The sequence below is a fragment of the Vigna umbellata genome, chromosome 1 (assembly GCF_029865625.1).
Source record: "Vigna umbellata cultivar VRB3 chromosome 1, Vumbellata_1.0, whole genome shotgun sequence".
NCBI lineage: Eukaryota > Viridiplantae > Streptophyta > Magnoliopsida > Fabales > Fabaceae > Vigna > Vigna umbellata.
The window spans coordinates 71,128,955-71,199,557 of record NC_142165.1 but is presented as its reverse complement, the minus strand read 5'-3'; the positions used below and the strand labels follow the sequence as shown (position 1 = coordinate 71,199,557).

At 32.2% G+C, this 70,603-nt stretch overlaps 9 protein-coding genes and 1 non-coding gene across 13 annotated transcripts in view; 3 read left to right on the top strand and 7 right to left on the bottom strand.

Annotated features, from left to right (window-relative positions):
• The window catches only part of LOC124838641 (uncharacterized), a 1,816-nt gene extending 1,173 nt beyond the window's left edge, over nt 1-643 (top strand). Inside the window, exon 3 of the mRNA XM_047314298.2 lies at nt 254-643. Within this exon, the coding sequence (XP_047170254.1) occupies nt 254-358 (105 nt within the window). The 3' untranslated portion in view covers nt 359-643. The remainder of the gene's footprint in view (nt 1-253) is intronic.
• Nucleotides 140-4,147, bottom strand: LOC124838640 (protein PLASTID REDOX INSENSITIVE 2, chloroplastic-like). The gene is made up of 3 exons (XM_047314297.2): nt 3,890-4,147; nt 3,705-3,803; nt 140-898 (listed from the first exon to the last, which is right to left on the bottom strand). The coding sequence occupies exons 1-3, from the start codon at nt 4,115-4,117 to the stop codon at nt 707-709; spliced, it is 519 nt and encodes a 172-aa protein (XP_047170253.1). The 5' UTR covers nt 4,118-4,147; the 3' UTR covers nt 140-706.
• Nucleotides 4,148-12,633: 8,486 nt separating this feature from the next.
• Nucleotides 12,634-14,713, bottom strand: LOC148206200 (uncharacterized). The gene is made up of 3 exons (XM_088107203.1): nt 14,700-14,713; nt 12,763-13,701; nt 12,634-12,655 (listed from the first exon to the last, which is right to left on the bottom strand). Exons 1-3 carry the CDS (start codon nt 14,711-14,713, stop codon nt 12,634-12,636), a joined length of 975 nt encoding a protein of 324 aa, XP_087963329.1.
• An 18,130-nt stretch (nt 14,714-32,843) lies between these two features.
• On the bottom strand, nt 32,844-36,980 carry LOC124838638 (cyclin-D1-1-like). The gene is made up of 6 exons (XM_047314295.2): nt 36,534-36,980; nt 36,214-36,300; nt 34,906-35,004; nt 34,562-34,763; nt 34,179-34,309; nt 32,844-34,071 (listed from the first exon to the last, which is right to left on the bottom strand). The coding sequence occupies exons 1-6, from the start codon at nt 36,831-36,833 to the stop codon at nt 33,856-33,858; spliced, it is 1,035 nt and encodes a 344-aa protein (XP_047170251.1). The 5' UTR covers nt 36,834-36,980; the 3' UTR covers nt 32,844-33,855.
• Nucleotides 36,981-47,485: 10,505 nt separating this feature from the next.
• Nucleotides 47,486-47,559, bottom strand: TRNAV-AAC (transfer RNA valine (anticodon AAC)). Its single transcript has one exon. It is a non-coding gene; the product is annotated as a tRNA-Val (tRNA).
• Nucleotides 47,560-48,978: 1,419 nt separating this feature from the next.
• LOC124838639 (uncharacterized) lies at nt 48,979-54,164 on the top strand. 3 transcript variants are annotated; one of them, XM_088104141.1, is made up of 9 exons: nt 48,993-49,476; nt 50,214-50,372; nt 51,096-51,230; nt 51,751-51,831; nt 52,346-52,438; nt 52,515-52,658; nt 52,797-52,904; nt 53,560-53,611; nt 53,704-54,164. In XM_088104141.1, exons 1-9 carry the CDS (start codon nt 49,144-49,146, stop codon nt 53,730-53,732), a joined length of 1,134 nt encoding a protein of 377 aa, XP_087960267.1. In that variant the 5' UTR covers nt 48,993-49,143; the 3' UTR covers nt 53,733-54,164. The 3 variants fall into 3 exon arrangements, 2 of the variants coding, with proteins under 2 accessions (XP_087960267.1, XP_047170252.1); XM_047314296.2 differs by having other exon boundaries at nt 48,997-49,476; nt 51,096-51,173; XR_015783523.1 differs by lacking the exon at nt 53,704-54,164 and having other exon boundaries at nt 48,979-49,476; nt 52,781-52,904; nt 53,560-53,575.
• Nucleotides 54,165-54,914: 750 nt separating this feature from the next.
• LOC148206199 (uncharacterized) lies at nt 54,915-55,715 on the top strand. The gene is made up of 2 exons (XM_088107198.1): nt 54,915-55,188; nt 55,384-55,715. Exons 1-2 carry the CDS (start codon nt 54,915-54,917, stop codon nt 55,713-55,715), a joined length of 606 nt encoding a protein of 201 aa, XP_087963324.1.
• Nucleotides 55,716-56,145: 430 nt separating this feature from the next.
• Nucleotides 56,146-58,379, bottom strand: LOC124838642 (protein PLASTID REDOX INSENSITIVE 2, chloroplastic-like). The gene is made up of 3 exons (XM_047314299.2): nt 58,043-58,379; nt 57,846-57,941; nt 56,146-56,579 (listed from the first exon to the last, which is right to left on the bottom strand). Exons 1-3 carry the CDS (start codon nt 58,313-58,315, stop codon nt 56,385-56,387), a joined length of 564 nt encoding a protein of 187 aa, XP_047170255.2. The 5' UTR covers nt 58,316-58,379; the 3' UTR covers nt 56,146-56,384.
• Nucleotides 58,380-63,646: 5,267 nt separating this feature from the next.
• Nucleotides 63,647-66,240, bottom strand: LOC124838643 (uncharacterized protein At4g14342). The gene is made up of 4 exons (XM_047314300.2): nt 65,842-66,240; nt 65,615-65,700; nt 65,376-65,499; nt 63,647-63,985 (listed from the first exon to the last, which is right to left on the bottom strand). The coding sequence occupies exons 1-4, from the start codon at nt 65,845-65,847 to the stop codon at nt 63,938-63,940; spliced, it is 264 nt and encodes an 87-aa protein (XP_047170256.1). The 5' UTR covers nt 65,848-66,240; the 3' UTR covers nt 63,647-63,937.
• Nucleotides 66,241-69,072: 2,832 nt separating this feature from the next.
• The window catches only part of LOC124838635 (putative inactive purple acid phosphatase 1), a 6,908-nt gene continuing 5,377 nt past the window's right edge, over nt 69,073-70,603 (bottom strand). For both annotated transcript variants that reach the window (XM_047314290.2, XM_088104139.1), the window contains exons 13-14: nt 70,434-70,603; nt 69,073-69,875 (exon numbers count right to left, since the gene is read on the bottom strand). The exon at nt 70,434-70,603 is cut by the window's right edge and continues 140 nt beyond it. In XM_047314290.2, coding sequence (XP_047170246.1) covers nt 69,570-69,875; nt 70,434-70,603 — 476 coding nt within the window. In that variant the 3' untranslated portion in view covers nt 69,073-69,569. The remainder of the gene's footprint in view (nt 69,876-70,433) is intronic.

The window sequence follows — 70,603 nt, the reverse complement described above, 5'->3', positions numbered from 1 at the left end:
TCTCATTTTTCTTCTCTTATAAGTACTCGTGAAAAAATTTGTATAAATATTTAGTGTTCTTAACTTGCTACTGGTATGACACAGAACATAGGAAGGATGTTATAATAATATGGAGCACTCCTTCAGAAACAAAGAGCACTAAGAAAAAGAAACCATAAGCAGGGTGCTACTTATATGCAATTTATGTCTTCATTTTTTGTGTTTGTGTCTTTATAGTTGACGAGTACTGATGTTACTGCATAATGAGTTTCAGGGAATGAGGGCAGACAGATACAGGCTAATGAATTCCACACATGCTGCGCTTAAGCTGAAATCATGGCGTCCCTCTTTACAAAGCATCTCAGAGTCTAGCAGCTGAGTTGTGCTAGGATGTGAATGTAAGATGTCTCAAGAGCATGGTTTGATTGCCTCTTTCTTGATGCTCCTCCTAGCTGAATACTTGATATATGGGCTAAGAAGTTCAACAAAGGTTTGAAATAGAGTATTCTCTTCCATCATCAATCACACCTTCACCTTCAACAACTAAATAACCATTTTCCTGGGACATCATGATTGTATAGCTCCAAGAAGAAGAGGAAAATTAAATAAATGGTGAATGTCAAAATCTACTGCAAGTGAATTTACTTTTGTTTTTGTTGAAGCATTCACATGTTACAAGCAAATAGAAATCTTTACATTGCAAAAGTAAAAAACTGTAAAGAAGAAGTCATTTTAGTGTTGAGTTCCAAACATCCCAATCTTTATCAACATATTTTTGTGCCCATAATAGTGATGCCCTTGCAGCCAGGGCTGCTCCTGCTAATTTCTTCTTCTTTAGAGCAACCATCATATCCGTGAATGGCTCCACCAACAATGTCCCAGGACCCCCATAGTCCTTGTGCAAAAACTCACTAAAAATCTGTTTCCAACAAAAGGCAACATTATTATTATAACTAATCGAGTTCAAAGAGAAACCAAGACATAAAAGCATTCTTTTTCTAAGCAAGTGCTTTGTTAACTAAGTCAGACTTTATATCGAATGCAAAACACATACAAAACATATCACCTCACATCTGTTAAGCTTCTGTACATACCTACTCTACGATTCTGTAAAACCCAACGCTTGCTAAGAGACATCAAATCTGATGTTAATAGAAATGAACTACAATTTTGAAGTTCATGAAGGCTTTGGAATCCTAGCCCTTAAATCTTGATTGGATACGGAATAACAGGGAATTGGCCAGAAAATCTCCAGCAATTTCCATCAAGTTACGCAGGGTTCATAACTACTAGTAGGTAATAAAAATTGACACAAGAGTGATACATCCATAATTAGAGGGTGTGTTTCGATTTCTGTTGGAAGACTTAAACCAATTTTCAATTTTCATTGATCACTGTTAATATATTTAACATTGTTTTAGATCCAATTAGAAACAAAATTCACTTCAAATTTTAATTAACTTAAAAATTACAACAACATTTTTTAATTTCAATTAAGTTCAACTCAACTTAATTTTTTAACTAAAATTCAATCACGTACTGAGAATTTTAACTAAAATTCAATCACATACTAAGAATATATGAAGCTGCAATTGTACCAAACTCGGAATGTTGCTGTTACCAACTTACCATTAAGTATTGTTTGATTTACCAGGGATTTACCGTACTTTATGATAGGATTTGCTTAGATCAATTTCTTATATCCTTGACACTGAAGTCCTATCAAATGATGACATGAGGATATTTTTTAAAATTCAGCCACACATTGTTGAGAACCCCAACTTGGGGAGATTTGAACCAGATTAACGAAATGGTGGTTACGAGTAGACAGGTAAAGCTAACTTAAGATTTGTTAGACAAATCATTGAGGAATATTTAATTTCTATTTTCCCGTAACTTAAGACTTGATAACTCAAAAGGGGAAAACAAGAGGTGCATATAAATGTCACTTGAAATTTGGAACAAAATGATATCAGTAAAAGTTGTGGCATTTTTATTTATTTGACGTGATTGCTTCTAGGAAAAGAGTAGTGAAACAAACATCGGTGAACAAATTCTTTTTGAGGTATGAATGCTGGCCACCAAATTATGAAACGAGAGGAATGTTTCTTAAACTTTAGATGTGGCAATTAACAGGGGTATTATCAGGAATTTAATTCATATCTTTCAAGTTTCAATTTCATTTGTTTGTTATAAAATCTCTAGAGACAAATGCAGTGTATATAAATTGTTTATTTTAAGTATTTATTCATTATAATTTTGTAAAAGGATGCTTACTCATGGGGAAACTTGGTCTATATGCAAGATGATCCATTGCTCTCGTCCTCGTCTTTAACTAAATCCATTACAGTACCATTGCAGTAATTTATCTTTTTAATCAAAAGAAGTTTTTGCACTTATATGCAATGAGTAAAAAAAACATTAATAACACTTCCTTCAAGTATGTCCCCTTTTCGTATTATTGAAACAAGAGATAAAGAATTATTTTCTTTTACTAACAACTTCGTTAAATCTCTAGAGAAAGATGATGTGGAACACTTAAGAGAGAAAACATGTACATCCTAACTCTAACTCAAATAGTGAACTGGTACAAACAACAATCTATTTAAACAAAGATAGTCAAATATTACCTTAGATATAATAATTGCCTCTGAGCTATTGAATAACAAAACGGAAATGCAGACTGATCAATATGCAATTAAAATCTAATTAAGAAACTGGAAGACTTCATATAAAAAACTAGAAGAAAAGAAAAGGAGAGAGAGAGAGATTGATTGATGTGTATGTCTACACACACGGGTGTTCATACCATTATGTGCAATTGATAAATGTGAATGAGTACAAAACAAGATTTGTAAAATTGTGGAGCAAAAAGGACATATCAAAGTAGTAATATATATTGCTTTTCAAATTGATATCACATCTACAATGAAGTCTGAAGATAATAGACTAGATAAATTCCAGCAGGAATTGACCTAATAAGCTGTAAGCCAGGTTATAAGAATCTCTCACCATCAAATCATACCAAAATCTAAAGAGTCAATCATTGATGTATAAGTTAAACATATAACTGATGGAAAAAATGGACAACAGGAAACTTACAAAGTTGCAGAAAATGTCCTAATCCCACATAATTTTAAATTTATTGTTATATTTTAATAAATAATAAGTTTAATTATACAGTTATAATTGTGTGATTTTAGTTCTATCTTGGTCTTCCATCAAACATTTAACAGGTTTTGCTCACGTGAAACCTAACATGTTGCCTTGCCTGACACATAATTGAACAACTTAATTACATTTTTTGTTCCTCACGATTGTGATATCAGAATTAGCAGAACCAAGAGGTGCAACTAAATCACGTCAGCATATGATATCTGTTAAACAGTTTGTTAGCTTCAATGCCATCAAGGAAAAATTAGTTCAAAATCGATCGAAAAGACTAACTATAAGATCGAAATGCTAAATTACAGAACCAAAGTACAATTAAGCTTGAATAATATCTCGATTCAGTCGTTTTCCCGAACACCTAGCACTCAAGTACAATCAACAAATCTGAGTACCAGCAATTACTTCCAAACATTCGAATGAGTTCTTTTTATTTTCTTTATTATTTTTTACACCAAATATAATTGATGAAACTTTAGAAGAAAACAAGAACCAAACAACACCCACAAAAGTTTTCGCCATAAAGTTAAGTTTTTGAAAAGGAAAACGACATTGACCTGAGTGCAAACGGCAACAACCTCATCGAGGTCATCCCCGAACTCGTCCACGTCCTCCGAAAGCTTCTGAAAGAGTTCAACTTTGAACTTCTGGCTCTCCTGCAACATACCTCAAATAATGGAATCAATAAACAGCATGAGGTTTCAGCATGGGCAAATTTACACGGCAAAATGCATGTACTCACGGATTCTGCAAATTCGGGAATTGGGTCAGGGTACACGTACATCTGGGTAGGTGAATGTGTGAGAGTGCAAGTGAAGGAGTTTGTGAAAATGGGTTCGACGCTGAGGCACAACGAAGAAGAAGAGGGTGACTGTGGGAGTGGGAAAGAATGGTGCAAGATAAGAGCATTTGAAGAAAATGGTTTTCTATGATAGAAAGTAATCGTCAAGGGAGAGGAATTCAAAAGCATAATTGCAATTTTGTTTTCAACAGAATTCAGTAATGGAGTTAAAGGAATCTTTGTCTTCTTAGGCCAACCTTAAAGTAAAATAAATAAAAAAATACAAAATCATTTTTATCAAATAATATCAAAGTTAAGGGTGTAATAAATTATTTATCTCAAAATTCACCTCAGTTACCATACAAGATGTTTTCTAAATAAGCTATTAATCATTCAACAAAAATAAAAACAATCATAATAAACATGACTTTTATAATATGAATTATAACTTATCTTAATCATAATTATTTCACCAAACTTATTTTTTTTAAATAAATAATTTTAAAAAACTTACATTATCATGTTTATGAAATTAGGAGTATCATATGGATTCATTTATTTTTATTAACTAACATTCTTTTTTTTTTTATCGAATTGAGTGACAGTTGTTATTAATATTTATACTTCATTTTATTTTCTATTCATAGTTATCAAAAGAGTTATTTTCTTAAGGAAGTAAGTGTTTCGACATGTAAAGGTTAAAAATGTTTCATTTTATTAATAGTTCAATTAGACAACCAAAATTTAGTAAAACTTTCTTATGTGAGACATATTAGTGGTGTTGATGACAAATTAAACCTTATCAAATTCATGAATAGAATAAGATGGACGAATTTTTAATTACTAGCAAACTTAAAGTTCACTTTCAAAGAAATGCAAAAGAAAATTTTCATATATATATATATATATATATATAGATAACCACTGTTTAAAACAACAAAAAATTAATTTAAGGTCGCATCGTCTTATTCTTATTGTTTTCTTATTTGTCAAAAGTGTCCTATTAAAAATTTTCTCATATAACTTTTAAATATTTTATATAAATTAATTTTCATTTGAGAAGAATTTTATTTTATTTTCTTCTTTTTATTTCTTATAATATAACTTTCTATGGATGTAGAACATGTTTTAACACTATCTGAACATTAATCTAAATAAAATGTTAGAAATTTGAATTAGGTAAGATTTTAAACATGATTATAATAAATAAAAAATATGGGTCTAAATATTCTAATTTTTAACTTATTTTTTAATTATATTAGCATACAGTTAGGAAATTAAAATCTAAATGATAGAAACGTAAAATTGAAAATTCAATTGCAAAATTTTAAAATTTGAAAGCTTCATAATAAAAGTCCAAAAATTAAAAATTTAACGTTAAAATCTATTAAAGTATAAAAGTTCAATAACAAAGTGTGGGAGTTTCTCCTTGCACCTTCAAATTTTTCTCCCTTTACTTCTAATTTTTTTTAAATGTCAAAATTAACCTACGGTAAAAAATTTTACTTTAGAAATTAATTCTGGCAAAATTGAATTTTAAAAACTAATTCGACATGGATTTTGAAATCTAATTTTATTTTTATCAAATTTTTGAAATTTGATAAAAGTAAAATTAGATTTTAAAATCTAAAGAGAACATAATTATTTTTCGAAATTGATTGAATTTTAATCAAATTTAGAAATTTATGGATGTTTTTCATATTTGTAACTCTTTATCCATCTATTTTTAATAATTTGGAGGTATAACGAGCTTGAAGGTACAGAAAGAAACTCTCATGTTTTATATTGTCCTTTATATCTTGTATCTTTTTCCCTTTAGATACGGAGTGTTTCATCTTCCATCTCCAAAAAATTTTAAAATGCCTGCATTACCCATAATTAAAAAGATTTAATATTTAAAAAAAAAGAAACTAAAAGTGGTCAAAGATTCTCCCACAGTGAGCACACATATTATTTCCATGATTGTTCTCTCGCATCTCATTTTCATTCATCGCATCTCATTTCTCGACAGTGCTCATTTCTCTAGAGAGCCATAGAGACCACCCTCTCCTCTGCCTTTTCTTTGAATTTGAATATTTCCAGTAGCACCTAGCACACACAGCAGTTTCCTCTTCCATTATCGATTCTCGCACACAGGTTGTCCATTGTCACAGATAGAGTTCGTCCATTCTCGCATAAAGGTCGTCTCGTTTCTTGTCCACGCGAAGGTAGTGCTTCCACTCTCCTTCTGTCTATAGATGGTGTCTGGTGTGGTTTTCAGAGTTTTCTTTAATGGTTGCAGGTACACGACACACACAATCAAATATTCTTCCTGTTGAGGTTGGAAGGCCAAAGAGATAGAGGAGCTCCTCCAGCGCCGGCCAGTGCAAAGAAATACCCACCCATGGTCCGTGCGAGCACCCAACGGAGGTTGGTTTCTGTTGTTTTCTATACATAGTAGAAGCTAGTAGATTTGTTGTGCAGATCTGGGTGAATAGAGCATGGAGAGTCGACACGGACTGAATCAGATCTCCATAAGCGATTCAGCCTTCATCGAATGTCCAGATTCGATGCATGCTTTGGTTAAGGAGATCCGATTCAGCCCCTGTCAATTCTCCATACCCGATTCTTAGGTTGAATTTTTTTTTTTGTTATATTATGTTTTAATTTAATGTTTATATTTATGCGTTTGGTGTTTGAATTATTTAAAATGTTATTATTTTAAATGTTCTGTTATAATAATTTTTAATTTTGTGTTTTAATTTTTTTAAATGTTATGTTATAATTATTTTAAACTTTTTGTTTTAATTTTTAAATTTATAGTTATATGAATTTTCTTTGAATTAAATTGTTTCATTTGAATTAATTATTTATTGATATAAAGAATTAATTTTATTCTTTTTAATGAAATAATTTTAATTATTTTAATTTTCGGTTTTAATTTTTAAAATTTTTTGTTCTAATTATTTTATATTTTCTGTTATAATTATTTTAAATATTCTGTTATAATAATTTTCAATTTTCTGTTTTAATTTTTTTTAATTTTTTAATTTATAGTTATTTGATTTTTATTTTAATAAAATATTTTTAATTGAATTAATTTTTTATTTATATCAAGAATTAATTTTTTTTATAGTTAGAAGATTTTTTTTGTTACTTTTTGTTTCTGAAATATTAGATTTTTACCGTTAGTTAAAAATGTTTTAATTACTTTCTTGTAATTATTTGAAATATTTATAATTTTTTAGAGATTTAAGGTATTTTGTTTGTAATAATATATTATTTAATTTTATAATGAATTAGTTAAATTGATTTTATTTTAAATAAATTGTTTTGAATGATTTAATATGTAAGGACATGTAATTATATATATAAATATAGAGACATATATTAAATAAGAAAGAAAAGAAATTAAATTAGAGGGGAGGCTTTTCCTTTATTTTATTAAGGTATAAACCAGATCAACTTTACTAAACTTTGCACATTTTCTTCAAAGCCATATCCTCTCTCTAAAACTTCAGTCCTAACTTTCTCTGCCTTCTCTCTACCAAATCTTGAAATTGAACCGGTGCATGGTCATTTAGGTGGTAATTCTGCGTTCTTGGAGTCGAGAGCTTCGACTTGAACCGATTGGTTTCACGTTCTATAGCGGGTAAGTGGTTTTGCCCTTTTTCTCCACTGTTCTTGAAATTAGGGCATGCGATTTTGCTCTTGCATGTGCCTTGTGTATTCTTCTTTTCATTCCTTGCCCTATTCTAGCTTTAAGAGTTGTTGGTTGTCACCAATGCGGAGATCTGTAGGTCCTATTTGGTTCTCCGCTGTGTGGGGTCCTGTTTAAAGTATTCTAGCAAGTTGTACTACTCAACTTCCAAGTAAGGGGAGCTAGCTATTTATTCTTCGTTGTGTTGTTGAAACGTATGATGTATACGTTTGATAAATTAGTATTTTTTTGTCTTACTGTTAAGTGTATTTTGATGGTGAGCATGTTGATTTGAAATCTGTTAAATATGTGAAAGTGTGTATCCATGGTGTACTGAACCTTGTTTGACTTGGATGAGCATGTGTTGGTTGTATTGGATTTCTGGATTGGAGTAAGAACTTTGGGAAATAGTTAAAAATGGATAGTGAGTGGATACATGTACTCGTTTTAGGTTACTGTGAGGGAAGTGGAGTATCAAAATTGGGCAATTGGGGTCTAGAGTACCATAGGACAGTTTGGATGACTTAGATAAATAACTTGGGACTAGTTGAGAGTACTGTGTTAGTAGGATAGAAGAATCTTAAAAACCTGAGTTGGCACATCCCTGATCATAGAGCAGCCCTGGCCTGGTGCAGTCAGTTGTGACTAGTCATATGTGTTGGCGTCGAAGGTGAGACTGATGCGTTCAGACATTTGATTCTTCTCTGATGACCAATTGGGTTAGTAAGGAGTGGTTGAGGTGGAAATCATGTGTTAGTCGCGTTAGAAGGGTAAATAGTTAAGGAAGTACTGTTTTGAGTCTTTTGAAAGGAATTGAGATAGAGAATTTGAGCATAGGTAGTCCTGAGTGCAATTGGGTAGTTTGGCTAGCTGGGATGAGTAAATTAGAACAGGTTAGGATCATAAAACTGAGTAAAGTCATGTTCAACATGGTAGAATTGAAATTGGGTTCTTGGGTTAATAAAAAAATGGGAGTTTAAGTTAAAACTTGGGTATTGATCACTTTAAAATCATGTTATTAACGCTTGATAATCATCTAGACAAGTTTAATTAGGTACAAAATATGAATTAGAAGTCTTAAAAGTTGGAAGAAAGGCCTAGAAGTGGTAAGGAGTGGGTGAGTGGGTAATTCTGCAAAATTTGCGTTCTGCAGATTATGCAGACTCGCTAAGCGAATGTTTTCGCATAGCGAGTCCTCACAGAGAGGTGTTCTCTGTTTGAGCATTCGCACAGCGAGTTGGTGCGCTGTGTGAAAGACTAGAGAGGGTTGTTATCTGTTTGGTAAGTCGTGTAGCGAATGTAGTCGCTTTGCGACTGTTACTAGCTTGGGAAATTAGCCAAATTAATTCGAATAGCAAATTTGGGGCGCTATGCAAATTTTAGTTGTCCCCCTGTCAGGAAAATTCGCTCAGCGCATCAAGGGTGGTGCGCTATGCGAATTTTAGCTGAAAAACACTCTCCTCGTCAGGAAAATTCGCTCAACACACCAAGGGTGGTGCGTTGTGCGAATTTTTGCTGTCTTGCCTTGCATCTTGGTGCATTGTGAGACCTGGTTCAGTGAGTATCATATTTTTCCACATCTGTTTGAGCTGTTTGATGTTGTTTGACTGCCAGGATGTATGTATGTCCATATATTTGAATTGTGTGGCTTGAAATAATGTGACTGCAAATTGCAATGATGTAATTAAGTATGAAGTGGACATCTCAAGGTAAGATGATTGAAAATGATGTGTGGGGTGTTGTTGTTGTTCTGTATAACTGTATGGAGCTTTGAACTGGTATGTCTATCCCTACACTCGAAGCACTGTTCATGCTCAAATAGAGGAAAGCAGTGTAAGTGGTGAGAGTAGAGGGAGGTCCTCGTCTATAGTCTTAGAGTTTAGACATAGACAGATGGGGGATTTACCTTGCATAGTGTTGGGGAGTGCCAGCTGAACTACGCAAGTGTAAAGACGACCAATAGTTCGAAAGTTATACCAATCCGGATGAGTCGTGTGAGTGGTTGAGTCATGGTTCAAAGGGTATGCTTTAATTGTTCTTTTATATGTAACTAAGCATGATGACATCGATTGATTGTACTATATGATTATTGCTTGTTTATCTAGCTCACCCTTGCTTCTTTGTTGTGTGTTGCTTTTGTATGTTTGCTTTTGCGATGATCATCCACTTGGATGGGAGCAGAAATTGTTAAGGAGATACCTTTGGAGCAAGAACTAGAGGACACTGATGCTGCAGTGCAGTCTACTTAGGAATTTCCTATTTGAATGCTTGAAGGGTTGAATACTCTAAATTGTTTAAGTTTAAAATTCTGTCTTCTTATTTGGATGACTATGATTCCGTACTTAATTGCAAGTCATACTCTAACTGTTCTCTTTATTTGGATGTTCACGCCTATAATATATGATTGTTGTTATTATATATTTGGGATGTCACATAATATTTTTTACTAGTGTAATTTTTTTAATTATTATAATATTGTTAATAAATAAATTTAGAATAGACATGACTCGTACTCGAGGAGGTTCTTCTTCACATCACGGAAAGAGTTTGTCATAGGGTGAGAGGTGGAGACCTACTGCTTCTGCTCGTAGAAGACGTGGAGTAGTTGAGTCTGATATTCATGTTGAGGACCATGGAGATGTGAGGTTTCACGAGGATGCAGTTGAGAATCATGCATTTGAAGAGCACGATATTGAGCAGGAGGAGGATCATGAGGATGTTGTTGAAGGTGGATTTCCTAGAGGTCAATTAGACGCTTTAGTATTGACACATTACATTCACCATGTTGCTTATGTGATATTGCAGGGTCGGATAAGTGCAAAACTTTAATTGTAATGATTATTGTTTAGTTGAAATAATTTTATATTAAATATTATTGTTTAGGAACGGGAGGAGATCAAGTTGATCTCCCCTGGGAAGAAGTTAAACAAATTAGGATCTTGCCACGAGGGCATTAGAGACATCGTTAATAGTTCTGGTCTGATGTCTTTGGTGGGCATGTCATATGATTATGTCGATAGGGGTCTACTGCTGGCATTTGTAGAGATATTTCATTTCGAGACCAACAGTTTCCATCTCCCCGTGGGTGAGATGACCATGACTTTAGATGATGTGTCATCGTTGTTGCACCTCCCAGTTTTAGACTAGTTATGTCATATAGAGGAAGTAAATTTTGAAGAAAGTAGACGCGCCATTGTGGAGCTTTTAGGCGTGGATGGCGGGAGAGCTGGTGCTGAGTTACAAGAAGCTCACGGTGCGAAAGTCATATTGAGCTGGCTTCGAGACATCTACGCTGAGCACTGTGAGCAGTAGCAATGGGAGTACGCTGCCCGAGCATACTTGTTGCATCTAGTTGGATGCAGTATATTTGCTGATAAGACTGTCACATTCATTCGTGTGTCTTATCTTTTGCTCTTTAGAGACGTACACGCATGTGGCCGATATGCTTGGGGCGTTGCTGCACTAGCATATATGTATGAGCAGCTAGGAGATGCCAACTTGGCTTCGATTAGACAAATGACAGGTTATTTGACTCTGTTACAGGTAAAAATTTAGTTTACAATTTGATTTGGTTGAATTTTTTCGATGTCGATTATGAAATAATTTGTAATTTTTTGTTTTTTAGAGTTGGATATATGAGCGCTTCCCTACATTGGGAAGAAGGTGTATGGTGTCTTCGTACATGGAAGATAGACCGCGTGCTGCAAAGTGGGAGTCACCGAGGCAAGGTTCCACTCTCTTAGAGGTCAGGGTACACTTGGATGCGTTGACATATGATTCAGTCATCTGGTACCCTTATGAGTCACATCGGGAGACTTGTCCCTTTTATGACATTTGTATATTCTCGGGCTGGATCAGGATTGGTGAGATGTTGTGCCGACATTTGCCTCAGCGTGTTTTGAGGCAGTTTGGATTTCACCAGTCCATCCCTCGAGACCCACCCGTTGTTGCAGATGCAGACATACTGGCAACTGATGATGTCTGGTTGCACTATCGTGATCATGTTGTTATGGGTTTGTCCGTCTGCAGATTCCCATATGATTGTCTTGATGGTTACCTTCCTTGGTTTAGGATGATATCTCATCCTTACATTATTCATGTTGTTGATGACGACCGGCTGAGTCTTGCTCCCAGACTCTGACGTGACATTCCTGATGAAGTGTCGCAACGTCGTAGATCGGCTTCACAGTCTGGTTTGCTGGTATGTTTACTTACATTGTTTATGTTATATAATTCTGTTGTAATTGTTTATATAATTGTGTGTCATCGTTATAATGCAGGGTGTAGTGAGAACATTTGGTAGAAGGTTACAACAAATGCTCTCTTGTAGGGAAATTCCCGAAGGGACGGTAGGATACACTCATGCACGGGAGCTACTGGATTTAGCTGAAGCAACCGTTGAAGAGTATTCACCGATCAGGACAGCTGCCATGTTCTTGACAGACATGTTCGTGGAAGACGATCTACTTCAAATTGAATTAGCTTTTATACTTTTATTGTATCCTATTAAATAATTATTTTGGACTCATTTTTTATGTTATTTTTTCCTCTAAAATAACATTAAATTTTATATATGCATGATATTTAATGTTTCTTTACATTACAATTTTGAACTAAAACAACATTACATCATGAATCTACTAAGTCAACATAGGAGGTAGTAACACCCATCAACTCTGAAAAAGCTTGCATCCTATTTGTATACGAATATGACCATATTCGTGCCTCTGGATAACAATGACTTGAGCATATCACATCTATCATAGGCAAAGGACAACCATCTCTAGTTCAACTTGTAAATTCCCTATTAGTAAAAAATTTTATTTTGAAATTAAACATAATAATAATAACATTACCTGTACGAAATGATTGCTATTAACATGTCATATACATACTAAGTGATGTTGTCTTACATTAGAAGGCGGTCTGGTACGTAGTGGGAATATCGTATAGTTATGACTAAATGAAAGACAGACTAGGATGACGTTATAGCAATTAGCAGTTGCATACTCAATGTCTGGTATAGTCATCCACTTGGTTGCCTTAGCCTATAAGGAATAAACAAATTGTTATGATAAAAGTAATAAAACAAATAATAAATAAGTTGTCAAGTATAGGAACGTGTACTGCTGAGTGTGGGTCCACCATCAAAGACCTCCTTAGCTCTTCTAGTCGATCATAACCTCCCACTAGTGTCACATATTCATCACGCCACTGACTTAATTTTTTACAAAAATCATTTCGTATAATGGGCCAAGAATCTTCCCCGAGCCCCAATGACACGACAATACATCTATAGCCACCATCAGCAACAACATCAACAACATTAAGAATATATGGTTGACAAATAGGACGAAATTGGTTTATCATAGGTACTCTCCTTCGTTGCATAGGTTTATCCCCAAGTTGAAATTTGTTTTTCGCAAACAAAGATTCAATTGTTGATTGAAATGTGTCTACATGCTCAAAATATGAGGGATCACGCTTTGTAGACCTCTCTGTTCTCTGAAGTTTTTTCTTTTGTGCATTCTTCGTCTTAACTTTATGCAATGAAGGTAAGATAGATGTCATTGCAGGACAAACAATGTCAAGTAACTTTTGTTTAATCGACACTTTACCTCCAATCTCAACCTCCTTAAATTTTTCTTCAACCATAGCAAGCTCACGTTGTATGGATAACTCTGGTTGTGATTCATTCGATACAATATCTGAAATAGACAATCTTATCCACATCACATGAAATTCACCCAAAGGAATCATACCAGGGGCATAATGTGCTAATTCACAAGCACATGGGACATCGTACGTCCGTCTAAGTATGCATCCACATCTTCCCCTATTGAGACCTATAAGATTTACTCGTTCTAATTCTTCAGCTATTAGTTCCAAAGCATATCTGGATACTCGTCCAACAAGTCTTTTGTATTTTATGCCTTTATAACCTTCACTCATAAGATTCAGACTACTTTCAAACGACGCTTTGATCTTATTATGTTGCAACATAATGACATTATGAATGGCAGCCCAACAAGAACAAAGATCTCCCATACTGTTTCTGAATACTTTCTTTAAGTTCCAATGAGCAAACTCAACTCTGGCAAAAATAAATCAGCAATATTATCAAATATTCAAATACAAAATAAACTAATATAACATTAAAGCATACATGTTTGTTGTTGTATTCCCTAAATGCATAACGTTGTTTGTTCATGCCTTTACAAAGTAAGTATTGTATGAAATAATCCAAGTATTATTCACATATTCAAAGAATAAAGGCCATGAACGACATGTGTATTCTAGGTAATTCACACAGTCACTAAACATAGATTCATCATCACAATCCATGACGTTCTCCCATGCTTCTATTACGACATCCCATGCTTCCACACAATCAACTAACATTTTGCACTTCGCTTTGACATTTTTAATAATATGGAAGCGACATAACAACTGATATGACTGAGGAAACATATTGCCGATGGAATTCATCAAAAACAAGTCTCTATCGCTGACATTGACTTGTGGATCGACCTCAGATGTCAAAAATAAACCTCTAAGCTTTTGAAGAGCCTAAGTGAAATTGTTTTGACGCTCACTTGATAAGAATGCAAATGCGACTCACTAGGTTAACCCAGTAGATATCATACCAACAATTTCTAACAACGACAACCGATATTTATTTGTTTTATAAGTTCAATCCATTAACAAAACAACATTAAATGCATTCAATAACTTAATTGCATCAGGATGTATGCAAAATATATCACTGACAACCTCAGAATCCTCAACATATCTACTCTAATGTATGTACTTGTCGCTATCCAACATCATCATCAATTGTTGCAGCTCAGTTCTCGACCCTCTCAATGAACGTTTGTATGTATATCTTGCTGTGTAAACTTGTTTTATTGTAGTTACATTATGATCATTATTTTGTTTCAGAGTCAACAAAATATTTGCCGGTGTTACTTGGGTTTTAGTCATATCAACAAGTACTGCTTGTTAAGTAGGATTTAACCTACCAGCATAAGGATGCCCCACTAAAGTTTTTGCTAAATCGTGGTTGTGGTATCCACATATCACTTGCAATACCCATCCATCGCCATTACCAGATGGTTTGCCCCTTAATTGGAAAGGAAAATCACATTTTCAAGTCTCATACGTACTAGGTTGGACATCGGGTTTGTATTTTCTATATTTTCCGCTTCTTTCACATCCTAGCAACACAAACGTCTTGCTCCCACGTTGACGGGTAGCTTTATCAGATCTTATAGTCACCACAACAAATCCTAGATCATATGCAATCTCTCTTACCCATTCAATGAAGTTTTTATGAGAGAAAAAATTTTCATTTGTTGTGAAATGATTCGTCAGATCTCCTTCACCAACCTCATTTATAAAGGACGAAAATTCTAATAACATGCTAGAATTTATTTCAGAATTCATTCCATAGATATTCGTCCATTTAGACTATAATCACCTATAACAAAATAAAAAAATAATACAAAAAATTTAAAATTTATATTATAAAATAAAAAACTAACACAATACATTACACAATTATAAATTTATTAACGATATAATCAACTTAAAACAGAACACCAAATTAAATAAACTTAAAACTATATAAAACTTTATTAAAAAATTTCATATACATTTTTTTATCCAAAAATTTATAAAAATTAAATATTTAAAATGCATTTTTTATATTAACAAAAATTAATAATTATAGAAATGAAGTTAACTAGTTTTATGAAATTTTTTATACAACAAACCTAGTTAAATAATATTATTAAAAACAACATGCAAAAATAATTATAAACTAATAAAATACTAATAAAATAATTAAAACAGTAATATAATTAAAGTTTTATATATAACATATATTAAGATTATGATATCTTCACTATCGGATCTCTACATCCTATTTCTGTAAATTCGGTATTTTATATCGGATAGGTATTAAGGTTATCTTTCTTCAAAATAAATTTTATTAATTTTAATAAATTTATTGAAATTATTTTACATTAATTAAAAGTTATATAATTACATTATAAACTTAGTACATAATTTTAAAAATAATTACAAACTAATAAAATAATTAAATAACTAATAATATTTTTATATAAATTAGTAAATAGTAGTCGGATTTCCACGTTCGAATAGGTTATAATCGAATATCCAGTCCGATTATGGTGCTTTCGGATAATCATATCCATACTTTCATTTTCAGTTGTTTTTATTGAAAATTAGTTTTATTTATTTTAATACATTCATGAAATTATTTTATATTAATTAGAAATTATATAATACATTATAAATTTATAAAAAAAATATTAAACTAATATAAGAAGTATTAAAACTAATATAACAAGTATATAATGTTTGGAGCCACGAATATAATAAAAGTCGGATATCTAAATCCGAAGCTTCCTAATCGGATGTCCACATCTGACACCCCTACATCGGCTCTCCACAATTGATAAGTTGAATTTCGGTTTTTCCATGCAACCAAATTAACAAAAATAAAATACCTCTCCATATGCAACCAACAAGTATATGCACACAGATTAAAAAACAATATTAACCTCTCTTCAGCAGGAACACAAACAAAAATGAACTAACACGCTGCAAGTGTACCACCACAACAAGTAAACCACTTTAAGCTGCACTCGAACAATCCTTCTAGACAACACTCACTCACAAACACAAGTTGCAAAGTAAAAGCTCAAGGAAAAATATTATGAAAGAGCAGTAGTTCAAAGGTGCATGACTGGTGTTTTTTTATAAAGATGAAATGGGATGCAAGGGATGCAAGGGTGCATGGGTGTAGCGGGTGCAGGAGTGAAGGGATGCACAGGTGGTGCAGCAGGAATGCATGTTTTGTGATTGGAGGAAAATGGAGATGGAGTTAATGGTGCACATAAATTCTCACTAATCAAAAAATCAAACTTTTAAATTACTTATTAATTAGGGACATTTTAGGAAATTGGAGCTAATCAAAAAGTTAAACTTTTAAATTACTTATTAATTAGAGACATTTTAGGAAATTGGAGGTGCAGGGTGAAATGCTTAGAGGTGCAGGGTGAAACACTATTAGACATGATATATTGGTCCCCTCTTCCAGAGTGTTGCTCCCACCACCACCACCGAATATTCCCTGTACCTCCCCATGACAAATTTGCCCTTATTTACTGTACAATAAATTTTGGCCAACAACATTAACCTACTTCATTAATTACAATGGTCCCACTTTTATAACAATGCACCCCCACAAAAGTTGAACACGGAAATCAGCTACGTCTCAGTTATCCCTTTCTTTCTTCTTCCTCTATTTCATTGTTCTGAGAGTGTGTAGTGCTCGTGTGAAGTGGTAGGCTTTGCTTGGCGGGAGATTGCAAGTGGTGCAAGGAACCAGTGGTGGTAGAGGTCATTTTTTGTGGTAGTGGTTGCTGGAGGCAGCAGAGGAAAGCTTCGTCCCTGGTGCGCGAAGTTATTGTAATTATTCAACGAATGTGATAATTCGTCGACGGATATCGACCTCCGCTTCAGGACCAAACGGATATACGACATCCGTTCATGGCCTGCGTGGTTATTTCTTCTTCTGCACACAGAAACAAAAACCACCACCAAACACAACAGCACGACAATAATCAGCAAAAATTCATAAATCTATCTATGATTAAACAACAAACTAACCTCTCGTAGACCTGCACAAGAAGGAAGCACCAAATGACCACCGCAGACCGCCGCACCTCCGCAACGCTGATGGACCACCACACACACTGTCGCAGCGCCGCACCACGAACAACTACCTGACCACCAACAAGAGAACGAGAGAAAGTGGGACTTAGGGGGTTCAAAGAAACGGATGTGGGTTGGAAGCAAACGGATCTCAGGGTGTGGGAAGGTGGGAAGAAGACGGATGTGGAATTTGGAGGGTGGAGAAAAAGTGAAAATGAGTAAGGAATTAGGTTTTAGAAAGAGAAAGAAAAAGAAAAAGTAAATAAATAAGGTAAAAAGGCTACTTTTGACATTACAAAAAAAATTTAAATTTTAGGGAGGTGCAGAGAGTATTCGGTGGGGGTGGAGGGAGTAACACCCCCTCTTCCATTCACTACTGGGCCTACAAAATAGTAGGATGGGTTTTACCTCCTGCACCCCAACAATTTCTTCACATACCCACTTGAACTTACAAAATAACCATTTTGTCGTCTGAAAAAGTGGCTTCCAGATTACAGAAGCTTTTTTCGGGGAAAAGCTTTTAAAAATTTCTGGAATAATATTCCAAAATATAGTTTTGGGAATAAGATTTCTCAAACTTTTGAAATGTGTTTTGGAATAAACTTTTAGGAATTGGATTTTTTGAAAAAAAATATCTGAAACTCATAAGATCCGAAATGAGTTTTTCAAAATACATGAAATAAATTTTGAAATATACTTTCCACGACAATTTTTTTTCTTTTCATTTTCTGTCTCTGCCTGTGCAACAACTGTGCGACGATGACAATAGTGAAGCGGTAACAGTGGTGGTGTGATGTGGTACAATGTTGAAGGATGTTTGAGTATTTTTCCTGTATTGTGGAGTGCAGTTAATAATTGTTGGAGTGCAGAAAGCAATATCCAAATAAAAACTATAAGACTCCTTTTTATTTTTCGGTAGCTTCTTTTATTAATATAAAAAAACATTTTATCCTTCTCAAATTAGGTAATTTTGAAGTAAAAGATAACCTTAAAAAATTGGATAAATTAAGAAAAATAATAATTTTCAGGTTATATGAAAAACGCTTTTTCAAAAAATATTTTTAAATTGTAAAATTTGAAAGTTATTTTTAATTTATAAATTACTTGAAAAATCATTTTTGATTTTTGGATTGTACAATTCAAAAACATAAAAAACGATAATTTTTTTATATGAGGGTAGGAAAATATATAGAGATGCAAGTTTTGTTTTCCAGAGTCAATATTATAGTTTTGAGTAAAACATTAAAATCTGGTTTTTGAACTTCTCAAGCCAAATATGACCCTTCAAAAAATCCATAACCATTGTAATATTGGGCTTTAAGAAAAAGTACTTGTGGGCTTATTAACATGAACTATGAGAGTTACTCCCTTCATTACTCCAATTCCTCCCTACACCTCCTTAGATCTTTTCTTATTCCAAAAATATCCTAGGTTAAATTTTTTTAATTTTACTATTTAGCTATATTTATCTTTTTCAAAATCCTAATTTCACAGCCCTCACCCTCCTCACTTTTCTCTTTCTCTTATTATACACAAATCTCACCATTTCACTTTCTCTCTTCCTCTTTTCTTTGCACACAGGGCTCCCACCCCCCTCACTTTTCTATTTCTCTGATTTCGCACAAACCTCACCCCCTCACTCTCTCTCTTCCTCTCTTCTTCGCTTACAGAGAGCCCTCACTCCCTCCCTTTTTCTCTTCGTTTCTTCTTCCCTTGCACATTTTTGTTGTTAAAGCTTCCTTCCTTTCGTTCTTTTTCTGTATGTGCTATGTAAATGAATGTATGTGGTGTGATGTGTAAGAGGAAGAAGAAGAAAAACGCGACGACTTGAATGAATGTGGGAAATCCGTTCAGCCTTCAATGGATCTTGAGATCCGTTTAAGTCTTCGCGTTTCAACTCTTTTATTTTTTTTCGTAGATTTTAATTTCTGAACATTGTAAATATTTATTTGTGTAGATTTTACATAATTTAATAATTTTTGTAATATTTTTTATGTATAAAAAATTGTTAAAAAATAAAACAAATCGTTGAAAGGCTTGAACACTGGGAGATGCGTTGTTCAACGGATCTTGATTTACGTCAACGGATGTCAAGATCTGTTGAAGGCCAAAGAGATGTTGACTGCAAGACAAAATGGGAATGGAGAGGTGTAGGGAGCAACCTGTGGTGGTGGAGGGAGTAACCCTCGTGAACTAATCATAATATTTAAAACACCAAGAACGAAATCTAAAGGACTTTCCTCCATCACCTCCAATATTTCTTCCTTTACCCAAAATTTTCTAAAACCCTTAATTACCCTTTGATTTTTGTCTAGGTTTAAAACCTAAAATTTAATTTCTCTCTTCTATATATACTTTCTTATAACACTCACCTGACCTTCGTGTCCCATAACAGAACACTCCTAATTTCTCTTTCACTATTCTCGTTTTCCCCATCAACATTTGAAAACAAATACTCTTATCATTTTTCACTTTCACAATACTCGTTTTTTCACTCTCTCATTCATCTCACACACTCCAAGTTCTTTTTCCCTTTCATTTTCATGCCAAAAGTTCAACCACGTAAGTAATTTTTTATTAAATTTTATTTATTGTTTATTTGTGATAATATTATGTGATATTTTCACCACATATCGAAATTCATAGGTGATTAGGGAATAAAACTAAATTTAGGCTATAGGTATTAGATTTAGAAAACTTGTTATGAAAAAAACACTATTTTTTCGGTATCGGATTTCAAAATTTGATATAAGGAATGTTACGGATTTGGGAAAAGTAACAAATGTTGAAATTTGGTTAGCTAGTTTACTGGATTTTGATACTTTACCAGATTTCAAAATTCAGTTAAGTAGTCTACGAATTTAGAAATCTGGTATATATATATATATATATATATATATATATATATATATTTAATCTTTTTAATATTTTTAATTTATTTTTAAGGGCTTGTGGTTTTGTTAGTTTTTTTAATGTTATTTATTTTTTGTGTTCTTATTTTATTTATCTATTCTTTTCAAATTTAGTTGTTTGTTAGGTGTTTTGTTTTTAATGTTTGTTTGAATTTATTTGTTATAGAAATGGTAAAAACACACAGTGTGTCAACATACCAAACTGAGAGTTTTGAATAGGATGAAGTTAGGAGGAGGCCTACGATATCTGCTTGTAGAATGGGTTGTGATGGTTAAACTAGAGAAGTTGCAACATTAGTTGGTCGTGATCTTGATGAATAAGAAGAAGATGTCATTAAACAATACGGGGATCTTGTTCACCAATAAGTTGAAGTGGTTAGATATCCTAAAGGTTCATACCACACTTCTTTGTTGAAGAGCTAGGTTGATCATGTTGCATTTGCATTGTGGGAATGTCAAGTTTGTAATATTTTTTTTATGGTTGATGACTTGTTTAAATTTTATATGCAATTATTATGTGTAGGATTGAGAAGAAATAAAGTTGGTCTCCCATGAAAAACATTAAAAAATTTTGGAGCATGTCATCTTGCCTTTATTTCATTATGTTGTAGAATGATGATGTTATAAATTGTATCCCAACATGAGCATAAATCTCTCCTACAACTTTCCAAGACTTTCTTTAGACTATAGTGAACATACTCAACCTGATACAAATGACATCAACAATATCATAAAAAGTCTAACTAAAATAACTCAATAAAATAATATCCAAACATACTTGTATGATGTTATGTTTCCTAGATGCAATACTTAGTTTATCCATGCCTTTACATAGTATTTCTATGGAATGATCCAAGAGTCATTGTCATATTCAAATAATAAATGCCATGAATTACAAACATGATGAGGGCAATCAACACCACCTCTAAAGGTTGACTCAAGATAAATTTGATATGAAGCTAAAATTGACTTGTGATTACATAAAATATAAAAGACAATTTTTCATCTTAAATATGAAAACTTTAAGCATCAACAACATGACATCAACATATAATGTCTCCCTTATTCAATAATAATAACTAAATATCAACAAATTCATAAATAAAAACAAGCAAAAAAAAATTATAAAAAGTAAAGAAAATAAGCATGTTGAAATGTAATGTATTTTCTGGTGGGCTTTTTTAGAAGCTTTTTATTTTTCCTTCTTGTGTTGAACTATTATCCTTTATAAATAGGATATTATGTGTATTATGGTTTAAGTGAACAGTAATAATAAAATTTCAGTTTCTCTCTCAACTCTTTAAGTTGGTATCCAGAGCCAGCCTCGACCATCACTGATCATCGTCATTGTACGTCGTCGCTGCTGTTGTCCGTCGTCGCCGCAGTTTTTCTCCAGCGAAGTCTAAGGTTAGGTGCGCCTCAATGAGCTCAACCCATCCCTAGTGGTTGTTGCTTCATTCTATTCCCGATGCGCCGTCACATGCCGCTTCTTTCCGGCCAGCCTAGGGCACATGGGCTTCGTGTGTTGCCTTCCTCGTGCCGGAACATCACCGCACCACTACCGATCATTTCGCCTAAGTCTCTTGAGTGTGTTGCGATCACTATTTTGTTGTTTCGTTGATAGTAGCTCTGATCTAGGGTTTCTACCCTCAAAATCAGTGTTTCCCTTTTCTGTTTGGCCTTAGAATGGCTTATAGTTTTGGAACACCTTCTCTATCTGCTACACCTACCATTACTTCTGTAAAACTCAATTGGAAAAACTATATATCTGGGTCTTCTTCCGTGGATTTATGGTTTCTTGGTCAAGGATACCATGATCATCTTGAACAAGATATTTTCATTGTACCGGATGAGAAATCTTAATCGTAGAAGCTTAATTTTGAATTATACGTTGTCCTATGGCAATCTGTCGAACAAGAGATCTTATAAATTTTGCGACCTTAGAAAATGTGCTCCTCCATTTGGGAAAGAGCACATGATATCTTTGCAATGATGTGCAACGTCTCTTTGATGCAACTCAGAGAGTGACTTTCCTCAAACAAGTCAATCATGATATGGTCGCTCACATAGGAAAGGCTCGTCCTGGCATAAAGGAATTGAAAATTTTCTTTGTGGCTGATTATTTAGAAGACATAAACAAGAAGCTTGATAAGTTTTACATGGTCTTAATTTTAAAAAGTCTACACTTAGATTTTGATCATGTTCGTGATCAAATGTTAGTTGGTGATCAAGTCCCATCAATGGACAACCTAGTTACTCGACTTCTTCAGGTACTTTCAATCGTTAAAGACGAAAATTCAATTGATGATATTGAAACATCAGCTATGGTAGCACCACAAGGAAGAAGAGGAGGCAAAAGCAACCGAGGAGAACATGGTGGTTGTAATATGCGTCCTCAATGCACATATTTTAAGAAAATAGGTCATACTCGAGACAAATGTTACGCCTTACATGGATATTCTAACAAAGATGCTCATGTTTCTAAATCTGATGATCTAGAATCCATAATTTCAAATGAAGAGAACTAAGAATTTTTTAGGTACAAGTTTGAAAAATCTTCTAATCCTAGTCAATCCTCCTCCATGTCCAATGTGTCAACTAATTGCATATCTCAATCTGTGGAAGGTCATAATCCATGGATCCTTGACTCAGGTGCCTCAAACCATATCTCTGGTAACATTTCTTCATTTTCTTCCATGTCCTTTCTGAAAGTCCCTCATTTTATTACTGTTGCCAATGGATCAAAAGTGGCATCTCAGGGATTGGCATAGTTTCCTTATCTTCTTCACTAAATTTATATTTTGTTTTGTATATTTCTCATTGTCCTTATAATTTAATCTTTTTGAGTCAATTGACTCGTTCCTTAAATTGTTCTGTAACCTTTATTGCTAATTCCTTTGTTATACAGAAACATGGTACGGGTCGTCTGATTGGAGAAGGACATGAGTATCGAGGACTTTATTTCTTAAAACATAGCTTTTTAGTTTCTTATTTTACAACTTCATCCCCGAAAATTTTGCATGATCGTTTGGGCCATCCAAGTTTGTCCAAATTGAAGATGATGGTTATGAGTCTCAAGAACATTCAAGTCCTAGATTGTGAGTCTTGTCAGTCAAGAAAACATGTTAGATCTTCTTAGCCCAAAAGGTTTGAGACGCGATGTAATTTTCCTTTCTCAACTATTCCCTATGAAATTTGGGTACCAAGTTGTGTTACTTCGTTTGATTTTAATTATTTTTAACCTTCGTTGATGAATTTTCTCGATGTACTTAGGTTTATTTAATAAAAAAGATATATGAACTTTTATCATATTTATGTCCTTTTTTAATGAAATTAAGAACCAATTTGGGAAGACAATTAAAATCTCTGCAATGATAATGTTAGGGAATATTTTTCTGTAGCGTATTCTTCATTCTTATACTTCCAAGGAATTTTACATCAATCAACATGTCCTCACACTCCACAACTAAATGGTATTTTAGAGAGAAAGAATAGACATCTCATTGAAATTGTACGCTCCTAATGTTGAATATTAATATTCCTTTGCATCATTGGGGCGATGCAGCCCTCCCTACCTGTTTTCTAATCAATAGGATTCCTTCTTCCTCTCTTGAGAATAAAATTCCTCACTCTATCATTTTTCCAAAACGACGCTCTATATCATGTCTCCCCACGTGTATTTGGGTATATGTGTTTTGTCCATCTTCAGGTCTTGATAAACTCTCTCCAAAAGCTATTAAGTGTGTTTTCTTAGGATACTCTCGTCTTCAGAAAGAGTATAAGTGTTATTCTCCCTCCACCACGAGATATTATATTTCTGCTGATGTCACATTCTTTGAGGATACACCTTTTATCTTGTCTTCCATGGAGGATTGTTCATCTATTCAACAAAAGTTTCCTACCATCATGTGATCTGTTGGTTATTCCTGTTTGTGTACCTCAAACTCAAAATGCGGATGACATTGTTCCTTCACCTCTTCTCACATATCAGCATCGAAGACAATCTCAAATGTAGAACACTGAAGATCCTCGAGACTCACATCCTCCTCCATCAGAAAAAGTTAATGAGAGATCAAGAAAAACTCAGACCTAGAGAGACATAGAAGGTTGTTTGAAAAACTCATCTATCTTACCATAAAAAGACCTGATCTTTCTTATCCAATGGGAGTTGAGTCAATTTATGCAAAATCTACATGTTGACCATTGGAATGCAGTGATTGGCATTCTCAGATACGTAAAAGGAAACCAAGGACAAAGATTATTGTATGAGAAAAAGGAAAGCACCTGAATCGAAGGATATTGTGATACATATTGGGTTGGTTGTCCAATTGATTGAATATCTACTACAGAATGTTGTATTTTACTTGGAGGGAACCTTGTATCTTAGAAAAGTAAGAAATATAGTGTTGTTGCTCGATCTAGTATTGAAGTTGAATACCAATCTATGACTTTAACTACATGCGAACTTGTGTGGATCAGACAACTTCTTCAAGAATTGAAATTTTTGTGAAATTGAGTAGTTGAAACTATAGAGTGACAACCAAGTAGCCCTTCATATTGCCTCTAATCCTGTGTTTCATTAGAGAACAAAGCACATAAAAATTGTCTGTCATTTTATTATAGAGAAGTTGTTGTTCAAGGAACTTGTTACTGAGTTTGTCAACTTTAATGAACTCGGAGACATTCTGACCAAATCTCTAAGGGGGCCTAGAATTCAATTTATATGTTCCAATCTTGGTGCATATGATCTATATGCTCTAGCTTGAGGGGAATGTTGAAATGTAATGTATTTTCTAATGGGCTTTTTTAGAAGTCTTCTATTCTTCCTTCTTATGTTGAATTGTTATCCCTTATAAATATGATAGTATGTGTATTAGGGTTTAAGTGAACAGTAATAATAAAATTTCACTTTCTTTCTCAACTCTTTAAGTAAGCAAAAATAAATTTTAAAAGAATTAAAAATAAATAAAAAAAATACCATATTTTGAAAATCGAAAGAATGCTTAACCGGATTTTGAAATCCAAGAGAATGCTTAACCAGATTTTGAAATCTAGAACTATCCTGAAGCAGATTTTGAAATCTGGTAGTAACCTTAACTAGATTTTGAAATTTGATGAGTTCGTAAATTGAATTTCGAAATTTGATGAGTTTGTAAACCGAATTTTAAAATATGATGCGTTCTTAAATCTAGTGAGTTACTCAATCAAATTTTGAATTGGTGCTTCCCTAAAGTAGATTTCAAAATCTGATGTTTCTCTAAACTAGATATCCGTTGTATTCTTAAATTCGATGAGTTACTTAATCATATTTAGAAATTTGATACCTCCTTAAATCGAATTTCAAAATTTGATGTTTCTCTAAAGTAGATTTTGAAATTTGATTATTATTAAAATTATTCACCAACTACTTTCAAAATTTGGTGAATAGTTTTAGAAAAACAAATTTTAAAATCTGACAAATTTAAAATATAATAAAAATAAAAAATAAATTTGCATTTACAAAACAAAAGTTTAAGTGAGGAAGTTCGAAGTTAATACATGTACCTTCCTGTTTAAAATGAAAATGAAGAAAATTTCAAAAAGAAAATTATTTTAAGGAAAAGAAGAAAGAAACGACAAATCGTTTAATGTGAAAATAACTTCGGGATCAATAAATATAGTACCTTTTACCGTAAATATGTTTGATAAATAATAACTGCTACTTATGTAGTTAATTTAATATTTGACATCAAGGAAATTTTGGAGGTTCAGGAACAAAAATTGGAGATAAAGGAAGGAAGCTCCCATATAATATACAACCATAATTTCTTACAAAAAAGTAGCACAGACACTTGCAATTTATGAACATTTTAAATCGAAATTCAGTCATCTAGCACCGTCCCTTTTTTCAATATTGTCTCAAAACTGTGATACAAAAATATAATGTATGGATTGGAAATTTTGAGAAAGGGATTCAATTTTAAGTAAATATAAAAAGATTAAATTTTTATAAGGTGGTTAAAATGAAGCACTTCATGAAAATAAAATTATTTTATCTATTAAAGTTCTCATACATTTTAAATTCCTCGCAAATTTCAAAACTCTTATCCAAATACTGGCTAAAAGTGTTCAATGTGAATGTGTAATACATAGGATGAATCCTTTTTTTCTCCTATTAAGCATTGGCCCAATTAAAAATTTCTGAATGGGCCAGACTCAGGTTCATAGCACATCATAAATGAAAAGAAAAGAAAAAGGCAGCATCTTAGCTTCTTTTAGCACCTCCATACATTTTAACTACCATCTTCATAGAATTATGAATTGACCTATTTCCTTTTATCATCTTCTTCCTCCAATGTTGCTCCCTTCTCCCTCATGCTTCACCTTCTTCCTCCATTTATGCACTCCTTTTCCCCACTCATCACCTTCTTCTTCCTCACTATTCACCTTCTTCCTATTTAAAAACTACCTTCTAAATCATACATTCGATACATTTTTATTATATATTCAGGAATGCAAAAACAAAATTTTTTGAATTGTACATTCTAAATGTATTTTTTATTTTATATTTTGGAATGCAAAATTCGAAATATAAATTTTGTATTTCGAAATAAAAAATAAACAAAAAATACATTTTAGATGATAAGATTGGAAACAAAATTTATATTTTGTGCACCCTGAAACATTTTCAAATTTTGTGTATTTGAGAACTAAAAATAAAAATGAAGAGGTTAAAATTGAAATTTTGAAGAGTATGGGTGTAGAGAATAAAATTATGGAGGTGCAGGAAGAATGAGCCGAACAAAAATTAGACACATTTCCCATACTATCCTTTGTGGGTTGGTGGCCCCGGTTCGCATTGAACATGCTTAAACACAAATTGAAAAGTAATAGGAAGCAGTTTTTTTGCGCGAAAAGCAACGCTTAATCTTGCATTAGATGAAAATCTGGAACGTAATCTTGTTGTCAGTTCCGACCAAAAAGAATCAGGAAAGGGAATGTTGCAGTCGAACATGACAGAATGTGATTCTCGCTTTCTTTTCCTTTACACATATTCTATAAAACTCATCCTCTTATGTATCACAATATCAATAAACATTAAGCCAATCATTCAGTTTGTTTCAAAACCCAATGAAGATAACCACTACTACACCACCTTTTCTTCAAGTTTCCAAAATAACAATCCCAAGCTCCAACCTCCCTACAAAAATTAAGTAATGTGAACAGTGTGCTACAATCGACAGAATCAAAAACCGAGCCAAAGCACATAACTTTTCCCCAATAAGTACTTTGCATGTTATTTTAAACCAAACATTTCTTTTTCTTTCTTTCCAAACACCCTTTTTTTCCGATTGCAAAATAGGGATTTTGTATATTGTCATTCTGGGTTAACTCAAAAACTCTCCAAAGAGTTGTAAAGTTTACTTAAATTCATGAAAATGGTTTATCATGTATGATTTTCTAAGTTCATTTCCAGCTTCATAGAAGCATAAAAATTCATTCTTTTGGCTTAATGTTAGTAAAACTACATTTTCATTGGGTAGGATTTGATCGAATAAATTATATTCATCACGAAAAATGTAAACCAGCGTTCTAAAAGTGTTAAGAAGACGAAAACAGAAAGTTTTATCGAAAAGCACCATTAACACGCATCTATATATAATGTGTTAAAAAAGTCTTGATACCATTTTAAACTCCTCAACTGGTGAGAAGACAGGTTATCAAAACCCTATTCATTAAGATGTTCAAATTCTGATGGGTCAAACAATTTGAAATTTGATTGTAAAGAAGGCTTTATTAGGTAGAAACATGGACCAGCAATGTATGAAGACATATATATATGTTCAATGCTCGAGGTTAGGTTTTTTATTTTTTTCGTTAGTGGGAAGGAGCTTGTGTTCTTTTGTGATGTTGATGTGAAAGCACTTTACATAGTTTCTGTTACTGTTTTTTGTTTGCCCCACGTTCTTGTAATTAATTGCCAATGAAGGTCAATGAAATCCTGATTTGATGCTTTCACGTTCCATTTGCCTAAGCATTGTAGTAATCAGAAAGAGCGTGAGAGAAAGTGAAGAGAGTTTCAATTCGTCTTTGCTCCTTTAAGAAAGGACAATAATCACTATTATTAATGAATGACCAAAAGAAGCAAGATAACAAAGTAATGATCCTTATCTCCTTCGTCAACATTCACTAATCAATGTTAAGTAATTAATTACCTATATGTATTTTTCGCCGTACTAGTGTCTTAACTCTTCTCTTTTACTTCACACTTTATTCCTTCATAATTTTGGAACAAGCTTTCGGCTAAACAGCTTCCCCTCCTTCTTCTGTCTATTCTATCTTTTCCTGTTTTTTCATATCTATACGTGCAAGCACCTTCACAAAGTAAAACTTGTACCGCTTAAATTTACCTAAACTTTAAACTTTCTTGCATCGAAACCAAATCTTACCCAATCACTTTTCATAAGTGAATGAGGAAATGGTATAGAGATTGTGTGAATGTGAAATAAGGTGATGAGTTTTTGAGACATGCATGGTAGCTACTTTCACATAAAGACTGCTTGGTGCATCTTTTAATGACTAAGACAAGAGAGAGGGTTGTTTAGATTGGAATATAAAATATCTATGGGTGTAGTGTATGAGGGAAATTGAGTGAGCAAAGTTATAAGGTTGAAGGGGTGGTGGGGTGAGGGTGATAGATGGACATGGTTGCTGTATAGGGTTTTGATGATTAAGCAGACGACTCTTTTGTCTCCACTCTGTCACTATAGAGGTCCATGGTCGGCACTATCACAAAGCATGAATAAAGAACAGCAGGACATCCACGTTACAAGACGCTCCCCCTCGAGACTAGTTCATATATATCTACCCCATAACTACTCATCTTTTTTCTTTGTGCTTTTCAAAGAGACAAATGCGTGTAAGTTGATGACCAAAAGCTGGAACAGTAACTAAAGTTTTAAGGAAAAAAATGTGAGTGCTCTTGTGATCTGCAAACAACAGTGTGGTAGCTACATTATAGGTAACAGGTGTTTGATTCCATCTGTGGGGGTTTTTTGGTTTTTGAAAATGATCAGTAAAGGGGACAGACATGGATGAATATGATTGTAGGTGTGCATGCGAGAGTTGTTAATTATGAGTGGTATGAGTTAATTTAATTAGGAAGAACGAAAGCAATGATTGATATTGATTATTGGAGAGACAAAATAGAGGCGTATTTACGTATAAATATGAAGTTTAGATGGCATGATTTTTATTGTCTGAGCCTGACTTTTTGTTACTTTTTGTTGGTTGCTTTTCTTTTATTATCTGTCTCTTATTCTTTCCATAAAAAATGTGAATTAGAATGGGGACAATGAGTGCCTCAAGGACTCGAGAGTAGTGCTGTGTCTTGTATTCAGCATCAAATCCTGAGAAACCATATATATCTGAGAATTATGATTCTCACTTTTGAAGGCTTAACCGATGGAGGGACCGAGATGAAACTTTTGGGAGGAGGTCCACGAGAAAATGATAAATTTCACAGCCAAACAAATAACTGGTGTTCTTCTCTCTATCCTTGTCATATGCACACCAAAAGTGGGAAATTCCAAATTCCCTTACAAAAAGAGAGGATAAAGAGGTAGATTCTACATCCCACAGAAAACGCCCCGAAAGCCCTACCATTTTATTGCGAGGGAAAAGTATCTTTGGCTTTTTGGTTATATACTTAGGATTCCTCACTCCTCACGCTTTAAAGGTTATTTTGTTTACAAATAAAGGAAAGCTTATTCTTTAGTGCAAGATAAGGAAAGCAAAGAAATGTAAAGGAACCTTCGTGGATTAGCATACAAATTTAAGACAAAAATAAAGGCAGAGCTTAGTGCCTGCTTGGTCCCCTTTGCTATGTGAGTGCACATGGCACCCTCTAATAGGTTTTGCAAATTCCTGCTTACAAACCATTTAGTGAATCATATAATTACTACGGTCATACATGCCATAATAATAACTGAATTATAGGCAATACAAATTCGTGAATCCATCAAGTAGCCCAAACTCCCATGTGTACTAACATTTGGTCCTCATCATTGAGGATATTGGTGGGAACCAAATGGCAGGACAAAATTCCAAAATTTTCATTTAATTCTTAACTTTTTATGCCCAATGGGATGGCGTCACGTATGCCCTCATGCCCCAATCTCCGGATATTTATTAATTTTAGCCACCATTTATTCGTATGAACAAAATGCTCATCCAGCCCCTAAACCCATTAACCATCACTGTTATCAATAAACTAATACGGGGGAAGAAAATACTATTCTGTGAGGTAAAACAAATAGAGCTTTAAGTATCCTCTTTTGTGGTCGATCCAATGCTGGGGTTTGTTAGCTGTACATGCATACAAACTTGGCTTATGTGCGTTTCTTTTATAAAAATAATTAGGAAGAGACCAGTTGTGTCTGTTGATCAAATTTATATTAGCATTATTGTCCTTCCAACCCAGTGTCTGTCCTAATATCTGTCCCATTAATCCTATAATGAAAAAGCAAGTTTTTATTTAATATCCAAAACTTTTTGCCCCCAACTTGGAGTAAAAAATATATTTATTAACTGTACGTGCGGACGATTACCATCAGAATTGTTTATTTGATTTCCATATATATATATAACCTGTTCTGTTGGGGTTCAAATTAGCATATAATTTGAAGATAAATTCTATTTTTATTCACGTTTTTTTCAAATTAAGAAAAATGTGAAATAAAATGAATAATAACATGATAAGAAATGTAGAAATATTAATATAAAAATATTATTATAAAAATAAAATAAGTTGGATGGATCCCATCCCACGGTGTCGGTGTAGCAGGTAATGAAATATTAGTGCATTAATTGATTGATGGAAGCAGCAACCAGCTTTAATTAATAAGCATGTCTTAATAAATTGACAAGTAGAAAGACACCTTGGATTGGGGGATCCACATTTGGAACTATACGAAAACCCTTATAAAGCAGCGAATAGTATGCTACATGTGAAAGTGACCATTACACTATTGACAATATGGATGACCTACATATTTTACTTCACGGATGAATTCTTATATACTACACCATGTAAAGGCATATGATAATAATTCAAATGGAGAGGAAAATATGTCGTTTAATGGATCAATCAAGTGCCCATATTACCTCATTCATTCATATAGCTCCATCAATTATGCAGAGCAAACATCCAAGAGCAATGGGAGAAGAAGCAATGCGCTAAGATTGTCTCTAAGTTGCCATAATTTTCTTCACTATGGTCCATCCGTGAGGAGCGTTTGATGAACATGGGTCTAGACAGCAGTGTATGGATGTGATGTGAGAATGTGATGCTCAATCAATAAATAGTTTTATAGTTGTCATGCAAACGTACGGATGATATGATAATTAGGTCGCATACCATGCATGGTTACTTTTCTACAAAGACGCTACGGGAAAAAAGCCTGGGTAGAGTGTGTTGATGCAAAAATAATATATACCTTATGTCGGGGGTAATGGGACTAAATGACAAGCTCTCTCCGTGAGCTGAGCTTTTAACTATTATTGAGGAAGGAATTCTGTACTGCACTCACTTTTTTAAGATACGTTACTATGTTCTTTAATTTCGCTTTTGCTCTTCACAGTTTAATTTGTACTATAGTTCTTTGTTTACATACTTTTAAAAGTAATTATGGCAAATGTTCTTCCTATTGGTATAAAAGCTAGCTCTGTTGGTGGTCGCTACCCTTCTTCCGCATATCTATAAATATTTGTCAAGAGCTATCTAGTGACAGAAAAATGGAAAAACTATTTTTGTGGTTGGTCTGTCAAGAAGAAGAATTCAAACTATGGCGTCCTTCCATGATTCGCTATCGTACTAAAAAGTAGTTTTAAGGTTATATTATCATATGATAATCTCAGCCTGATTACTACGTTTTCCAAACGCACACGACACTGAGGTATATATCCTAGTAAGAGATCCACACACATAGCATGTTTGGAAACTCATTAACTACGAAGAAATCATGTTTAAAATATGAAAATTAAGAACTTTTAAAACCCCATTCAAGATATGAAACCAGACTAAACCAAACAAAGGCAAGAGTGGATACATGGATATGTAGATGTAATGCAAAGTGTGAGTGATATTTCATGAAATGGGGGGTGCTAATGCTTGATAGTTTGTTTGCATATGTTATAATACCACAACAGCACAGTCTGTAGACAGTCACGAGCATGCACTTGCTAATTGAGGAGTCATAATCAGTGATTGGTCATCTTTAGAACCGGCGGGACCGACGAGTCCATCCGCTTCAGAGTTTTGCCTCACTAGATTTCTGAGAGGGTCTGGTAGTTTCTTTTCATTCAGTAATACGAACAAATAGCAAACCTACAAACTATCTTAAATGAGAGTCATGTGGCATGAGATAGCAATACCCAATAGTTTTCAAGAGATTTTGCGTGGACTGTAATAGTTTTTAAGACAAGTGGATATGAATAATTGTAAATGTACATTTAGGTGCATATGGTGGTGGAGCCGTGAATCACATTATTCACTCAAGAATAATTCTAGATGAGAATGAGCATAAAAAAGAAACGTAAATGAAAGAAATATATGAAATTAATAGTCATTTATTAATCAATCCAATACACAGCACACAGGAAATGGCCCCAAAGACCCTTTTAGACCCCTATGTGAAGAGGGTTCTCCTCCCTTGAAAACAAATAAAAAATTCAAGGTTTAACCTATATATATACACGTGTCTCCATCACACGCGCGGACACCAGGCCATGGAGTCCTGTATAGTTAGGCCTAAGCTCAAGGCCGAAAAAGGAAAAAAAATATCAACTGCTCCCGTAAAGAAGAAACCAAGAAAAAGAAAATCACACGTTCACACTTGATTGGCACGCCGCAGAACCGTCTGCATAGGTGCCCGTAGCCATAAAAAGTCTACAAATTGTAGCCAGAGTTCAACTTATTGCCCTTAAATTGTTTTCCCTGTTCAAGGGTACCCATCAAAGTAACGCGGAAGTTGAAGAAGCAGTTATGCTAGCAAAGAAATGAAGCTTGCTTGACTTATGAATCCCACATCACGATGAATAGATCAAACTTCTTCGTTTCAACTTTCAATCACCCAAGTTTTTATACCTGCTCTCTACTTTAGTACTCAACGTCTGCGGCTTTGACTCCATCATCTGTCATCTCTTTCGCCTATAATTAATGCAAACTTTGAATTCCAACTCGCAACTAACTTCTTTCTTCCACACTCACAAGTTACAACAACATATCACATTAAATTCGTCTACCACTGTTTCAGTGTTTCCTCTTCTCTCGTTACTTCCCACATGATGCAAAATCCCTCTCCCCAAGGGAATTCTGCATACTCATTAATAAGCCACCCACATAAAATATAAATTAATAATTATAAATTCTCCAAACCCATCAAACTCTTGTACATACGATATAGATATACTTAGTATAATAATCTACACCCTCACTCAAGTCATTTTTTAATAGCAAAAACCCTCTAAAAAATGTTGAGGTTTCTACACAACCTGGCCCACCTTATTCCATCTTTTTCTTCTCTTCTTTATTATTCGTGAAACTTTTCTCTTCACTCGGAGTTTTTGTCATCTACCCACAAACAGTTATTTAATTTCCTCCTCTTACAAGACAAGGAGAAAGAGGATGACGATGAGAATGATGAGACACTTGATCTCATTCGAGTCCGAGTTGTTACTCGCAACTGCGGCAACACCAAAGGGAGTTTTCTGCGGTTACTGTTAACCACAAGTTCTTGCATCAACTGGTAGCACCCAATAATTTTTTCCTACAGCGATCAGATACAAATGCTTTAGCAATCACTTTTGTTTGTTCATTTTCAAACATATGTTAAAAATGCACATTATAAATTTAATATACTATTTACATGCTTACTTTTCTTAGTCCCTCGCACCATGACTCAGCATGCTCAGGCTTAAGGACAGCCCAATTAGGAATTTCCTTAGCCGCGGAAAGTATGGCTGCGGCAGCAATGCATGATGGCCTGTAAGCAAGAAAGCCAGCCTCTGCGGACAAAGTAATAGGAAACTCAAAATACAACCTTACTATAATTTGTCTTCAACTTTTAACTCTATCAGTAAATTACATAGAGTACATTTAACACACTTTACAAAAAGTAAAATGATCATAAAAAAAAGTGAAATTTTTATTTTTATAAAAAAGAAATAAAAAATAAAGAAAGATAATATTAAATAAATGTAAAAAATTCTGTGTGTGTAAAAGAATATTTCTGAATTACACATTATTGAAATACATACCTTGGATATTAGCCACGATGATTTCTGTGGCCCGGGAAATGAGGAACCCGGTAAAAGCTCCTGTTGAATCTATTTTGCACGCAAAGAAAGCGAGAAAACAAAGTGGGGTTACTGATCTTAGCCTCCAATCCAAAACTCCCAGAACAAGTAGCTCCATCCTACGAATTGTTCTCGGCTCAAATAAGTACTTTGCACCTTCTATCTGCATTTTATACATCATGAAATTACGTAGAGCCATACGAACTGACATGCCGATTCAACCCGGGAGTTTTAACTAGCGTATTACGTTGATTCTACTTCAAAAGCGAGGCCCATATATGCTTATATTTACTATGTATAGATACCTGAAGGTCCAAGAGAGATGGAACCAGAGGTTCCTCCATCTTTGCTGCCAAAGACAAACATGCAACAGATAGAAGTTGCAGAGGCCACCCATTTGTTTGCTGTAGACATGTATGCACAAGATCATGCATCAAACAGTGAATCGAAAAGGTCATTATAATCATTACCACAATAAATATATATTTTTTAATACTTTTCAAACTTTCTAGCCCAAAGGCCAGCATGTATCCCTCACGTGACATGCACCAGCGGATAAAAGTACTGGAATCTTCTGCAAGCTGTCACTATCTACTGTATACAGTATTACGTAGTATATATTGCCGAAGTACATTGTTTATTTCTTTTTAAATGTCGTATAAATAACTAATATGATACCTGTATAAACTTTTGCGCAAAATTCAATATTTGAATAAAAGCAATAGCATAAGGTTTTGTCGTACATAAGAAAATGCGCTGTTTAACCAATAATTGATTGGCTTTTGAAATAGTAACATAAAGCGCTCCTGATCCCTTGGAAATTTCTTCACATAATAATTAGAGCGTATAATATAAATCTCTTCGTGTAATAATTAGAACATATAATATTTGAACGTAACCAGTATGATGGCGTATATATTTTATGCAAAAATATACTGTATAATATAATGTAGTATTTTAGAGTCCTTTCCATTCTTTCATTATAATAGTCACTTTAGAAAAAAAAATTAATGATTTTTTGATAAGATATTTTATATCTTTTATGCAAATTTATATTTATTTTTATATATTATAAATATTTACATATTTTTAATAATAATAGGATTTTAATATTATTAATAAGAAAAAATAATTTGATGCATTATAGTAATGATTTTTAAAATATTCAACAAAATTAATTACTTTCATTCATTCGTATAATAATTACGTTATCAATATCTTATATTAAGATCTTCCTAATGCACATTTATTTCGGAAAAATTATATTATACAATTAATTTACATGAAAAATAGTAATACTAAAAGTATAATATTGATAACATTACTACATGAATCATCATTTTCCTAAAGAAGTATAGATTAGCCTTCCATATATAAAGTAAAGTGAGACAATTATTGCAGTAAAACTAGAGTACTTTTCACCTCTGAAAAGTCAAACGTATTTTCAGCCGTAGAATTTAAACTTTCTGCATAATAAATTATTATTATTTTAATTACTACTAAAAATGTAGACGTCTTCACTACTATTACTAATCACTAAAAAAACGCTCTCCTAAGTTATCTAACTATTGGAATAATCTGACATTCAAAGCTGGCGAGAAATAAGAGCTCACCGGTAAATCGCGAGAATCCATAAACCGATCCATATAGTTGACGGCAAGGTACGCCGTTAGAGGTTGAAAGCCATAATACGCGTGTACCTGCGAAAAACACACGAAACAGAGACCGGTCAAATCGTAATAAGACAAAGAAATATAACGCCGTCTATCCACTGTGAACTCCGTACAACGCAGATCTAGAATATACTAGAAACACAGAGAGACGGTTACAGAGAGGTGCATTTTAGCATGGAGCATTTCGGCGAGTAGCAATTGCATAATATGAGTGGAATGACATGTCCGATTTTTTTATTTTGTTTTGCTTATTTATTTACCTTGAGAATCCATGCAACGGATTCCTCTCTGGCGTTGGCGTCGAGGGAGCGAGATTGGTACCTTGAGAGGTAGTCGAATCCGGGGACAAAGTTGCGCTCGTGTTCGATGAAACTAGCGATTGAATAGTCTTCTGAGGAAGGTAGCGGCGACGGCGGCGGGGAAGTGGAGTCTACATCGGACGAACATTCCGGCGACTCTCCGGAGAGGATGCCGGAGCTTTCGTCGGCGCAGAGGAGGTCGTAATCGGAGATGCAGGAAACCGACATGAGGAGCGCTGCCGGTGGTTCCCCCTTCATCATGTAGCCATGTGGAATTGGCGGGAGGTTGCCGGAACCTGACCGGAGATGTCGCCGGAGAAGTGACTTTGCGGAAAGCGAGAGGGAGAGAGAGGGAGTGTGGTTGTTGAATGAGAGAGACGATGTTGTATTGGTTTCGGGGGTGTGTCTGTTTGTTTCACTATAAATATGGGTGCTTCTGTCTGTTTTTCTCTAACAAAATAAATATTAAAATTCCTTCCACTTTGTTTTCCTCAAATATCTACGCTAGGAGTTTTTTAATATTAATTTTCATGCATAGGAAGAGTAATCTACTCAAGAAAATTATCATATATATATATATAATTTTTAACTACATGCTTTCAATTAAAGTGGTATCATGGATTACTTTTACACATGAATTTGGGAATGTGAAAATTTTATTTTATAAATAAAAAAAGTCAGGAATAAGAGTACGTCAACAAATAAATTAACTAACATAATATTGACAAACATAAATATCTTGTTACATCAGAATTTTTTTTGTCTCTTTAATCTCACACTACATTTTAACCTCCCACTATAGGAATGTCAATAAAAACATATTATAAAGTTCTGAGTGTCAAATAAATGTTAAACTTAGTAATATTTTTAAGTTTAATAACTTATTCAAACAAGTATCTTTGTAAATTTACATTTTTTTCTTACCAACTCATTTTATAATTACTTGAGACAATCTATCTTAGCCGTTCTTTTCGCTTTCCTATAACGTGTATATGCCTCTCAAAAATAACAATCTAAATTAAATTATTTCCTATATTTATTTTAAATATATATTGTACAAATTACCTATAATTTGATCTTTAAGAATTAAAATAAACTAATGACTTAATTATTAATTCACTCTTAAAAACTAAAATCAACAACTTCCTATAATTTTTACTATTTCTATATTTTAAATTTTAAAATGAAAGATTCAAATATTAAATTTAAAACATTTAAAATTTAATTACAAATTTAAAATTTTAACATCTAAATAACATGGTATAGTATGAAGGATGAATAAAATTAATTGAATGAAGACATGTATATATTCATTGAGATCTCAAAAATAAATATCAATTTTAAAATAAAATAAAAGTTTAGAACACTAAATTTATTGAAAAACGTTAAATTAAAATCCTCATACAAACCCCTTCACTCAAAACAACTCAAAGAGATAAATAAATAACGCCTTTTATGTTAGGTAAACATAAATGGAATACGTAAGACCCATGAAAAATATTTACCTTAATAGTAACAATTTTATTATTAGTAGTAATAAATTTCTTTGTGAATGGAAAATATAATTAATAAGTTTATGTAAAAATAAAATGTGAAAAGCTAAATAAGAAATTTTGGTAGCTTAAATGATAGAAAATTGTGGTGATTTCAAGAACATGGGTTCAAACTATTTTCTATCTTTTTGTTTTAAAAAAAATTAAAATAGTGATAGTGGATAAGCACTCCACGTTTTAAGTCTGGAATAGAGGTAGGGGAGTTAACCTTTTTAAGCTTTTATATTATGATTTAGTATTGTTTTATTATTATTCATGTCTTGAAATTCTGTGTGAATACTATTAATGAAAAACATATGTGCTTGGTGTATATCTATCTATATTTAATTTCTGTGTTAATATTATATGTTGTTGTTTTGAATTTGTAAATAAGAAATTTGTTAAAAACTAGTTGAGGAACACTTTGGCTAAGGAAAGACTTAGTACTTAAGTTGTCCATGGTGACACACCTCTCTTTCTTGGAAGTTTACTCGATAGGTTTTTAAATTAAATCCTATTGAACAGATTAAGTACTGTTAAACTATTCGGCAATATACTCAATTGATATAAAATATGTGATGGATTCATCTTTCTGGAAGGATAAGAAGATGTTTAACCGGCTATGCCAGATTCAACTTCTTAGTTCCCCAGAACGTTTATATTAAGGTTATAATTGTGATGATAGGATAGAGGAATCTTAAAAACTGGAGTTGGTACATCCCTTATCATAGAGCAGCCCTGGTCAAATCTAGTAAGTTGTGACTAGTCATATGTACTGGCGTTTATGGTGAGTTTGATTCGTCAAACATTTGATTCTTCTCCAGTGACCATTTATGGTGATATTTTAGTATTATTAATTTATTTTGTGAAATATTCATTTTTGTATGATTTCTGTGATGATTGTATTTTATTATATTGGATTTGAATTTATGCATCTGAACATGATATGAGTATTATGGGGAGATTTTGTAATGGTATAATATGAGTTGAGGAATATGAGCATGGTATGAGTCTCGTGGAGAGATTCTGTAATGATATGGTATTTGTGTATATGTTGATGTTGAGGGTCCTGTTGTTGGAGGTTATCCTGATACTCTAATAATCATTCAGTCTCAAGTAGAGAAGGATGAATTATGTGGTGAGAGGGGCAGGAGGTCTTGGTCTATGTGCCGGTTTTGGACATAGTGTTGGGGACTAACCTTGTGGATGGTATGGAGTATTTTGGAAGTGTATTTGTAAGAAGAAGTAGAAGTCATCACAAGTGCATAACCTTCCGTGACCGCTCATCAACGTATCATCCGAATGAGTGTCTATTGGGTATTATGGAATGAGTGTATATTGGGTATTGTGGAATGAGTGTCTATTGGGTATTATGGAATGAGTGTCTATTGAGTATTCTGGAATGAGTGTCTATTGGGTATTGTGGAATGAGTGTCTGTTGGGTATTGTTGAATGAGTGTCTATTGGGTATTGTGGGATGAATGTCTATTGGGTATTGTGGAATGAGTGTCTATTGAGTATTGTGGTTATAATTGTGATGATAGGATAGAGGAATCTTAAAAACTGGAGTTGGTACATCCCTTATCATAGAGCAGCCCTGGTCAAATCCAGTAAGTTGTGACTAGTCATATGTACTGGCGTTTATGGTAAGTTTGATTCGTCAAACATTTGATTCTTCTCCGGTGACCATTTATGGTGATATTTTAGTATTGTTAATTTATTTTGTGAAATATTCATTTTTGTATGATTTCTGTGATGATTGTATTTTATTATATTGGATTTGAATTTATGCATCTGAACATGATATGAGTATTATGGGGAGATTTTGTAATGGTATAATATGAGTTGAGGAATATGAGCATGGTATGAGTCTCGTGGAGAGATTCTGTAATGATATGGTATTTGTGTATATATTGATGTTGAGGGTCCTGTTGTTGGAGGTTATCCTGATACTCTAATAATCATTCAGTCTCAAGTAGAGAAGGATGAATTATGTGGTGAGAGGGGCAGGAGGTCCTGGTCTATGTGCCAGTTTTGGACATAGTGTTGGGGACTAACCTTATGGATGGTATGGAGTATTTTGGAAGTGTATTTGTAAGAAGAAGTAGAAGTCATCACAAGTGCATAACCTTCCGTGACCGCTCATCAACGTATCATCTGAATGAGTGTCTATTGGGTATTATGGAATGAGTGTATATTGGGTATTGTGGAATGAGTGTCTATTGGGTATTGTGGAATGAGTGTCTATTGAGTATTCTGGAATGAGTGTCTATTGGGTATTGTGGAATGAGTGTCTGTTGGGTATTGTTGAATGAGTGTCTATTGGGTATTGTGGGATGAATGTCTATTGGGTATTGTGGAATGAGTGTCTATTGAGTATTGTGGGATGAGTGTTTATGGGGTATTGTGGGATGACTGTCTATTAGGAATTGTGGTATGATGGGATGAGTATTTATGGTGCGATTGTTGTATGATGGTATGAGGGTGTGTGACATAATTATTATATGATGTTTGTTGAGTGTATCAAAGTAATTATACATGTTTTATAAATGATTTGTTGCATCTTAGCTCACCCTACTTGTTTGTGTTTGTGTATTTGCGATGATCGTATAATTTGTTATACGGGAGCAGATAAAGGAATGTCGTCTGATTCAGTGCCAATAAAGAAAGAGATAGAAGAATAAATTAGAAGAATTTGAGTTATATTTATGAGTTTGTAGTTAAAATCTGAGTTTAAAAACATATATATATATATATATATATATATATATATATATATATATATATATATATATATAAACTATGAATTATCAAGTGTGAGATTATGGGATGTTACCTTAAATCTAATGCTACAATATATCAATTATGAATTATCAAGTGTGAGATTATGAGATGTTACAAAATACACTTAAATAAGTTATTTTATGAGTAGTTAATTTGTTTAGGAGTTTTTGTCCGTAGTCAACACTTTATTGTATTGGTAAATAGTTAATAATTATGTCTTGGTAGGAAAGTTTAAAGTTTGGAGATGAAAAACCAAAATTAGAATTTATAAATTATAATGTTTCCATTAAATGAAAAAAATAAGGAAGTAAATAAGTTTATTTACAAGAGCTGTTTTTTTTGCTAACAAAGTGGTATCAAAAGTCAGTTAGCACCTTGAATGTCTGAGTGAAAAAAGTAGAGTGAGAGATTATTAGCAGAAATGGAGAAATGTTGTCCACCAGCCGAGTTATGGAGAAGATTTTGAAGTTGTTCAAAAACAAATTTGAGAACATGATGTGCATAATTAAGGAGTTCAAGGACCTGTCAACAATTTTAGTTAAAAATCCTCTCGGGTCTCTTGAAGCACATAAGCAACGAAAGAAGAAGTGTGATCCACTTAATCAGCTACTCTAAATGAAAGTAGATACTCATAACACTCAAGGTAGAGGATGATACCAAGAAGGTAGAGGAAGCAGTCATAGTAATAGAACCAAGGACAAAAAGTGGAGAAAGAAGAACCAGGTCAACAAAATTGGTACGGAAGAGGACGATGTCCATGAAAATGAGGTTAATTGAGCAATTCAAATGTTGAGTGCTTCAAATGTGACAAGTATAACCATTATGCAAAAGATTGTTACTCATGCAAGTGTTTTAGTTGTGGCAAGGTTGGACATTTTGCAAAAGATTTTTTATCGAAGAATGAAAGAGAAAAGAAGATTAACCTTGTAGAAGAAGTTGAAGAAAAAAAATGTTGTTGATAATGGGACGGGTTCAGGAGTCGAACACATACAACTTGTGATCTTAGCAAGACAATTGAGTAATGTGGATAGACCAACTAAATAATTGGCCAGACAACCGAATAATATGGATAGACTAATTATAAATTGTAATATTTTGATTAAATAGAATAATAAAGAAGTGAATAAGTTTATTCACATAAAGGTTTATTTGCTAACATTCTATATCGATATTGTTGTAATGAATAAGAAAATTGTCATAGTTGTCCTATAAAAGAAATCAGTAATAATAAAATTGCAAAAGAATATGAGAAGAATGTTTCACACAAAAAAATTAAATTAAATTTTATGTCAAATTCCTTAGTAGTTTAATGTAATTAGACAACATAAAAAAAAGTTATTTTAACCACAGAAATATTATTGCACACTTTTCACATTGGTCAAACGTTATATATATAATGTTATAATTTTATTATTAGATCACTTAAATTAATTTGTTATATAAGATTATTAATAATGTGATAACTTATCAAAAATTTATTGGCGCCATTTGATATCTTTATATATATATATATATATATATATATATATATATATATATATATATATATATAAATTGATATATTATATATTTTTGGATTAGTATAATTTGTATAATGGCTTTTTTCCTCAACCCAAACTGCAAATCTTTGATTAATAAATTTGTTTTCGCGAAAGTTTATTGTAATTTTTATATTTATGTCTAAATTTGTTTATAAAAAATATATTGATGGTGATATTTTTGTAAAGTATTATTTATACACTAATTACCGTAAGAAGTTGAATTAATGATCAGTTGTTAGTGATTGACTACCTAAAATTTTACACTAACAGTCCATATTTATTTAACTCTTTAATTAATTTACAATTATAGATTAAATAAATTTTGTTTATTAGCTATAATAATTAATTAAACCACGAGTAATGTATATTCGTCTAGGCAGATGCATATACAGATCCAAATACAAATCTAAAACATTTACTGGTGAGTTAGCTCCTAATAGTATATGTTAGAAATTTTCCGATGATGAAACAAAAACCTTAATATCCAAATAAATGTTATGAACAATTCCAATATACATCTAATGCTTGATATTATCCTATGATAATTACATGCAATAAGAAACTTCTTAGAGGATAAGATAAAAACAGAGGTGCTCTTCTCGTGGAAGTCAAGACACGTAATAAAATTTCTTAATCATAAAATGGAAGAAAATGAATGACAGGAAAAAGAGGGAAAACAACCTAAGATTCTTAAAGAAAGAAAACCTCTAATTATTCATTATTTATGTAGTAAGTATTATTATAAGGGAATTTCTTTCATTAATAAGCTACAAAAATGGCAACTTATGCTTCCGTCTAAATCAAAATAAAAGTGGATACTTGTGAAACAAGTTGAAAGAAAATAAAAACACTACTCGCATCAAGATGACATCATGATTTTCGTTATTTTTTTTTTTAATTTGAAGAAAAACCAATGTCAATATTCATGACATGTTGAAAAACGTTTTAAAAAGTACAATTTGACTAAATATTGCAGCCCACTCCTGGGGCTGAGATACGTTCCAACTTTCAACCAGCACATGGTTGCTCTGTAATTTGTACCATTTATATTTATGTATATAAATTATTTAATTGATATATTTAAATAAAGAATTAATAATTTTGGATCATATAAATTTCTCTAAACCTAAAAAAGTTTCAGCGTCATGGTTAATGTCAAACACTATATATTCGAAGTATTATTTACTTAAAAGGTTGAAACTCCACTCTCTTATAAAACACATCAAAATATTGAACTAGAAGGATTAAAACTATTAGAAAACTATAATAATAATAGTTTTAAAAAAAACTAAAATCAATATAATAATTAAAAAAAATTACACTTTTATCATTGGATATTTTTCTCTTTTTTTCTCTATACATATTGAATTTGTTAATTTTATATAATATTTTTATTGTTTAGAATAAATGCAGAAATTCTTGTAAGAATAATTTGATTTGGCCATTACAGTGTACAAATCTTGAGCAGCTTGACCCATGCCACGACCATGATAAACAGATGCAAAGTGGGTGAATCATTTTCTCGAATACTGTTTTCTTTGAACTTTTTTAGCCTTTTTCTTCTTAAAGCCTTTGTATTATCTGCTTTTTTTCACATGGAAGTATTTGTTATACAATCTTTTTCATGTTAGATGAATACAATAGCAGAAACTTGTGAGTGACACTCTCCATAAGTGTCATCAGAATCTGGTATAAGTTTCTATCTCAGTTAGAGGCTCTCATAAGAAATTACGTGTATATAGGACCCATTATCTGCTTTTAAACATAGGTCGGTGGTCCTAGATTGAGACACGTACACTTCTTTGTATACCTTATTCTCAGTAAATTACTTTAGATAAGAGGTTTAAATTAAACTATGTTTGAAATACATCAATGGAGCCTAAATATATATAATTCAAACAAGACTTATGGGGTAGTGAATGTCAAACTCACATCATCATTATTTCTTACATTATTGATGCTTCACCAGCCTGAAATGGTTGAATTATAACAAAAATCCTTTAACTTTGGCATTCTTATATCTACTTGTAATTCTTTCATAGTGGCTAGAGTCATAGCTTCCACCTATAATAATATAACTTTGTTTTTTCGTGTTCGATAAGATTGATATAACTTACTATATGTAAAAGCAGCACTGTTTTTATGTTCCAACATCTCATTTTTGTTTATATTACTAAATTTATTTTATGTTCAAAATGTTATCTTGTTTCTTCTTTTTAGATTATAAATTTATTTGTTGGGTGTGTGGAAGAGAAGAGAAGTAATTGTCAGAAAGCTTAATTAATACGAAAAAATAGTAGAAGAATTTAATTTTTGACAAGTAATTGTCACAAAGCTTAATCCAACATTTGTTAGACGAAAAGGAAAGTAAGAAAGAAGAAATCCATGGGTATTAGCCAATGTAATTTATAGGTGTTTATATTAAAAATCATATTAAAAACGATTTAAAGCTTGATCTTGTCAATGTCCCCTTCAATCTTTTCTTTCTTTCTTTTGTGGCATTGACACAGTGGACACATAGTTAATGACATAATGTTGATAAATCAATGAAGTGACCCATGCTCAGGAAATTTCAATGTATAAAGAAGAAAGGAAAAGGAAAGATACATGACAAAATAAACTTAAGAAAGATCCACAAAAAACGGACAAATCGGTTTGTCCATGGTGAGAACATTTTCCCTTAATTTCTCATTAACCCCATTAAATCAAATTCAAGCACTGCAATAATGCATTGTCCAAGTAATTAAATGGCTATGTTTTCTTCTTGCTGGACCCTTCAAAACTTTAAATATGTAATCTAACAACCTTCATGGATAAGGAAGCATATATATAAGAAATTCAAAGGTACCAACCCTAAAATTTAAGCAAGTTTGTCCTTTTGAAGGAAAATGTCAGAACCAAAGTTTGCTCACTAATTCATTATGTTCTTAACTTCTCCCTTTGACTTATTTATATTTATCAATAATCAAATTCAACCGCTGGCGAAAATACATCAAATAGTTTATACTTTTTTGATGGAAAACTCTACCTAACTTGAATATGTATCTTCTCTACACACGAACAGCAATGCCCCTTGTTATAGTGGAAAATGGATAAGTAGCCAACACTTTATAATTTTAATTGATTTTTGTTTAGGTTCCTGCTTAAAGGACACATGCAATAACACTACGATTCCATTTAGAAAAGAAAAGTTTGTGAAGAACAAATTCTGAGAACAAGTATAGCGTTTAATGTATCAAATCAAGAAAAAGTACAAAGAAGGCATGGACCTTCGGTAGGGAGCAAAAATTGAGTGCGGAGTTGTATGTTACACCAGCAGACAGAGGAGCATGACAGAGGAGCATGACAGAGTTTAGTGATGAAAAGAAAGTTATGGAGGTTAAGCAGTGGTGAAAAGGTGGCATGTGTCAATTAATGCACTTACAAAAATTAATTCCAATATTATGTGATTCATAGATTGTTTTCTTCTTTGAACACATAATCCTGTTTGATTATGTGAATGGCTGGACAGTTCATCATATTTTGATTTAATACAAGATTAAGAACAGAATTTTAAACACAAGATCTATTAAGTATTTTTGTTTTGGATTAATTCAAACTTATGTTTATTAGGATAATATCATTTTGTTATAATTAATATTAATATTTTGATATCGTGGTGGTTATTTATGATGATGTATCATTCTGAATTATTAATTACTTATTATATTTGAGATATTATTTTAATCAAAACATAAGTTTAAGTGTATATTAATCTTATAAATATAATTATATATTTTTCAAGGAAGATTCATTTAATAATCATTCATATTAAAGATTCTAAACTTTCTTACTAACTTGAACGTTAAAAGTCTTTTGTAATTAGATTCTCTTTTCTCCGCATCAAGGAAATCAAATAAAGAGCTTTCAAGCCACTAAATTCTTGTTGAAGATTTTGGTAAGATGAAAGTGAAATTTGCAGCGAAATGACTTTATTTGTAGTGATATTTGATAGTATATTTGGTTTGTGAGTTGAGTTGAATAGCCCATAGGGGAAAAAATGTGTGTATCCTAGTATTTTGCTAAAAGGGTGATCTTGAAATGGTAGTGTAGAAGAAATGAAGTGTACTGCAGAATGGCATGTGCAAGGGTGAAGTTTTAATGTTGTGAGTGGGACATGTGAGAAGGTAGTGAGACAATTGTTGAAATGAATGTGCACATGATTTGTAGGTTGATTAGTGGGAGTGTGGAATGATTGTGCTGGCATGAGTGAAACAATTATTGGTGGTTTGTAGTTGTTCCAGCTGCAAAAGGTTGAGGTTGAGCCTGCTTCTTCTACTGTTTCTCCTTTCGAGTTAGGTTGGTGCAATACTATATTTGACAAGCCCATGATACAGATCAATGGGAGTGGAACACCCTGATCCAGTCCACTTTTGGAATCCTGTAATGGGCTCATTCCGACAAAACAGTACTTCAATATTAAATACATATATTATTAACATCTCACTCTTATCCTTTTATAACCTTTATTTATTCTCTACTTATTATTTTCCTCTTACTCCTCTAGTACAATTTTCCATCAAATCTTGCTTTTTCTTTTCTTTTTTTCAACTACATTACATTTATTGACTTTATAACAAATTTTAATTTCTTTTCTTTTGTAATTTTTTTAAACTTTCATAATCATTTCAGGTTTAGTTAAAATGATATTTTAAAATAAAATAAAATGTCATTTAAAGATAGAAAAGAGGTGAATGATATTTATTTAAAAGAGAATGTTAATTTAAAAAATAGCAAAAGAGGAGAATATTATGTTATGAACTTCAAGAGAGATAGTGTAGTTTCTTGTAGATGATATATTCTTTTCAAAATAATTTTGTTGAAAGCATAAGAATGTGTCAGGAGTGTGCCCTCCACTTATCAAACTTTTGGTAAAAATAAAAAACATTATAAAAGAAATGCTTCTATATATCAGAAGCCCATGATTTACATGAAACTGGGTTGAACATAGAAATGCTATAATGGGCTTAGTAAAAGAAACATCAGTAAAAGTAGAAAAGCCCAGACCGAAATCCATTGGCGTCGCCCGGACTCGAACCGGAGACCTTCAGTGTGTTAGACTGACGTGATAACCAACTACACCACGACACCTTTACGTTAGTAGTGGATCAAACTATTTATAATACGTTTAAATAAGTGGATGAAAATTATTATTTAGCACGTTTCTTGTATTATCGAAACAAATTATATATCTCGGTATTGTTTTCCTTATATTAGTCGTACACGTTTTCCACTAGAATAATAAAATACGATAAATATAGTTTTGAATGAATGCTTAACTAGCAAAATTTAACCATATTTTTCTGAAATATCATATAGTTCCTAAAACATCAGCTAAAGTGAAAAATATTCATTATTTAGAAACATTAATTTTTTTTTTATGAAAAAGCATTAACATTTATATTTGTCTTTAAAAAACTAAAATGTTAATAAGTCACTGTTTGCATATTAACAAGTATTACGTGTATTGTGTGTGTATTTGTATATGCAAGTTAAATGTAAATATAAATAAAGAAAAAATAATTTACATCTAAACAGCATTGATTTAATAAATAAAATAAGTGATTATATCAACAATAATTTCATTACAGAATGATTTGGAGTCACAAAATGAATCACTTCAGTTTAGAAAAATTATATTTTTTCTTATAACAGTTGGAACAACATTTACAAGATATAGACATGTCCTTTTTAGATTAAACATGATTTGTCTATACTTTGATGATCAAGTAATAATTTGTTTCAAGCTATGTGGTCTATCCGGAAGACAAAATATATTTGAATCTCGTAGTAAAATATGTTAGAAGTAGTCAATTATACTTATATATGATACTTGAGCGTAATGGAAACAACTATTCTAATTATTCTTGTGTTTGGGTATTATAATATTCTTGTGTATGAATATTCACAAGTATCTTTGTGAATTTTATTTAAATAAAAAATAAGTAATTAAAATAAAATTATTAATAGAAGAAATCTTAATCATTGAACAATGGTTAGAAAATTAATTTTACTTATTTATATTTTAAATCAGAGATATAAAATTGAATTTATTTTTAAAGATATTAACTTTTTAAAACTTATACTTGGTTTTTATCTTTTTTAAGAAAAACTAAATTTATTTTCACTACCACTTTATTATTATGCAATTTTATTTAGGTTATACTTTGAAGTCAATTTTTTATCTAAATTAATTTTCTAAAAAAATATTTTTAAAATGATTTTATTTGAAATAAAAAATAATGAATTATGTTTTTTAATTATTGTAAATTAACCACTACATTGAATAAGGAAGCGGCACTGGCCTACGTATTTTTTATTTGAACATTTACATTTCTCTACCTTTTTTATTTATTTATTTTACTTTTCAATTTTCCAATCTGTGACCTGGGTGAATAAGTGATAATTAGGGTTTTCAAATTTTCCCAAATTCAGAAACTAGAAATGAAAATTTGTTGGGCTTAGTAAACCCTCTTAGAGAGCTTGAAAACAGAACCCGACCCGTTTAATGTTGAATAGCAAAACCCCACACACCCACACACGTTCTTTTAGCCATTCTTCTGCAAGTTCCAAATTCCAATTCATAGTTACTTTGCAAGTTACCACGCAGTTACTCTCATTCCACCATGCATTTTCCTCCAATTTCTCAGCAACCAAACACCACCTGATTCTGTCATGAACTGCTTCTCGCTGATATCATCATACGCCGCCGTCGTCGGAAGCGCAGCTCGATTAATCGCCAACCGTTCCCCTCACGGCTGCTCGTTCCCGACGTTGTTAGAATTTCGAGGAGTTAGGTCTTTCCGTTCAGAATTTGTGTTCACCACTCGCTGCTTTTCAACGAAAAAAGGGCGCAAAAGTGGTTCTAGTTCTTCTCGGTTGCACAAGCCCGAACCTGAAGCACCAGTCATGGAGAAAGAGAAGGACGCTTTCTATGTCGTTCGGAAAGGGGACGTTGTTGGAATCTATAGTAGTCTAGCTGATTCTCAGGCTCAAGTTGGACCTTCTGTAATTTCTCTTCTGAACCTCTCATCATATAATCCTGGATTGAGTTTAATTTTCATATTCGGTCGTATTATAGTTGTCTTATATAACTTTTAAATTATTATTAAAAGCAAACAATCCTATCCTACTCGGTGAAATGTGATGAATGACACAGTAAGGACATTCTAGTTAAATTCAATTTATTTTTACTCTTGTTTAAATGACATGATTAAGTATTTGTGACTGTTTTGAAATTTTCTTGGGTAGCAAAATTGTCAAGTTAGGGGAGTGTTTGATTTCAACTGTGGAGTGGTTTGATTGACAGCTACTATGCCATCGGGAAAATTATTCTTATGCCCTTGTGATTTCTTGAAAGTTCACACTTTACCCCTGCCCCTTTTAATACTTGCATAACCCCTGCAGGAATACATCGGCAATGTCTTTCTTTGATAATAAGGATACAGTGTCAAGATATAATGTATTTCAAACAATTAAGAGGGTTATCATAATCATTATTTGTTAGAAAGCCAGGGATTCAGTTGAGATTTGCCAGTATGTTACTGATCTTGGGGAGCATGTTTTTTCTTTGTTAGCATTCGAAATTCATATTACCTTTTATTGTGCTTCAACATTACTCTTCATTTCAATGTGTTATTATCTACTTGACTGGATGCAGTGGCTATATCTGTTTTGTGCTATTGAGGATAAGTTATTACTTTTTTCTGTCGTAGTAGGTTTAAATATATTGTGTCACTGGGTAGGTTTGCAATCCTCCTGTTAGTGTGTACAAGGGATATTCGTTATCAAAGGACACTGAGGAATATCTTGCCTCGCATGGACTAAAGAATGCATTATATACAATTAGAGCTGCGGATTTGAAAGAGGATTTGTTGGGCATGCTTGTTCCCTGCCCATTCCAGGTAAACAGCTGTTGCAACGCATTTGAATTTTAATTCTTTTCAACAAAGGCAAGGTTATCATTAGCTATATATGCTTGATCTCAAAGTAAGCATCCTTATTGTGAGTTGGTGATGTTTACTAATTTTTAACTGGGGGGAATTTGAATTGATGATAAAATATGCTCTCATGATGTAAAATCTTTCACATTCATATTACTAGTGCATTGGTCGATTGATGGGAATAAGTCCTCTTTTACATGAAATTTTAACTAGACAAACTTATATATAGAATTCTTTAAATTCATAGGTATAGAAAGGTATATTTACTGAATGTATTGTGTGTGTTATGCAGACCACACAGTATGTATTTATACTAATTTACAAAATAAATTATAATAAATTTCTACCTAATAATCAGGAATCAATCATCCTAATTTCCTAGAATATGTAATTATTAATTTCCTACAAATCTGTAACAGCTAATTACATTCTAACAATAGGTTTTATTCCTTCCTGATTATAATTTTACATACAAAACCCATTCTGTGGTTATATTATGAAGTAGGTAGTCGGTTGTTGCATTTAAAAAGTTTGCTAATAAAGATATTGATCTATATTTATAGATGGCATGGCACATCTTTGTTTCCTTGAACTGTGTTTTCTCAACAGATATCCTCTTAATTTCCTTTAAAGTTTGAGGTTTGTTAATCAAACAAATAAGAAGATTTATTATGTATGTCCCAGGAACCTCCTACCAAAGAGGGCAAATCAAATATGGACGTATCTAAAAAGAGATCTTTGGGAGTGCATGGACAGGATGAGGTGAGATCAGTACAATTTGGAACTATAACACCACTATCAGGAAGGCAAAGTTCCAGGGTTATGTATCTGTTACTTACTGGCTATCACTCCTGTTACAATGATTAGTCATATGCATCTATCAAGTCTATTACTTCCATTGGAATTATTTAAATATTCTTGTGACATCCTCTCAAACCTTGTTTCTTTCAATCATCTTTGTAAATCATAACTTTATGTTATAGTTGACTGCATGGGATTGCATATCATGGAATCTTATAATGGTTTTGAAGCATTGTACAATGCTATATCTATGACGTAAAGATTTAACTTATTAAAAACTTAGGTCAATGTTTGGTAGTTGGTAATAACTCAATAAAAAGAAGATTACAGTACAGCTTTACTGGACTATCATCTGCATTGGATACTACACTTGATTTCCTCCAATGAAACCCTATTTCTAGAGTCTGAAGTAAATTGTAGCATGAGAAAGTGTAGTGGCGCTGTGTGTAATGTCTGTGAAACCAGTTGTTTTTATTTCAGTGCACTGTCAAAACTTGTTTTTATTGTAAATATTTTGATACATTTATTTGCTTTGCAGAAAGCAATAGTTGAAGATCCCTTGAGAAAGCAAGTCAAGTTAGATCATAATGCTGTAACCGAAGCACCTTCACAAGCAACTGTAAGTGAAATCATATTGATACTCATGTATTTAAAAACATGTTTGCTTGACGCCTTCCTATTTCCAGAAAAGTTATACTTGCATCTCTTGCAAAAAACCTTCATGTGGTTCAGAATCTAGCAATCTAAATTGGTAAAGTTGAAAATTATGAACATTAGTATCCACATCATTTGCTGAAGAAGCCCTTGTAGAGGCTCAATATGCATGGTTTGGTAAACTGAAGAAGCCAAGATGCTATGTTTTGAACCACTGGGTGTTTTCCAATTGATTTATAGTTGAAGGGGGCTTCCATGCATTTTAGCCAATAGTTATCATTTTAATTGGAGACTCAATTTATACTGTGGTCATTTGATGGCTCTCTTGTTGATCTCTGTACAATATGGAATGAAATGTTTTATAACTCATCAACTCATTTGATGCTTTCAGATCTCTCTTATTCTAGCATTCTAGTAAAATGTAGCCTCATAGTTGCCTATCCTTTTTTGGTTAATCAAACTTATGTATCATTGTGCAGAGGACTTGTATTCTTGAGTTTGATGGTGCGTCGAAAGGAAATCCTGGAAAATCTGGTGCTGGGGCTGTTCTGCGAGCTATTGATGGAAGTTTGGTATGCATTTGATGTCTCTGTATCTAGTCATCATTGGCATACAACTATAATCTCTTTAACTATTTTTACTTTAAAGATTTGTAGGTTACGTGAAGGTGTGGGTGTGGCAACTAACAATGCTGCGGAATATCGTGCAATGATATTGGGAATGAAATATGCTCTTAAGAAGGGATTTAATGGTATTCGTATCCAAGGTGATTCCAAACTTGTTTGCATGCAGGTTGGTTATTTATATTCTTTTCTATGTTATTTTATTCTAGCATAGTAGCATTATTAAAGTTTTAATGACATTTACACCCCTTCATTATGTAATTCTATGCCCTTGGATTCTTTATGCAATAGCTACTGCCTGAAACAGATTGATGGTTCCTGGAAGGTCAAGAATGAGAACTTGTCTATATTATATAAGGTGGCAAAAGAACTGAAGGATAAATTTTCTTCATTCCAGATCAACCATGTTCTAAGGGTAGGTATAGTTTACTGAGCTATTGCTGTAGATGGATTTACATCGTGTTTGTTATAAGTTATAACTTTGATTTGGAGAAATAATTGTATATTTTTCAAAAGATCTCCTGGGAGCAGGCAAAAATAAGTAATTATACTTTCAAAATAAGCCAAAACTGGTACACAAGTGTCATTATCCAAAAAGAGAAAATTAATGTTTTCTGAAAAGCTGATAAAAGCATAAAATGAAGCATTGAAAAACTGAATAAAAATTGCAATAAGGTAATGCTCCTGAAACCTTCTTAATGGCGTGATTTCTCTCCCCCTTGAAAGTTTTTTGTGCTTGCGAGATACAAATAAGTTGTTGGAACAAGTTTAATTCAAGTGGCCATCCCTTTAATTATTTAACACTACAAAAATTCAATGAAAGAAGAATCGTTTATTGCATATGCTTTGCTACAGAAGTGTTGTACTAAATTCTAATATACATCATCCTCTCTTTGGTAGAATGTGCTTTCCTAACGTCAATTTTATGATGACTTTATGAGCTTTATTTCCTTGTTAAATTTACTAGATAATCGAGTTTTGCATTTAAGTATTATATACGTATCAGAATAATACCACTGAAGGTTTTCTTAAGCATTTCCTTAAAATAATTTTCTTTTTACCTTGTGAAGAACTTCAATTCGGACGCTGACGCTCAAGCAAATTTGGCTATCAACCTTGCAGGTGAGGTCTTGAGAATCTTTAGTCTTTTATATTCATTGATCTCTTGTTAAATGCATGTATTAAATTATTTTAAGCTTTCGCTGTTTATACAGATGGCCAAGTCCAGGAAGAGTGTGTATAATATTGACTGATGGCTGCTGCTGGGTGGGATTTGTTGCTGGAACACGTCTGCAGTTTGAAGAAGTGTCTCAGCAGTTATACAACTTATGGGCTCAGCGTTTTGAATTTCCATAAGTTTTTGGCCGCAATGGAAGATTCCCATTACGACTTATAGACACTGCAATCATATCAAGTTGAGTTCTTTTTTTTTTTCATTTTTGAGCATACGGAAGATCAGAATATCTTACAGTCTAAAGAAAACACGATTCTTGTTCAATTACACTAATATTATTACTTAGTTGAAAATGTTGTTTCATTATTAATTTGTATCTATTCAGGCTCGATTTACATGCACGGTAGTGTTTCAATTATGTAAGAATATTCTGTAAACTAATGCTTTCAACTCCTGCTAACCAGTGAAGTTGATATTCGGAGTATATTACGGTTATGTATCGATGTGGATCAGTTTAGATAGACACAAAGTTCAGACACTTTCTGTATTATATTAAATATGACATGTAAAATTAATCAATTCATTACAAAAAAATATTTAAAAATTATAAAAATATTTAAAAATACAATATGATCAACTAATAATAATATTAATGATATTTCAATAAAAAATTTACAATATCATACAACAATATATTATTATATTATTTATATTATTTATAATATTTTAATATTTTTTATTTAAAATAAATTTTTACAAGTTTACAAGTTGAGTTTATGATTGAACTTTCAAATTTACGTAAATTTTCAAGTTTAATAACCTTTTTCAAGTTTAATAACCTTGCTTGGGACACATTGATTCTAATGAGGATGTGGCAATGGAACCATGCAAGGTGGACTCTGTTTTGAGGTAGACTGTCCCAATAAATGCAAAAGGAGTTGGGGGTTTCACGGGCTACTATAGGAAATTTGTTAAAGATTATGGGAAATTGGCTAAACCTTTAACTGCTTTGACTAAGATAGATGAGTGTAGATGAACTTCTTTTGAACAACAAGCTTTTGAACACTTAAAGGAGAATATCACAACAACCTCAGTTCTAGCTTTACAAAATTTCAACCAAGAGTTTGTAATTGAAAGTGATGCTTCAGGAGGAGGAATAGGAGCTATTCTCACGGACCAATCACGTATTCCAGCAAGGCTTTGGGAGAGCGAAATTTAGCTAAGTCTGCTTATGAGAAGGAGCTCGTGGCCATGGCATTGGCCATCCAATATTGGAGACTGTACCTGTTAGGCAGAAAGTTCACGGTGTCCACAGATTTAAAAGAGTTATTTTTACAGAAGATAACTACCGGGGATCAACAAAATTTGTCTGCAAAGTTATCCAGGACCTCATTACTGGCCTACCGAAGTCCAAGGAATTTGAAAGCCGTTTTTGTTGTGGTGGATCATTTGTCAAAGTACAACCATTTTATCCCAACCAAACACCCATATACTGCAAAAATTTTGGTTCAGATTTTTGTCAGAAGTTGTAGACTACGTTGCATTCCAACCTCTTTCCTGATTGACCGTGACCCAGTTTTTGTCAGCAATTTCTGGAAGGAGATCTTTAAATTGCAAGGAACTCAGTTGAAGATGAATACGACCCATCACCTCCAAACAGATAGCCAAACACAAGTTACGAATAGCTATTTAGAGACATTTTAACGATGTTTCATCGCAGATCAGCCGCGGACATGGGTGGTTTGGATGTCATGGGCTGAATATTGGTACAACACCAATTTCCACAGTTCCATAGGAACCACACCTTTTGAGGTGGTGTATGGACGGCCTCCACCAGTCATTACCAGATTCCTTCCAAGGGAGACATGTGTTGAAGCCGTGCAGCGTGAGCTGTTAGACCGTGATGAGGCACTAAGTCAGCGGAAGCAACATCTGCTTCGAGCATGGAGAAAAAGTTTCAGCATAGGAGTATGGGTGTTCCTTAAGTTGAAGCCTCATAGGCAACAGACCTTGAAGTCTGAGATTTGTCCTAAGCTTGCTCCTAAGTACTAGTGTCCTTTCCAAATTACGGGGAGACTAGGGGCTGCGGCTTATAGACTTCAACTTCCTCCGGAGTCACGTATACATCCTGTATTCCACGTGTCATTCCTAAAAAACGTTGTTGGGACTTCGATATTGAGAAAACTTTGCCTCCCGGACTGGATTTGGAGATTGTTCGAGATGTTGTACCTGCTGCAGTGTTGGCTACACTCTGTTGGAACTGGCTCTGGGCAAAATCTGATTTCTGTATTTTCCTTTCGTTTGCCATTCACTAATACTGGGATTTATTCCTTTCGGTATGAATTGTTCTTTCTATTATAATAACTATTCTGTCTTTGGGTTTCCAACAGTTTGTTTAGAAATAATTAAATATCAATTGGTGAAGAGTTAAGGCAATGTGTACAAACTTTGACAAGAAGTTGAAAAGAGGATGAAAGCATGGTAAACAGTGAACGAATTAAACCTCTATCTGCATTTTGTTGTCCATCTTAGGCTCAGGTTATTTTCTCTTTCCCTAAAAGGAATACACGTTCTAATATAAATAATTGCTAATAAATAATTATTTCAAAATCAACAACTCTAACAATCCTAGACCAAAAAGGGACTAAAGAAATGGGTATCAAAACTACTCATTTAGGTCTCTTACAGCAAAAGCACCACAGTTGTAACAGGACCCTATTACTATTTCTTATCAATTTTATTCCATTCTCTCCAGTCTTTGTCCACATTATTTTGTGCCCAAGTGATAGCAGCACGTGCAGCTATTGGTCCACCAGGAAATCCTTGCTCGTTCAGGGTATCCGCCATGTCAACGAAAGGAAGGACCAGAAGTGTACCAGGACCTCCATACTCGGAGTGTAAGAAAGTGCTAAAAATCTACTCCATTAAACATAAATCACACAATTCAAAGCAGGGTTAGTATGGACACAAATATTTCATTAGTCAACTCAACTCAAAATAGTAATGGTGCACATAGAAAACTATCAGTTTAGCTGAATTCAAGAATATGAAAGACATTCCGAATGCACCGTTCCAATTACTAAAATATGGAAATATTACAAAATAGACAAATAAAATCACATCTTCCCTATTTTCTTTTCCTGGTTGTTTAAAAGTTCTTACATTGTCAACTCCCTAGTTTCATAAACTAATACAGGAGTTTTACTCAGCTTGTAAACTTTCACAATCTGATAATAAAAATAGATGAAACAAGTTTAAGCTGCAAGTAAAACAACCTAGAACACGGCTTTCTCTAACATGCACATAAAATCTCTCTTACGATGCCAAAGCATAGAAGTCAGACTCAAAAAACTATAGCAGAGTAGAGATGACTGCTTACCTGAATTTTATATATACAAATTAAATATTTTTTATCAGAGGCATATTAATGTTCGAAAGCCAAATTACTCAACATCCATGCATATTCATGATTAACAGTAATAGGCCACGGGTTAAGTAACAACAAAAGTCAACGAAAAAACACATTCAAAAGACTTTCATAATTCAAATACATGTCATCATAAACATTCTATAAAGGAAGAATGGGTGCTGCTTAGAGAAAAGAACAGGAAAAGTTGAGGGTTTAGAATTAGATGTGTAGGTAACTACATGGATCTTCTAAATTCAGAGATCTCAATGAAGCTGTCATTGAGGTCAAAATGAGCCTCACTCTTTGTTGTCATGGTATGATTGCTATTTGAAAATGCACCACTAGTTCAATATATGTATCAGAAGACCTTAGTTCATATGCTGAGGGCAACCTAACGTAATAATTCGCATCACTTCATGGTGACTAAGATCAGAGAAACCAAAAAATCAACCAGGAAACATCTATAAAGGATCATTCATAACTTACTTCTCCAATAAAGGTGCACAAATACATTGCATGCAAGGTGACAAGGAATGCTTTTAATGATTCTTTAGCATGCTGAGAACCATACTACTATAACCAACTAATCATTAAATCATATTCCCACTCCCAAATTCATGATAGCTATTGTAGGTTCTTTCCCAAATTGAAAAAAGAAATACATAATTCAACTCAACAAAGGGTAAAGAAACAAAAAAAAAAACATGAGGACAACCAAATTAACGAAAGAAAAAAAGGGGTAGTAGGGGACATGAAGAAGGAAACCAACGAACCTCAGTGCAAATTCCTACAACTTCCTCAACGGATTCTCCATATATATCCTTCTTTGTAAGCTTTTGGAGAAGGTGGCTTTTGAACTTTTCCGTCTCCTGCAAAAGAGAAGCAAAAATAGAAAGAAATTGGAAAGCGAAGTTAATTTATTAGTTAACAAATAGAGAGAAGAGAAGAAAAAATGGAAGAGACAACTGACGGCATCTGCGAATTCGGGAATTGGGTCAGGGAATTTGTACTCAGCAGCTCTCACAAGGAACCTTTTCGTGGATGAAAACGGTAAAGTTGGGGACTTTCTTCTTCCTTTGACAGAAGGAAATGAGAAGCGGTGCTGTTTAAATGTGGCAGAGGTTGAGATTAAGCGGGGTTTCGAGAAACACAAGGGAGTAGAGGAAGGAAGCAAAGAAGCAATGGTTGAAGAAGAAGAAGAAGAAGAAACGGAGAAGGGTGGAAGAGAAGCAGAAGAACTCATTCTGCAAATCGCCTCCTTCTTCGTTATCTCTTCGCTAGTTAGTTCCCTCCGTTTACTCCTATTCCCAAGCTTGTATATTATCAATTTTTTAATATTTTTTAAATAAGGTATAAATCCTTTTTAAATTAATTTTATCCATCCATTTATATATACATAATAGTAAAATACTTACCAAATCAAAAGTTAGATCTTTAAAATATTAAAATTATCAAATTGTTAATTAATTATTTTTATTATCATCATAGTTATTATTATTGTTATTATTAACATATTTAATATTTAATAGTTAAATTAAATATTTAATATCATCATAATAATTATTATTATTGTTAATTAAAATATTTAATAGTCATATGAAGTGTTATTACATTTAAAATCAATTCTTTTATATAATGTGAGGTAAATGTATCGTATTTATATTAAATATATAATTAATGACTTACATAACCAATTATGCTTTTTAAAATAAATTTTTGTTTCCAAACTTATATCAAAAAAACACCTACGCAAATTATCTTATCCATTATTAACATGATCAGGGACATTACAAAATTTTACTTTCTTACAAACATAACATACATAATGTTGATCTCCATTTTCTTTAGAATATTTGTTAAAATAACGAAAATTAAGTTGCTTGAGTACATACATAAAGAGGAAAACAATGACTATAGTGAAAACTGAATGTGATATATATATATATATATATTTATTGTATGGATACCCATCAGGGTAATAGATCGGGCGGGGCAATCAACAACTCAGTAACCAATCGGTAAAGACAGTCATTAAGGTAATTAAAGGGTAATCAATAATAATAATCGTCATTGACAGTTAATGGATTAATGAAAGTTGATAAGCTTATTAAAATGTATGTTTAACAAACTAATATTCTTATAACTAATCTTTATCTTTATTACAAGATTATTATGTACAGTCACTGACTTGAGTGTTGGAGTCTCTTTTGCATGCACCCTTCCCCACGACTAGAACAAGGAGAAGAGAGAGAATAGCGCAACTAGATGATGAAGTGGACAACTTTGAATGTTTTGGGTTAGAAATCTCAATCTTACCGAAACAATATATATATATATATATATATATATATATATATATATATATATATATATATATATATATATATATATATATATATATATATATATATATATATATATATATATATAGGGTTTGCTAACGTGCGTACACCTCCTCTCAACCCTTTCTCTTTCATCTCTCTCCAACATTTTATCTGTCATTCCTACTGTAGCCCCAATTTAAAAAATAAAAAATATTCGTCGTTAAACAATTTGTCTTTGTAAAGAGTTGAGTCATTGACATATTCACCTTCAGGTAAAGGTTCATTCAAAATCTCTTCAATTTCACCATCTGCACTAACTTCTCTAATTTCATCATTTGCATATGTTGAATCATCATCTTTAAAAAAACCCTCCAGGCCAATTATAAATTCCTTCGGATGTCATTATGCGTATGAAAATTAGGTAAAATTAATATACGACAAACATTATAAAAGGAAAACTCATTATAAAATCATTTTTTGTAAGAAATTGTTTAACAACGAGTGTTTCTGATTTTTTTCAGACCAATTACCAATTCCTTTGATGTCATTATGCTTGTGAAAATTACATAAAATTATATAAGACAAAAATTATAAAATGAAAACTCATTATAAAATCATTTTTTGTAAGAAATTGTTTAATAACGAATATTTCTCATTTTTTCCAAGTCAATTACCAATTCCTTTATGCTTGTGAAAATTGGATAAAATTAGATAAGAGAAAAATTATAAAATGAAATTTTTGTAAGATTGTTTAAGAGCCAGTGTTTCTGATTTTTTTCGGTTGGGGCTAGCATAGGATGAGAGAGAAAATGTTGGAGTGAGAGAGAAGAAAGACAAAGGGTTGACAGGAATGAGGGACGTGAGCTTGGGTTTTTTTTTAGTTTTGAAAATGAAAATTATTAAAATACCCTCAACCTTAAAACTTAGAATCCAATAGTATATAAGGGTATTTTTGTCTACTAAAACTCGATATACATTGCTAAAATGTATGTACCAACTGCCTACGCACGTTAACAAACCCATATATATATATATATATATATATATATATATATATATATATATATATATATATATATATATATATATATATATATATATTTAAACTTAAGAGTTTGTTTGAATTTATTCAACCGTCAATTTTAAGGTAATTTATCTCAAATTATGCCAATTTTCTATCAAACTTTTATTTTGTTTGAATTCATACTTTTTTTTAATGATTAAAAAGTAAATATCTCATTTATAATTTAACTAATGAATTTTGTTAACTTTAGTAAACGGGTTATGGAATTAAGTCAATTATTTATTATATTATATGTCTTGAAGATTTGTTTGTCTTTGTCATTGTTTTTCTTAAGTGTTCCGTTAAATTAGAAGGTTACTTATGAAAGGTACTTTAATTGTTCGTTCAAGTAATTAATGTATATTAAATATAATTATCTATCTTTTTATCTTAAACCTGAATTTATAAATTTTGAAATAAACTTTGAATTAGCGTTAGTCTAACTTATGGTCCAATTGATGATAATCCTGTTTTGTTCTAAGCTAATTAGTGTCAATGGTAATTTCTTAGTGCGCAAACCATTTCATCAATAATAACTAATCGTCTGTTCATTCATTTATAGCTGATTGTCCAATTATACGATACAATTTGTAAACAAGTTATTCTCTCGTACCATGTATAAAATGTTTAACAATTATTGGATTAATCAAGTCTAGTTTATAAAACTCTTTTTATGATTTGTTTTTCAATCACTTAAACACCTTAACTCTAAGACCTATGTTATCTTTAGTTCATTCTTAAATTTATCATGATTTCTCAATCACAATATAAAAACACATATCTCCTTTTATATTATACTTTTATATTATACTTCTTTATAGGACTCATTTACAATTAGAAATACCTACTTGATCTCATCTATCATATAATTACTAAGGCATAAATTATCTCACCCTAAAGATATCTCTAATCTCATAATCTTTGAGCATCAATATTTTTTCATAAATGTTTACCTATCATTTTACTCATTACAAATATTTCCTTGTAATATTTTAGGAACTTTTAATTATATATATATATATATATATATATATATATATATATATATATATATATATATATATATATATATATATATATGAGGTTTGCTAACGCGTGTACACATGTTTTTCAGTTGGTACATTTTAGCAATGTGTATCGGATTTTAGTAGACAAAAATACCCTTATATATCATGAATTCTAAGTTTTATGGTTAAGGGTATTTTAATAATTTTTATTCTCAAAACTAAGAAAAAAAAAAGAAAACACGAAACCCTTACTCACCTCTCTCATTACTCTCAACTCTTTCTCTTTCATCTCTCTCACTCCAATCTTTTCTTTGTTATCCCTAGTCTCGTTTGAAAAAATCAGAAACACTTGTCGTTAAACAATTTGTCTTTGTAAGGAGTTGAGTCATTGACATATTCACTTTCAGGCAAAGGTTCATTCAAGATCTCTTCAATTTTACCATCTTCACTAACCTCCCTAATTTCATCATTTGCATATGTTGAATCATCATCTCTAAAAAAACCCTCTAGGCCAATTACCAATTCCTTTAGATGTCATTATACTTGTGAAAATTAGATAAAATTATATACGATAAAATTATAAAATGAAAACTCCTTATAAAATCACTTTTTGTAAGAAATTGTTTAACCACGAGTGTTCCTGATTTTTGTCTAGGTCAATTACCAATTCCTTTGATGTCATTATGCTTGTGAAAATTAGATAAAATTAGATAAGACAAAAATTATAAAATCATTATAAAATCATTTTTTGTAAGAAATTGTTTAACAACGAGTATTTCTGATTTTTTTCCAGATCAATTACCAATTCCTTTATGCTTGTGAAAATTAAGACAAAAATTATAAAATGAAAACTTATTATAAAATCATTTTTGGTAAGATTGTTTAACTGCCAGTGTTTCTGATCTTTTTCAGTTGGGACTACCATAGGATGATAGAGAAAATGTTGGAGTGAGAGAGATGAAAGACAAAGGAAAAGAATGAGGGAGGTGAGTAAGGGTTTGGGATTTTTTTTAGTTTTGAGAATGAAAATTATTAAAATACCTTTAACCTTAAAACTTAAAATCGATGATATATAAGGATATTTTTGTCTACTAAAACCCGGTACACATTAATAAAATGTACCAATTGAAAAACATGTGTACGCGCGTTAGCAAACCCATATATATATATATATATATATATATATATATATATATATATATATATATATATATATATATATATGTTGTAAAACAAAATATTAGAAAATGGCAACTTATACTTCAAGTTATACATAATGTTAACTTTTCTAAAAAACAATCAATTTCAAGCAGAAAGTCATTACTTTATCATAATATTATTAATGTTTATTGTCAAAAGAAATCAATAAAAGCAGGAAGGCTCTAAAAAAATTGAAGATATGTTAAAGTTTTTAAATTTGATTTAATTTTTTACATATAATGAGATGTTTTAATATCAAATTACGAGAGACAAATAAATCAACTTTTTCTTTTATAGATATGATATTAAGCATTATTGGAGAAGAGTGACCAATTTCAAATACCATTTGATGGATGGAAGGACATATTTCAATCATTTAAAATGCGTCCCAATCATGTTCAGAAATAAAATGGTAATTATTTTGAATATACCAATTTTTATAAAAAAAAATAACTAAAAGATAAAGAACCAAAATAATTTTTTAAAACGATTAAAGGTAAAAATGAATGTTATAAATAAATATAAAATATTAAGTATAATTTTTAAAAAAACTATATATCATGGTAAGTAAAATATGCCATTATTTACTAAGGTAAAATATAAATAAAACAAAATATAATTTATATTAAAAGAATTAGGTAATGCATAGTTACAATTTCTACACAAATTTGGGTTTGAATTATTAAAATTTCAGAAGAAAATAATTACTAAATAAAATCCGTTGCTGAGTGGTAATATTAAAATGTATGATCTAACCTGCCACATTCTGATTAAACTCAGATATTAAGTAGTAATTATACATGCCAAGAATGGGTCAGGCACTTAACAAGTAGTGTACCCTATTTTTGAGTTCAAACTCCAAATGCAACATAAAAATGTGCATGTTATGAAAGTCATTCAAGGGAGAATCACATTTTCTTGGATGCCAATACAGGGTTCGTTCAATTTAAAGGGCCGCCATTTAAGAAACAGACAAAAAATTAAGATTCAAAAATATAAACTTGACATATCTTGAAAATTTTCCAAGCTCCATAACAACTACTTAAGCATCCACAAGCTAAAGACAGATCACTAATATGTAATCAAGGTCACAAACAACTATCTGTTTCCTCCATCAGATAACACAGCACAATAAAATGTCAAAGGCTATATAAATTGTACTGTGTGATTAATCCTCTTCTCTTTCCGGAGGCAAACCACAAGGCAGGAGCACTCCATCAGATAACACAGCACAATAAAATGTCAAAGGCTATATAAATTGTACTGTGTGATTAATCCTCTTCTCTTTCGGGAGGCAAACCACAAGGCAGGAGCATTTTCTGCACAAAAGATAGAACTTGTCATATAAGGAATAGCTGATGACTGAAGAGTTGTAAACAAGACACTAAGGAGAAGGTTAACATGACAACAACAAAAATCAGAGTTCTCTATTAAAAAAAAGGGACATTCTCCGTGTTCTCATTCTCTATAAGAGACCTTTTCCATTTTTCTCCCACTTCAATCTCTTCATACATCGCTCTCTATAATTTTGGCTATCTTTCACTCCGACATTCATAATGTTTAGAACACCATGCCACCCTCCCATTTGTGAGGTTTACTGAGAAAAAAAAACGAGGCAAACCTTTTGCACGTGTATGGTGTGTAAGTTGTGGCCTGGTTCACGTGGTTACAAAGGAATGCAAAATTTATTAAACATAGTCTTACATTAGTGTTGGGAAATTAAGTACAAGCTCACTGGAACAAATTTAAAGAAAAACACAAGAATGCTTAGAATACCATTCACAAACAGCAGCTTTCTCATCCCTCCCTACACTTTCCTGATAACCCTTACCCCCGAGCAAAAATAACACCCTTCAAAAAACGGGTCATTAAAAGAGAGTTCTAAATAGTCAGAACAAGGTAAGTCCAGATGGGATATTTCGTTGAATAGACAGATCAAAATCCCATAATTTGGATATTAGGCTACCAGTCTGATTATGCATTTTCTATATAAAATACAATGACCCTTGAATTCACTATAGGACACGACAGTGCAAGCGGTTACTTGTATCCTATTTATCAGAAACAACACTCTCTGAAAAGAAATAACAACAAACTAATAAGGAAGCAACATGTATCTATAGTTACAGAACTATGTACCTAGAATAAATTCACATATAAGAATGGAAAAAATAAAATAAAAAAGGACAACCTCTCTAAAATAACAGGAATAAAGGTATTCAAAATGACAATAATAAAGGGATGCAACAAGTTTACGAAGTTCACTTCCTCAACAAGCAAACAATAACAGCAGCACTCAACAACTTCATCAGAAAAGCATTACAAGTAACAAGTGATTTTCTTTTCATCTTTTGTTTCAAAAGCCCATAGACAACCTGGTTGGTCGAAATATATTTCACTACAAAGAAATGTTAGCAACGCACTCTTGTCTATGCAATTGGGCAAAATTAACATTCAGTTACACTAGTAACCGATCCCACTCCTCGTTCATGAACTCTCCGAATACAGTAGAACACTGAAAAAAAGTGTATTGCTAGCATTTATCTTTTCCATAGATGACAGTGAAATAAATAGTGGATATAGATAAAGGATCTGATTCAATATCAAGGTAGAAGACAAGGCGCCTCTATTATAAAGTAGAACAAAAAATGAAACTATGTTGGGGAAACAAAGAAGGAAAAAACACATATGTCCAGAGAGAAAGATAACCTGCATAAAGCTATAGCGTTCCCTTCCGATAGATTCATTTTCAGCAATACCAAAGTATGCCAGTAAAGGGTAGTGGCCAATGTATGATGCATAGCTATCACGTTGAATGTTCACTGCCCATTCACTGCAAACACATACAAGCAAGAAAAACAAACGATTGGAAAATAATTTATAAAAAGATTAAAAGAAAACAAATTTAGAATGAATTTTGGGGAAAAAAGAGTGAGAGCGAAACTGACAATCTGTTCAAATCGGCATGACCAGTTCCAACATATTTGGCTTGGAGATGCTCGAGCTGAGAGTTGATGTTAAACCTATCACTGGCCTGCATAAAACGCCCAAATTAATTTTTGCATCAAAATTTCAAAACCCTAATAAACTCCATATCACCCTCTGATTGGAAAATTGAAAAGTAAAATAAAAAATTGTATTGCAGCCTTGGGAAGAAATTGGTAAAAGAGTGTACCTGCATGGTGTGTGATTAGTGGGTTGAATGGAGTTGCTATGAACCAAATTACTCTCCCAATGCTTAAGGATAGATACTGGGATGAGAGGGTTCTTGGTGGAAGCGCCTGAGGAAACCCTAGAATGATGCAGAGACACTATCTTGACCGATTAATCGGTGGAACAAAGGTTTTAAACGGTGGAAAAGAGGAATGAACGGAGGGAAACAGGTTCAATCGGTGGAAAGTGATGTTTAATCGGTGAAAATGGAATACAATCGGTGAAAGATGGTGGAAAAGCTAGAAATAGATGTTCGAGGGCTTAGGAACTCGAGGCTGGAAGAGGAAAAATCAGATCTGTGAAGGCGATGGAGATTTACGAAGGAGACGAGGTGGTTCTGTGATGATAATGGTTGGCTATGAGGAGAGAATTGTCTAAATAAATAAATTTAATGGTTTAATTTTATATTTCTTATTATTTTATAAATTTTATCAACTATATTTAATGATAATGTGGGATTTAAGGTGATGTGTAACGTAACTAAGTAAAATCATTACATTATTAATAAAATATAAAAGTTAAATTAAATTTGATCTTATTTACTCTAAAGTTATATTTTACGATAAAAGATTTGGATTTTGACAAAGAAAATGAAAAAAAGAAAATCATAAAAGAATTATTACAAAATTATAAAAGCTAAATTAAATTTATCATATTTACTCGTCTGAAGTAATATTTTACGAAAAAATATTTGGATTTTGACAAAAAAAATTGAAAAAAAAAGAAAATCATAAAATATGTATGGGTTAAATATGTTTTTAGTCCCTAAACTATTGGCCGTTTCTGGTTTTCGTCCCTCTTTCAAAGTAAGGTACAATTTGGTTCTCATTCTTTTCGAAACGTTCGTTTTAGTCCTCGGAATTTTGGTTTTAGTCCTCATTTTGTTGCTAAATGAGGACCAAATTTTAAAACGGTGTTAGTTTTCGAGGACTAAAACGAACGTTTTCGAAAAGAATAAGGACCAAATTGTACCTTACTTTCAAAGAGGGACGAAAATCAGAAACGACTAATAGTTTAGGGACTAAAAACATATTTAACCCAAAATGTATTACAAAATTATATACAAAAGTTTCTATAAATTATTTTTAATTTTGGTAGAAATTCATTTAATTTTTTCTATTTTTTTCTGCTATTTTTTTTAGTTTGTCCCCGTACAGAAGTGATAACATTGGTTTAAGTTTGTCCAATCAGAAGTGATAACTTTGGTTTTATTTTGTATTTTGTGTAGTTATAATAAGATAATGAAACTTATAGCTAAGAAAATGTAACTGATATATATTTTTATATTTTATTATTTTTGACATTATAATGTGATTTTGTGAAAACCTATTTAAATGAAAATTAAATTTTTTTTTTCTCGTCTTAAAGACAAAAGCCAGACTCTTTTAAGAAAAATTAGAATGAAGTATTTATTTATCTCAAAAAGGAGTTTTCTTTCTCTAAAAACTTTTGTATTTTTTTTAAATAGAGATTTCACTCAAATTTCATTTTTTCTTTGAGCATAGACTTTTGAAGTACCTGAAAATACTAGAAAGAATTGAATAGTGAACATTTTTTTCAACTCTTCTAAGTTAACACCTTATCGAGCTTTTGAAATTTTTTTTAAATAATTGTAGGCTCGACTTAATTGGATTTTGTAATAATTACTTTTAACGTGTTATTCAGAATATATATATATATATATATATATATATATATATATATATATTGTTTTTAAGAATTTTCTTTATGAAATAAATCGTTTAGCTTGAAAGATTCTTGTGTTTGGAAATAAAACCAATTACAGGTTTTTACAAGATTATCATTTAGCTAAGAGAAGAGATAATTGCACAACAGATTCTATAGTGGTTCGTTCCAACTAACTTATTTCTAATCTCTTCCGTTGAGAGTTCCACTATAATTTTCACCCGATTACAAATGAGTATTAGCACCACTGTTGATACTTAGCAATCCCGTCGATATTTTGTTTGAGTATTCACATCATGGTACTTAACAACCTTAGCCGAGATTTCTTTTGAGTATTCACATCACTCATGGTACTTAACAACCTTGCTAAAATTCCTCAACTCAAACAAAGTTCACTTATAAGTATTTTAATTCTCTGAAGAATTACAATCAACTATTGCTTACAAGTAGTTCAGACTATATCTCTCTCACAGAGATGATTTGATTACAATACAAAACAGTCTAAACACTCGCAAACGTTTCTCTCTTCTCTTTTACAATCGTCAGTAATATGACAATGAAGCTTGAGAGTATCTCTTTCTCTTTTTTTGTTCTCTTCTCTTTTATTTTCTTAGCTCATGTGTATTTTTTCTTGAGCTCTTTCTCTTCTTCTTTTCAGGATGAATATATGTTGTAAACTTTTCTTTTCTTATGCTCTTAAGCTATTCTCTTGATTTTCTTCTTAAAAAATTTTCTATTTATAGGTTTCGTGAATATCTTCTTTCTCTATAATGTCCACTTTTTAATATTTGAACATTGAGTATTTAATGTCATTTAATGCTGCCTCAGAACAACAAAGTTTTTTTTTTATTTTCTACCATTAGATAACATTTTTCGATCAAGCTTTTCTTTAAGGATACCAAACATAGATATATACTTCATCATAATATGAGATACCCATTAAACTCATGACATCATTTAATTAAATAAACTCTTCTTTAGCTTTTGCATTAAATTTTCTTACATAATTTAATATTTAAGCCTTTTAATATGTTTTATCAAATACATTATCGGACCTATTTTTGTTTTCAAAAGACAATGAATACCTATTCAAGATATTGTACTTATTTGCTTACTTTGAATGCTTTAATAGTTTTACGCTTGTCCTGTATTTTCAATTCCTTATTTCTTATAATCTTTTATTCAGAAAAGTATTCAAAAACATATTTTAATTACATCATAACATCTTATAAACACGCAATCAACTTTAGATGCAAGTTGTCGCTTAATTATTAAAATATTTCCTTACTTTTTACAAAACTAATGAATGAAATATATGTTTGGATAGTTATAAAATTCGAGCATATATATTTAATTTAGTTTTAAAAACTAATCATATTTATAATTTAAAAATTTATCAATATAATAACAAAAATAACTTTAAACTTAACTCAAATATATAAAATCAGTTTATAAAATAAGTTTATAAAATAAAATTTACAATTATATATATAATCAACACGAAATCTCCAATAGTAAGAATCCAAATTTACATATCAATTCTCAACAAAAAGAACTAATTTTAAGAGTTTTCAGAAGTATGCCTACCTATTTGTAGTTTTTGAAGTAGTAGAACACATATTCTCTACAAACAACTTCAAAAATTATTCTCAGATGAATATCAAACTTTCATTTATAATTTAGCTTTTTAAGAAAGATAAATATTGTGAACAAAAGTACAGTGACTTGATATTCCAGCCTCTAAAACAAGGAGCAACGACCTCGGGTATTTGACATACCCCAATAATGTGATATATAATTTCCTGTTCATTGTAACAGTGGGGTTTTCATCTTAAAGCAAGCATGACTTCAGCAATAAGTGGCTTCTCTTAGACAGTATAAATTCCAAACTTTAACTTTAAACCAAACACTTCAGTTGCCTCACTTCATTAAGATCAGACGGAGCTTTTTATTCAACCAATAAAAGCATCAATTTAATCAACATTTTTTCTTTACCTTTGTAGATCATGATGCTAGAGTTGTAGGTGGACAATTATCAACGGTGCAAGCCAATATATCCCTGTACTCCCTGGATATTCTGAAAGAGTCATAAACTTGTCCATCACTGCTTTTCTTGTATTCAAGCAACAGGTTTGATTGGTCAAATGCTGTAAGCTTGACAAATCCAAAGTCATGGTCTTTAAATATACTCCATCTGGTGTTTATGGGAGCAAATTCAGCAAGGGATGCTCCTCCTCCCCCAACCACTAGATGTATTGTACCATTCAAGGGGCCCTTGTAACTGTGCTTCTCTTTATTAGTGCAGATATTCTGTGTAAGTAAAATGGCAGTTATTTTTTCATGTTTAATGGTAACAGAAAACAAGAAAAAAGTGTCTAGGATAGTTCAATCATTTTGATTCTTGATGACAAAGTGACGGCTAGAAAGCACAGATTCGATACCACATAAATATACAGGAACATGGTAAAGTTAATAATCATAAGCTATGACACAGCTATAATACCCTGTATTAAATTAATCTTCATGTAGTTAAAAAAGATGCAAAGTTATTTTAGACAACAAAATGGTAGAATTTATCTTATTATAGTGGGGTTCCAATTTATTTTGGTATAAAGTTCACGTACCAAAAGTATACAAAGCTAACAAGTAAGAAAAATTTTAATAACAAAATGACCATAATTTAATGTATATCTTGATGATCAAGCTGACAGTGAGTAAAGTGAGCAACAAGAAAAGGATAAGATGAGTTGTACACTACCAAATCGAGAAAGGCTATTTTCAAGCCATGGCATATACTCATCTCGAGCTTCTACAGAGAACTCAAGGAACAAAGTAAAAACTATCTATCTCTGAAGTTAGACAAAATACCTGATACACAGGGCAAGTTCTTTCGTAGTTATGGACATGTCCATACATTGCTATGTCAACCTTATACTTTTGCCAGAGATATTGAAGCTCCTCCCTTCCCATTGGTTCTTCAAAAGAGCCTTCTGCCACATAGAAGTCAGCAGAAGAATAACCAAGTACCCTATGCGCAA

What these genes read in the sequence shown, in the direction of transcription:
- LOC124838640 (XM_047314297.2), bottom strand. Translation starts at nt 4,117, where the DNA reads ATGCTTTTGAATTCCTCTCCCTTGACGATTACTTTCTATCATAGAAAA. An exon ending in TTCCCGAATTTGCAGAATCC is followed by an intron (nt 3,804 to 3,889) that starts GTGAGTACATGC and finishes GGTATGTTGCAG; the next exon opens with GAGAGCCAGAAGTTCAAAGT. An exon ending in TTGTTGCCGTTTGCACTCAG is followed by an intron (nt 899 to 3,704) that starts GTCAATGTCGTT and finishes TGTTGGAAACAG; the next exon opens with ATTTTTAGTGAGTTTTTGCA.
- LOC148206200 (XM_088107203.1), bottom strand. An exon ending in CGACTAGAAGAGCTAAGGAG is followed by an intron (nt 12,656 to 12,762) that starts GTCTTTGATGGT and finishes TATTCCTTATAG; the next exon opens with GCTAAGGCAACCAAGTGGAT.
- LOC124838638 (XM_047314295.2), bottom strand. Translation starts at nt 36,833, where the DNA reads ATGATGAAGGGGGAACCACCGGCAGCGCTCCTCATGTCGGTTTCCTGC. An exon ending in TGGATTCTCGCGATTTACCG is followed by an intron (nt 35,005 to 36,213) that starts GTGAGCTCTTAT and finishes ACATGTCTACAG; the next exon opens with CAAACAAATGGGTGGCCTCT. An exon ending in GGTGCGAGGGACTAAGAAAA is followed by an intron (nt 34,072 to 34,178) that starts GTAAGCATGTAA and finishes TGATCGCTGTAG; the next exon opens with GAAAAAATTATTGGGTGCTA.
- LOC124838639 (XM_088104141.1), top strand. Translation starts at nt 49,144, where the DNA reads ATGAACTGCTTCTCGCTGATATCATCATACGCCGCCGTCGTCGGAAGC. An exon ending in TTGTTCCCTGCCCATTCCAG is followed by an intron (nt 50,373 to 51,095) that starts GTAAACAGCTGT and finishes TGTATGTCCCAG; the next exon opens with GAACCTCCTACCAAAGAGGG. An exon ending in GAGCTATTGATGGAAGTTTG is followed by an intron (nt 52,439 to 52,514) that starts GTATGCATTTGA and finishes TTTACTTTAAAG; the next exon opens with ATTTGTAGGTTACGTGAAGG.
- LOC148206199 (XM_088107198.1), top strand. Translation starts at nt 54,915, where the DNA reads ATGGCATTGGCCATCCAATATTGGAGACTGTACCTGTTAGGCAGAAAG. An exon ending in GGTTCAGATTTTTGTCAGAA is followed by an intron (nt 55,189 to 55,383) that starts GTTGTAGACTAC and finishes GTTTCATCGCAG; the next exon opens with ATCAGCCGCGGACATGGGTG.
- LOC124838642 (XM_047314299.2), bottom strand. Translation starts at nt 58,315, where the DNA reads ATGAGTTCTTCTGCTTCTCTTCCACCCTTCTCCGTTTCTTCTTCTTCT. An exon ending in TTCCCGAATTCGCAGATGCC is followed by an intron (nt 57,942 to 58,042) that starts GTCAGTTGTCTC and finishes TCTCTTTTGCAG; the next exon opens with GAGACGGAAAAGTTCAAAAG. An exon ending in TTGTAGGAATTTGCACTGAG is followed by an intron (nt 56,580 to 57,845) that starts GTTCGTTGGTTT and finishes TTAATGGAGTAG; the next exon opens with ATTTTTAGCACTTTCTTACA.
- LOC124838643 (XM_047314300.2), bottom strand. An exon ending in CATGCCGATTTGAACAGATT is followed by an intron (nt 65,500 to 65,614) that starts GTCAGTTTCGCT and finishes ATGTGTTTGCAG; the next exon opens with TGAATGGGCAGTGAACATTC. An exon ending in AACGCTATAGCTTTATGCAG is followed by an intron (nt 63,986 to 65,375) that starts GTTATCTTTCTC and finishes TCTTTTGTGCAG; the next exon opens with AAAATGCTCCTGCCTTGTGG.